This window comes from Bidens hawaiensis, unplaced genomic scaffold, assembly GCF_021521415.1.
Source record: "Bidens hawaiensis isolate Kalapana, Puna unplaced genomic scaffold, B.hawaiensis_p1.1 tig00034686_1, whole genome shotgun sequence".
Classification (NCBI taxonomy): domain Eukaryota; kingdom Viridiplantae; phylum Streptophyta; class Magnoliopsida; order Asterales; family Asteraceae; genus Bidens; species Bidens hawaiensis.
This window is the reverse complement of record NW_027496018.1, coordinates 1-63,556: the sequence shown is the minus strand read 5'-3', so window position 1 is coordinate 63,556 and position 63,556 is coordinate 1. Positions and strand designations below refer to the sequence as shown.

The 63,556-nt window shown below is 37.7% G+C and overlaps 4 protein-coding genes, 1 long non-coding RNA gene and 1 pseudogene across 5 annotated transcripts; 1 reads left to right on the top strand and 5 right to left on the bottom strand.

Annotated features, from left to right (window-relative positions):
• Positions 1-11,604: 11,604 nt before the first annotated feature.
• LOC143586521 (uncharacterized) lies at positions 11,605-13,103 on the bottom strand. The gene is made up of 7 exons (XM_077068055.1): positions 13,062-13,103; positions 12,747-12,947; positions 12,473-12,562; positions 12,300-12,365; positions 12,117-12,208; positions 11,992-12,039; positions 11,605-11,906 (listed from the first exon to the last, which is right to left on the bottom strand). Exons 2-7 carry the CDS (start codon positions 12,900-12,902, stop codon positions 11,789-11,791), a joined length of 570 nt encoding a protein of 189 aa, XP_076924170.1. The 5' UTR covers positions 12,903-12,947; positions 13,062-13,103; the 3' UTR covers positions 11,605-11,788.
• Positions 13,104-31,274: 18,171 nt separating this feature from the next.
• Positions 31,275-32,347, bottom strand: LOC143586520 (uncharacterized). The gene is made up of 3 exons (XR_013144720.1): positions 32,215-32,347; positions 31,640-31,745; positions 31,275-31,316 (listed from the first exon to the last, which is right to left on the bottom strand). It is a non-coding gene; the product is annotated as an uncharacterized LOC143586520 (long non-coding RNA).
• Positions 32,348-44,438: 12,091 nt separating this feature from the next.
• On the top strand, positions 44,439-46,722 carry LOC143586519 (uncharacterized). The gene is made up of 2 exons (XM_077068054.1): positions 44,439-45,137; positions 46,478-46,722. Exons 1-2 carry the CDS (start codon positions 44,444-44,446, stop codon positions 46,720-46,722), a joined length of 939 nt encoding a protein of 312 aa, XP_076924169.1. The 5' UTR covers positions 44,439-44,443.
• Positions 46,723-47,848: 1,126 nt separating this feature from the next.
• On the bottom strand, positions 47,849-49,260 carry LOC143586517 (uncharacterized). Its single transcript, XM_077068052.1, has 3 exons — positions 49,055-49,260; positions 48,783-48,909; positions 47,849-48,367 (listed from the first exon to the last, which is right to left on the bottom strand). The coding sequence occupies exons 1-3, from the start codon at positions 49,258-49,260 to the stop codon at positions 47,849-47,851; spliced, it is 852 nt and encodes a 283-aa protein (XP_076924167.1).
• Positions 49,261-49,949: 689 nt separating this feature from the next.
• On the bottom strand, positions 49,950-54,689 carry LOC143586515 (ATP-dependent RNA helicase-like protein DB10). Its single transcript, XM_077068051.1, has 8 exons — positions 54,635-54,689; positions 53,472-53,837; positions 52,608-52,760; positions 52,399-52,467; positions 51,613-51,882; positions 50,901-51,529; positions 50,470-50,832; positions 49,950-50,393 (listed from the first exon to the last, which is right to left on the bottom strand). Exons 2-8 carry the CDS (start codon positions 53,805-53,807, stop codon positions 50,174-50,176), a joined length of 2,040 nt encoding a protein of 679 aa, XP_076924166.1. The 5' UTR covers positions 53,808-53,837; positions 54,635-54,689; the 3' UTR covers positions 49,950-50,173.
• A 2,998-nt stretch (positions 54,690-57,687) lies between these two features.
• On the bottom strand, positions 57,688-59,713 carry LOC143586524 (pentatricopeptide repeat-containing protein At2g34400 pseudogene; annotated as a pseudogene).
• Between the last annotated feature and the right edge of the window lie 3,843 nt (positions 59,714-63,556).

Genomic DNA, 63,556 nt, shown 5'->3' with positions numbered 1-63,556 from the left:
ACAAAATGAGAGAATCTCTATCCTAGTAACTGTAGAATAAAAAGTAAAAACAAATGGTAACACTTAGTGACATAGGCAGTCTAGTTTTCTATGTTCTCACGTCTTTACTATTAAATAATATGGTCAAGTTATCCTATAAATGGAGACAAAAATGAGAAAAAATGAGAATAATTTGTAGCTATACAAAAAAACCTTTTAAAATTTTTTTAAAAGATACTGGTTGTTAGCAGTAGTTTTCTCGATTTTCTAATAACTTTGTAGTTTTTTCTGAAACTTTACTTTAGTTGCCCATAGTTTTAAAATAATTGTTTTCCAGTTACCACATAGTATTTATTAATTATATGTTAAGCTTTTAACGAATGATATTTGATTTTTTTTAACAGCAAATTGAGAATTTGATTTTTGCTTTTTACTTATATATTAGTTACTTAGTACAATTTAATTATTAATCATGACCAGCTAAAATAATAATTCTTATTTATTAGCAAATCATAAAGTTAGTGATTATTTATTAGCAAATCATAAAACTAGTTATTATTTATTCACAAGTCATAAATAATTAGTCAGTACTTAGTAACGAATATAAAAGTAAAATCAAATAACTAAATATCAATCATTAAACTAATATTGAACTCCAGCTTAACATGAAGTTAATAAATATAACTTTTTTTATGATAAATTTTTATTTTTATTTTCTAGAACTCGAACACATGAACTTTGTATAACAAAATAGGGAGCATCCACAATAAGGAGCTACAAAAATATCAATAAAACATGTCTGGTCAGACACCACATCGTAAAAACATCATTGTTTAAAAACATCCAAGCTCCATCAAATAAAGAATCCTGAAAAGTGAAAACATCCCACAGGCCCACAGCATGCACAGATCACCTGTAATAACCTCCAAAAACGTACTATTGTAGAGGCTTATACAACTATCTACATAGTAATAATAACAATAATTGTTTATGTTAAAAAATTAAACTAGATTGATGGATTAAACTATTATGAAAAGAACCAAATAAAATTAACAAAAACCTTACTTATAGTTTAGTCTTAAATCATTCATCCTTCTTATGTTTAATTACATTTAGAAAAAGAAATGATGGAAAACATTAAATGATGGGCAACTTTTTAAAATTTTTTATATTAAAGGGATTTTTTTTTCAAACATATCGGTCTCATTCATATACATTAAATGGTCTTTATAAATTATATAAGTAGGTCTTAGGGTGTGTTTGGGAATGCTTATTTAAGGCATAAAGGATTCTTTTTTGTTAAAGAGACTTATTAACTTATGATTTTTTTAAAATGTGTTTGGATTAACTTATGTAACGGGGAAAGACAAAATGACAAAAAATAACACTTTTTTAGTCTTTTTTTAAAGGAGTGTAACGGGGTTTGAAGGTTTAAGGGGTGTAATAGGTAAATTATACACAATAAGTTAATAAGTTACACTTCTCCAACTTATCAAAACCGTCTTATTTTGCCTTGTTGATAAGCTAAAATCGAAAAGTCTTTTTTGTTTACCAAACAGCTTATCATATAACTTATTAACTTTCTGAAAGTTAATAAGTTATAAGGAGACTCAAATAAGCAAAATCCCAAACACCACCTTAGAGCATTCATAGCAGCCCCTTCATATTATGCGAGGGTGGTCTCTAATTTTTAAAGTGTGGTTGTAAGTGGTCGCGAGTGAAGAAGAAAAAACATGTTACTCGTTTATGAGTAAATTTGGAGAAACATTGTTCATGATTTATAATTTGGTGTTCCATGTAACCAAGGTTCAATTTATGTCCCCATCATTTAGTTTCAACGGCACGTGGTGATGATGGGAAACTAGGCGAGCATGTGACGCTCACTAGTTGAATCCTTAAATTGAACGAGTTTTAACTCACCACACTATCGTGCCTTCGGGTGAGTGTCCACGGGCGTTGCCCTTAGGCGAGAGTTTTCTTCTGATCAAAAGGCGAGTATATCCAGACATGTTGAATTTAGCTAGTAGTCAATTTGGAGGATTAGTTGAAATTTTAAAAAAATATATCTAGACATGTTATGTTAAAGAGTTAAGTGTCATTTTGGTACATGTGGTTTGACTAACTATGCAACTTTAGTACCTATAGTTTATTTTATGCAAATGACTACCCCAGTTTCAAAAAACTTGCATTTTTAGTACTTTTTTTTAACTATGTTTATTTTATCAGTTAAATTAAGGGTACTTTGATAATTTTCTTAATTTTCTCTTTTCTTTTAAATGTCTTCCCCCCTTTTAAAAGCCGGCGACCCTCACCCCCACTGGAAGTCCACTGCCGAAAACTACTTCAGCTCGTCAGCGAACGCACCAGGTTTGCCGGAAATGTTCGTGAACCCCGTCATCGTCACCACTTCGTACTGAACCATCATAAGCCTAATCTGTAGCTGCTCATTCTTCCAAGGTCACCAATGATGGCGGTTAGGAAGGCCGATGGCTGTTGCCATATCTCCGGCAATAGCAGCAACGGCAACGACAATTTGGTTCAATTGGTGGCGATGACGATGACGATGGCGATGACTATAGCGACTAGGGTTCCGCCACAGTATCCGATAATGGTGGAGAAGAATGAGCAGCGACGGATTAGGCTTATGATGATTCAGTACGAAGCGACGACGACGATGGAGTTCACGAACATTTCTGGCAAACCTGGTGCATTCGCTGACGAGCTGAAGTAGTTTTTGGCAGTGGACTTCCGGTGGGGGTGAATGTCGCCGGCATTTAAAAGGGGGGAAGGCATTTAAAAGAAAAGAGAAAATTAAAAAAATTACAAAATTACCAAAGTACCCTTGACTTAGCTGATAAAATAGACGGAGTTAAAAAAAAGTACTAAAAACGCAAGTTTTTTGAAACTGGGGTAGTCATTTGCATAAAATAAACTATAGGTACTAAAGTTGCATAGTTGGTCAAACCACAGATACCAAAATAATACTTAACTCTATATTAAAAGATTCTTTTTGGAATTGGAAGTTAGCAATGATGACTACCATAACCTCTTCAGGTTCATCATCTTTGCTACTTCTCCTTTGACCAACAATTTTGGTACTTGACAACAACTTTGGTACTAAAAACAAAGTTGGTACTTATCAATAAATTTGGTATCGAAGAACAAACTTTGGGACTAAAGAACAAATTAGATGCCCATTTTCAGCTTTGATACTAAAGGCTAAATTGCTACAATTTTTTTAACGGCCAACGAATCCTTTAAATAGACTACTGGCTAAATTCACCGCATCGAGATACACTCGTCTTTTGATCCGGAAAAAACCCCCACCTAAGGCCAACGCCCGTGAACACTCGCTCGAATGCACGACAGTGCGGTGAGATAAAACTCGTAAAGTTCAAGGATCCAACTAGTGAAAGTCACCTAATCGCTTAGTCTCCCATCATCAACCTGGTGCCTAGATTTTTTTTCATAAACTAGTAGGTTTAATATAAAAAAAATGGTTTTTAAGGACCTGACAATGAAGTAAATGGTATTTAGGTATCCAGCCATCTGAGATGGCTGGATTGGATTCCTCATGCCTAGTAGCAACCCACGTAAGTAACAACGTGTAAGTAAATGGTAACTGGATCAGCCATCTGAGATGGCTAGATCCAACTTAATTCCCTTTGTCACATGGCATCACAATATGAGACCAGCCATTTAAGATAGCTGGTTTGAACTTACATATCCAATCATAGATTACTTATTTTGGCTAAAAACATGGAATGTTGTTCCGAAATCAACCCACCAATTACTACTTTATTACTAAACTTCCCATTGTTATTAAAGTGTCTGAATATTAGTTTAACAATAACCTCTTTCAAACATCCACAACACATTTTCAAAAATAATAATAACCTATCATATAACATAAATTAATTTAACCAATTTAAAGCCAATTATGGTACTTAAACAAACCATACGTCTAAATGCATGCAAAATAATTAATATAGACTAAATTACCCAAATATAAACCTAAGAGGAATTCGGCAACTGTACTGCGTGTGGCCGTGCTGACCAAACTAAAGCTCGATTTTCCCTTGACCGGTGTTCCATTCGCAGTCGACACTAAGCAAGAGATAGAACAAATTATTCCGGGCCAACTTCTCCTTAATCATCAAAATTTTCTCGAGCGGGAGATGGACTGCACGATAGGGAAACACCACCCGGGTTGTGTTCGGGTTAGGGGTGATCTTCGGGTTATTTATTCAGGTTTCGGGTTGTTTGGGTCAGGTTGTTCGGGTTTGAGCTCAAAACAAATTGACCCAAGAACCGGCCCAAATAAGTTTTGTTTGTTCGGGTTTCGGGTTATACGGGTCGGGTAAATTCGGGTTGGGTTTCGGGTTTAACAAATTAAAAAATATTTCCACCTTTAACAATATCATAAATTAAAAAACCATATTCCAAGCCGTTAAAAAACCATAACATACAACCATATTCAACAATAATATATATTATTTAGCAAGACATGAACTTTATCATACAAGAATGCTTTAGACGAGATTAGGGATGAGCAAAAATCGGTATGGTACTGATTGGTACCGGTACTGGTACCGAAATCGATACCGATTTGGTACCGTTGGTACCGAATCGGTACCAAAGTTTTGAGTTTTCGGGACCGGGACCGGTACAGTACGCTACAGTACCGGTATTTCCCGAAATTTTCCTTAAATACCGGTACTGAACCGAAAATTTCGGTACCAGTACGGTACCGAGCTCATCCTTAGACGAGATGAAGGAGTGTTGTAGCTTGTGGATTAATACTTATGTAGATTGAAGAAACATGCTCAATAAATATTGATACTATACTATTTAAGTTTTTGAATTGAAGATACATTCTCCACATGCTTTATGGTCATTAATACATTAGGATGTGATAGATCCAATATTAATCGGAGTCTTGAGAACAGCCCGAACAAAAATACATAAGGTCAGTATGCTACTTCACCGCTAAACTACCCTATAAAATTAGGGATACATGCATCGATGTATTATACTTCTGGTTATTCGAGTCAACCCGAATCTGAGTATTTCAACCCAAATACGGACCCAAATATTTTATCTCGGGTTCGGGTTAGGAGTTTAATCAGTTCGGGTGAATTCGGATTGGGTTATTTGGGTCTCGGGTCGCTTTGGTTCGGGTTTGTTATTCGGGTACGGTTTAAAAACACACCCCTAGTTCGGGTTGAACAACAGTCCATGCAAATTATGTTGTCATCTTAAAAAATAGTACACCCGTGACTTGCTATGATTGAAAATGTAAGTTCAAACCAGCTATCTCAAATGGCTAGTCTCATCTTGTGCTGTCATGTGGTAAAGGGAATAAAGTTAGATCTAGCCATCTCAGATGGCTGATCCAGCCACCATCTACTTACACGTTGTTGCTTACGTGGATTGCCACTAGGAGAGAAGAATCCAATCCAGCCATCTCAGATGGCTCGACACCTAAATACTATTTGCTTCATTGTTAGATACCTAAAAACCATTTTTTTTGTATTAAATCTACTATTTTAAGAAAAAAAATCCTGGTGCCTAATTCGTCCCCTTCAATTATCTAGGTGCATTAGCATTAAAAAAAATATAATATCTTTATCAAGTGTGTAGTCTACACCCCTTATCTTGTATCAATGTATGTCTTATTATCTCATTTTATCCTAAGTGAATCCCAATCACCAAAAATGCCCTTGTGACGCTAACATCACCAACACAGCTTCGTGATGGATCCATGATTTTTACCGATAAGTTAACATGAATAGGTTAAAAAAGGACTCGGTCGAAATCGATTTGAGATTTTCTTCTCTTAGACTTCTTAGACTTTTCAACCACTTGTTTTTTCTTAGACTTCTTTAGTTTTCTTCTCTTAATTCGTATTCAACCCCATCTTTCTTTCTTCATAAGTCTTAAGTTTCATTTTAATGGTCGTAAACCCTTACGTTTATAAACCAATTTGAGATTTTGATTTGCGATTCAAATCGGTAACGGGCCTGGTCGAAAAATTTTGACAGACTTACCTTTCCTTTTGAAGTCTAATCTTATAAAATTTATATACCATTGAGTTGTGTGATAAAGCCGAAACCTACTATAAAGGAATTATAGATATTATCCTTTTTGTTTGTAGCACATTTACCATATTTTAATCATTGTCTTTTATTTTCAAAATTGATTTGTTTTATCCTTTATATTTACAAATCCAACAACGTTTGTCCTTTAGCCCTAACCAAGTTAGTTTTTCTCGTTAACTAAGATTATGTGGAATACTAATTTGTGGATTTGTAAACGCCGTTGGATTTATAAACGTAAAGGATAAAACAAATCAATTTTAAAAATAAAAAACAATGACTGAAATTTTGTGCAAACATAAAGGGCAATATCTGTAACCCTGTCTATTATTAAGAAGCTAAGCAATGCAACTACACCTAACAATTCTCTTTTCACCGGCTTGTCAGTGACTTCTTCAATTATTTCTTCATAGTTTTCTTAGGGGCCTTCTTATGACTTTTTAACTTTTTGAAAAGTTAAATAGTGTTTAGGAGTCCTTATAATGTGAGTGGGAAAGTTGGATATGTAAGCTACAACTTTGTAACTTATGACTTTTCCATAAGATTCATCTTCATGGCCACACGCCTTTAAGTCTACAAAGCGATTTGAGATTTTGGCATGTGATTGAGTGATTCAAACTGGTCGGAACTAATATTTAAAAGGCACCTAATGGAAAATTTTTGACAGGCTTACCTTCTTCTTAGGGTAACATTTAGAAGGGACCTGGTTTGATCACTGTCTTCAGTGTTCTCGTTTTTAACAGAAAAGTAAATTCGTCTCAATGGCAAACCTTCCAACATGGAATGATGTTGTGATGTGATTATGGGTTCATAAGTAAAACCTGCTACTCTAGTTCGTGAAGAGTATTAGCAACTTCGAAAATGCTATATATCAGATCGTTCATTATATGAATCTATTTTATCCAGACTTATGTTCCTATGACACCCATTAATGCCATTCAAGCAATGCTCAACACACTGAGATTTTTGCTTACCAAGTAGGGCGCTGTAAACTAGCTGAACGAACTTGAACAAGGCCTTGTTCATATTCACTTAGACGTGCACAAAAAAACCGGTTCCGGAACCTAACTGGTGGAACCGAACCGGAACCGGTTCCAGTTCCAACCCGGTTGGTACAATACCCGGTTTGGGTATTTTTGTACCCGAAAATCGTACCCGGTTCTCCTATTTGTATGTCAGTATCAGTTCCAACCCGGTTCTTAATTGGAACCGGTTCGGTTCGTACCTGGAAAAACCGGTTCCGACGGGTTTTTTTGAAGGGTCAAACAAAAGTCAAACTAGCCGTTGGAACCGGTTCCAACGGTAATATAGCCGTTGGAACCGGTTTTTTAGACACCAATTAGCCGTTGGAACCGGTTCCAACGGTAATATAGCCGTTGGAACTGGTTTTTGAGACAATAGATCCGTTGGAACCGGTTCCAACGGTAATATAGCCGTTGGAACCGGTTTTTGATGCCCAAACCTATATATAACTTGTTTCCACCACTTGTTTCACCACCAAACTCAAAAACAAACTAAAATACTACTCCTTTAGCAAACCCGTTCCTTTACCCGACCATCCAACTAAATATTATTATGGCACCCATCAAAAAAACTAACAAGAAGGCTAAGAAGAGTGCTTTTGTTGCCCCCGTTCCTGTTACGGAGGACCCAAGGGTTGTTACGGTAGTCAACCATAACCGCAACAAAGACATATGGAAGAATTGGGATTTGATTGTGGATGACGAAGGTTATCAAAAGGCTCGTTGCTAACTATGTGGTTCAATATTAAAGCACGATTCCAACTCTACTTTGAGAAAGCACATTGAGAAGCCATATCGCAAGGCGTTGAAAGGGATTGGCACGACCAATCAAATTGACTTGGGTAAAGATGGTACACTATTTCGTTACAACACGACTCAAGTTCAAGATAGAATGGCAAAGTTCGTTATTCAACGAGGTTTGCCGTTTAACCACTTTGATGACCCGGAGTTGACGTCGTTGATTCGCGAAACTCTACAACCGAGATACACATATGTAAGTCGTACTACCTTAAGACGTCATTGTATCAGGTTGTGGGAGTGTGCTAAAAAAGAGTTAATCGAGTCTTTTCATTCTTTAGAAGCCATGGTTAGTTTAACTACCGATGTTTGGTCGGCACCACACGGGTTGCCCGAATCATACATATGTGTCACCGCTCATTGGGTTGATCCGGTGACATGGCAATTGATGAAACGCACAATCGCTTTTGAAAACTTCCCGTTCCCACATACCGCCGAAAAATTGTTTGAATTACTTGATAAAGTTATAACGACCTACAACTTGAGAAATAAAATATTTTCGATTTCGTTTGACAACGCTTCAAACAATACTAAGGCGGCTGAAAAATTTATCATTAAATATTCACCACCTTGTTTCGGGGATTTTTTTCATGTCCGATGTGTTGCACATATCATCAACTTAGCTGTTCAAATAGGTCTTGATAATGAAAACATTTGTGATGATTTAAAATACTTTAGACTTATGTTACAAGATGTCTTCAAAAGTGGTAAAAGAAGACATCTTGAATATAAGAACTATTGCAAGTCGGTTGAAAGAAAGTATTTGGGGCCGAATTGGGACGTTCCAACCCGTTGGAACTCAACTTGTCATATGTTAAAGTGTGCTTTTGCCCAACGCCAAACTTTACAAGCTTTTCATAACAATCTTGTTGAAGAACGCGAGGCCGATATGTTTCCGGAAAGTGTTTGGGTCCAAGTCGGTTATTTGTTGGAGTATCTTGACGTGTTCAAAAAGTCAACAACAAAATTATCGGGAGTCTATTACCCTACTAGTTGTTGGGTTTTGCAAGAATTGTACTATATGTCTTGTGTTTTTAAAAGCTTTGCGGAGAAGAACAAACTCTTCGAAAATATTGTTGCGGTGATGAAAGAAAAGTTCATAAAATATTTTGAAAATATACCGCCGGTCTTTACTTGTGCCGCCGCATTAAACCCCTATTGGAATGTTAATAGGGTTGAAACAACGATTGAGGAAATATTCGACAACTTAGGTATGCACGAGATTGACCCGAAGTTGTCGACGGAAGCGAAGGACAAGTTCAACAAAAACCTTCAAGACCTTTATGACCATTATTTTCAAATGTATGGTCCAAGCACGAGATCGTCTTTTGTGAAAAAAACAACTAGTAGGCCGTGCAATGACCCACTTATAAACTTGATGAATGGGATTCGTGAATCGGCATCTAAGAGGCAAAGAGGAAACACACCAAGTAGCGAACTTGGTCGATATAGTGGAGCAAACTATGTTGAGGGCGCAACGGTCGACGAAATTCGCAATATTGATTTGTTGGCTTGGTGGAAAGGTAAACAAAACGAATTTCCCATTCTATCCGCCATGGCTCGTGATTTGCTTGCCGTACAAGCCTCAACGGTTGCTTCCGAAACGGTTTTTTCTCTTAGTGGGAGGGTGTTATCTATGCGAAGAACAAAACTAACTCCCGAGTCTCTAGAGGTTTGCATTTGCCTAAAGGACCATTTGGATGCGGTGGATCGTGTACAACACAAGGCGAACTTTGAAGACGAAATACCAATAGAGCGTCATATTCATGATGAGGAGGCGGAGGACGGGGTTTCTTCCGATAACGAAGACGAGGGTGAAGACGAGAATGAAGACGAAGAAGAGTTGTAATTATTTGTTTTGGTAAAATTATTTGTAACTTGTTCAACTAATATTTAGTTTTGATTTGTTTTATTATAATTACTTTTGTTACTCATGATTAATTTTTGTTACTTTTTTAATAACGACGAACATTTTATTTATTTAAAAAATAACTATTACAAACATTATTAAAACATAAACGATACTAAACATAACAACTAAAACATAAAAAACAAAGTCCGTCGTTTTAATCCGGGAATACTTATTTTTGGGTTGTAGAGCCGGACGACTCTCCCACTTCCGTTTTTTTAGCTTCCAACCTTCTTTTCTCTCGACAATACTTATTCGTATATTTTCGTAATGTCGAGTTGGACCCTGCTATAAGAAACTTCGAGCAATATTTGCAACGTGCCAACTCATGTGAGTCGGTCATGAGACACAAATCGTAATGAACCCAAACATCGGGGCATCTTGTTGTTTCGATCACCATAACAACGTCATCATTAGTTGCCATTTGTTGTCGGTTTAAGGTTAATTGTGGTTTGGAGTGTGTTTTATAGTTTTGGAAGTGGTTTAACAAGTACACAAACAAACCTTGCTATTTATAGTAAGAAAATAACCTATTTGTAGTTAAAAAAACCGGTTCCAACGGTCAAAAACGGCTATATAGCCGTTGGAACCGGTTCCTAACGGCTATAATATTTAAATTTCAAAAAAAACCGGTGGAACCGGTTTTTACGTAAAAACCGGTTCCGGTTCATACCCTACCCGGTTCTTAAAAGTTAGCATATCTGGGCATCGGTTCGGGTCGGGAACCGAACTGGTTCTTGATTGGAACCGGTTCCATTTTACAACCCGGTGTGAAAAAACCGGTTTCGAACCGGTTCGGGTTTTCCAGTTGAACCCGATTTGTGCACCTCTATATTCACTCGTTAAGAAAATAATGTGTTCATGAACACTTACCGAACGGGATTTTATGTTCGTGTTCGTTTATAAGGAAATTAATGTGTTCACGAACGGTTCACGAACACAAACGAACACAAATAAAATCGGCCAAGCCTAGAGATTGAGACTGATGTATTCATCAATGTGATTAATGAAAGCCTGTAAACGAATCGAATGAACACGAATAATGGGCATGTTTGTTTTTGTTTATTTAATTTTAAAAGAACACGAACACTTAATCGAACAAATATTTATGTTCATGTTCATTTATTTAAAAATGGGTATTTGTGTTCGCTTATGTTCGTTTGTTTAAAAGATAAACGAACATAACCGAACAAAGATAAACGAACATATATGAGCAAATGTAAATGAACACAAACAAGCATGAACGAAGAAAACACTTACATGAACACAAATTAACAAATATAAAACCTTTTAAGCAAATGGCCTATCCAGATAATAATTAATTATATTAAATTAATACATAAACATAAATAAATAGGCATAAACGAACATTCATGAAAATATATGAACGAACGGAGCATGTGTTCATGTTCGTTTTTTGTTCATGTTCATTCGTTTATTAAATAAACGAACTTCCTGCCGAACGGTTCACAAACAGTTTTTACAGGCCTATTACCAAGTACCAAAACTCATAAAGTTTTTAATCAAACAAGATCTACAAACACGTAAATCGATGAGAAAGTTCAAAATATATTTCCAAGTCTGTAGATCATTGTGAATCGATGAGAAATCGGATTCAGTGAAACTAATGTCCAGATGAGTTCGATTCCCTCAACGCTCTGAGAAATGGATGTTGTTTAGTGGCAAGCACTAGTTATAATTAAATAAATGTGACTTTTAATATGCATAGGCATTTGCCAATTTACAAATAAATCTTTTCAAAACTTCCAAAGAATGCATATGTTCATAAGAATCATAATCATTTAATAATGTGACAGTATATGTATATCTCCTTTTAATCCAGTCCAGAATGAAAAGTATACCGAGCAAAGAACTTCATCGCGCAGATGACACGCGCTACACAAGGAAACCTTTGCTGTTAGAGTTCTTGGGCTCAAGCATCTTGTACCAACATCAACCATTTGGTATCTTGAAGAAAGATGCTATCTTAAACATTGATACGAGTTGGGAAACCATCTAGCCAATACCCGATACTTGATATTCACAATGAGTGCAAAGATGTAGTAGCATGGAAGATGCAATAACGCAACCACTAAGTACCTGCACACGTCTCGTTTCACGTTTTAAAGATTATAAGTAGAATCGGAGTAATCTTACTCAAAGACGTTTGACAATGAATACATACCATAATGGAGAATATTCCATGGTTAAGTCAAGAAACGGGTATGGCCACCTGGAAAGAAGAAAAAATAATAAGACGGGAATAAATAAAATTATGTCAAAAATGCATATATAATAAAGTCAACATACCAAGTTTGGACACAGGCATGGACAATCCAGTTAAAGATTACATAAAAGGCGGTAAGGAAGATAAAGTATGAAATTCGGAACCATGGGAAACGCTGAAACAAGAAGAAAAAGACTAATTAACACGAGTTGAACACGGACCCGGGGGGGGGGGGGGGTAAGAGAATACAATGGTAGAGAAATTACCAGGCTGTTCAAGGCTGTTTCCCCGAGAAGGAAAACAAGATTAAGTGAATGTGCAAGAATTGTCAACTGCCATGATGATGAAAAAACAAAATCTTTAAACAAGATAGCACGCGCCCGCACGCACACGTATGAAATTGAAATAATTAATGATGGGAAAAAGTGCAAGTACTCACAAAATTCATTGGATATTCATTGATGGTAAGAAATGGGACAATCACAAGCCAATAAACGGAATCTGTTAGCATCGTTGCGCCAGCAGTAATCTGTGTACAATAAACAAGGAAATTATCAGCTAAAAGACTAGAAACTTAGCTATAAATTACACACCTACTCATCTGGCATATCTTACTGGTGATTTTTCGCATATTAGAATCAACAACGAAAAAACAGAAGGTAATGTTTGCTGTTTCTTTAAACAAACTAAGAACTTATAGATGGTTGGTGAACCTGAAAAAGAATTTGAAATACATAGCCCCAAAAGGCAGCACTTGGCAAGAAACAACATCCTCCATGTTGACCTGATGCGTTCTCCAAATCTCCACTACGAAGAGGCTCATAAATTGCTTGATGTGCATTAACATCTAAGCTACGAACAGCAAACATCTTATGCTGCCTAAATAATCCATAGGCCGAAAGCAATGACCCAAACTGCAAAAACTCAAATAGGCTAAAATTCATGCAAATGGTATGAGCTTCACGAAAATTGAAGAACAAAGTGTCGCATAATAACCAAAACAAAAAATTGGGGAGGAAAAGGCATACCACAAAATAGAAGATAACCAGAGTAAAGGTCCACCAACCCAAAAAAAAGGAAAAAAAAAGGAAAAATCACAAACTTTTGTAAATGCCAACAATCATATACATATTATGCATTTATGCAAATATGCATAGTGACTTACTGAGTATAATAATAAAACAAGTCCATGCCAACTTGAACAACATCACCAGTGCAAGCAGAAAAAAGCAAACAAAATGCAATGATTCTGAAAGCTAGTAACCAACCAGCTTGCATCTCCTTGACACATGGCGTCCATGCTTCACGGTCATACAAATCCCAATCTCGTTCCAGCCAAGTTGCCTCTTTGTAAGTTTTTGAATTGTGTGAACCTTCATATCTCCATATCAAAAACGATGCTATAAACATTGAACCAAACACCCATATTGAACACAGTAAGAACTTCCAGTTCATCCAGTAATCCAGGCTAGTCGTGTCATTCGGAACCATCATCCTGTTAAAACACACAGACCTATGTTAAAGTTTGTATGATGCTTAATTAATTTTGAATACTAAATCTGTTTTGTTAAGACAAATTCTTGTTTTTCTAAGTCTGCTTTTGATACTAAAATAATCAGAGAATTATTTTCATAATTATTTTAGCCAAACAGTTAGCACTGATTATTGTGACTGATTAAACACCTTGCGATAACAGATATCAGTATGATCATTTTGATCCAATAACTGACTTCTAATTTAACAGATTTCAAAAAGCGCGTCATGCTACTCAACATTGACTGCCAGATTGATAAACCCATCAATTGTCGTTTTTATATTATAATAACGGCAAATTGGAAATAAATAATCTCAACTTTTGTGTATTGGCCGATAATAATCCCAACTTTAAAAATCACCACCAGCGGTCCCAACTTTCAACTATTTTTGTCTCAATAGACCTCCGTTAAAAAACACTTAACGTCGTTAACTTTTATTCCGAGTTTCAAACCGATGTTTTAGGGATTTTTGATCGGAATAACGATACGACTGATGCAAAACTTATCATGAAAGGCTGGTAAGCGGGCAACAAGCTCTGCCGCCACCCCTTTTTGAATGGCAAAACCGATTCTACCGAAAACAAAGTTATCGTTCTTCCGTCGTTGAGTTACTGTGCATGACCCACTGAACTCCTTTCAGAAACGTAGCCACATCGGGAGCAAGAGACCCAAACGTATCGAAAGCAAAAGGAATGAAGGCGTGTTAGACTCTACAACACACGCCTTCTCGTGCTTAGCAATTTTTCATGATTCTGTCTAAATCAAAATAGTGCGCCTAATCGTTTAGAATCATCGAGCCTTAAAGAGCCTAATTTAATGTATTTATAAGTCTCAACTCTTTTGGACTTGTTTATATTAATTCCACACTGTACAGCCGAGCTCGAGCTTACGCTCATTAAGATTTTTCGCAAAATATATAAAATAATTATAAATAAAGTATTTAATAATCAAGTTGAAAACATACAAACAGATGAAATCATACATTAAAGAAATCTCATAAAAAAACAAATCAAACTGTTGCAAGTTAGTACCACGATTGATTTGCGATTGAAAATAGTATTTATTTATTTCTTTAATTGTTACCTTGAGTTTGAGATTGTAATGTGAGAATGGCGAAGATCGGAGATGTTAAATAAAATGTGAAAAGGAGTAGCAAAGCAATGAATGGATTCTTTGTTTGCTGTGGTCAATGGGTGGACTCGTGGACGCTGTTGATTTGATCCAGATTTTATTTTAATAAACCAGGGACCACATGGTTATATTGTATTAATTAAATATATATTAGTTTTTGTTACTCGTATTACGTGTTTTGTTTTACATTTTTCGTTTCTATTATTTATATAAAGTTTTGAATTTCAAGTTAAGACGGATTTGCGTGTTTCAACTTGAATAAAATTTTTGGAATATATTTTAAATTCCAATGAAGCTTCAAATTTTAAAATTCGAATAACCTAATTTTATTAATTTGAGAAACCCGAAATATGATTTGACTCACACTAACGGTTACCAATATAAGTTCATAATAAGTGGACCCGTAACTACTTAATTCTCCTACACTTAAGCACAACCTCTTTAGTGACAATGCATTTATAGTCGGTGTGTAATCACATGATTTATTTAGAGATTGATAATTAAGAAATGGATTACCGCTAACAAGTTTGTTCGCACAAGAAGAGTCTTTAGAGCACCTCTAGGCTCCAATGGAGTCGTCTGGGGCTAAGGTGGAAAGAGTCGGGCGAAGGGGAAACCGGACGGAGGCGTTGTGCGGGTGAAGTCCAGTGGCTAGGTTTGTGACTACAAACAAGCTTCGAACGATTGTGTGTGTATGTGCAATGGCGGAGCCACATTATCACCATCGGGTTCGGCCGAACCCAGTCTCTTTTCGGTTTTATATATAATCTATAGTGTCGAATTGACGAGCGAACCCATTTTTTTCGGTGAGCGAACTCAGTATCCTTTCACAAAAAATAAATCGAACCCATTTATTATGAAAAAATCAGTTATATGTTTTTAGGTAATGAATATTCTTTTTATAAAATATAAAAAGCTTTTAAAAAACGATAAAAATTATTAAAAAAACATTATATATGAGCCTATAATATATAGATTATTAAAAAATTACTCATAGAATGGGTCAATAAATTCGACCCAATTAACATTTTTAAACATCATACTAAATAAAAAATAAATAAATAAACAAACAAAAACATCGGCCATCGTCTCAACAACCGATCAACTTCTTTCTATTGACCAGACGTCAATTACCTCATCGCCTTCGTCGGTTCGCCTCAAGGTTTTAATCATGGCCAACAACCAATATACGCTGGTCTATCGTTTGAGAAATGTTTTCTTCAATGAAGCATGTAAAGACGGATTTGCGTAATTATTTGGGTGACGATTGTATGAATGATGTTTATATTTGTTATATTGAAAATGAATTCTTTTTTAAAATCGCGATTGAAGATATCGTTTTCAAAATATGAAAACTCATAGGGAACAATTATAATTATATGTATTATCTTTTAATTTAATTGTATTTTATTGAAAGTTAACGATATATTTTTGTTGTGATAGTGATATTGCGTTTTATTTATCTGGCCAAGTGATCGATCTGGTCCGACCCATTCGGGCCCGAAAACTTTGACAATGGAAAAAGAATAAGCATCGAAATATCCCGAACCCATAAACAAATCCTGGCTTCGTCATTGTGTGTGTGAGAGAGAGGGAGAGAGAGTGAGAAAGAGAGTTGATTGTGTCATGTGGAGGTCCGGCGATGTTCTTAGCTGGAGATGTTCTTATTGACAAAGGTTGTTCGAGCTTTTCTTGGGAGTATGGCATGAGTTACTTGATCGATGTCGAAAGGTCAATCAAAAACAATTATAAATTACCTTTACTAGCTAGGGCAAGTAAGGTGTCGAATCCACAGGGAATCAGTGGAAAGTGCTAATCGAGCTTAATGTTTAATAAATAATTGTATATGCTAGGCGGACAGACGATGTCAAGCAGATTAAATATGAGAACACAATTACCTAAGTTGTAAAACAATTAAAAGAGAAGTAACAAAACTCCAGGTTTCAAGTTGTGAAGAAACTAGACCAATTGATTAAACTTATTTGGAAAACTCGTTTGCTTTAACCTATAATCAAAAGACTAGATATTTGACCTTACTGATTGACAGAACTTGATCTGAACAATTGGTTTGGTTGAATAATAACCTAATTGATTACCAATTTTAGGGTTTGATAAATGTAAGTGATTTAATGGCTAGAGATAAACGGGTCAATGACTCTAAGAACCTAATCCTAAAAGTTGATGACCACAAATCAATTGACTGATAAAATCACAAAACATTCAATTACGAAAAACTGATGAATGCACAAACAAACGCAAAAGATTAATCAACTGAATGACTAATCAACTATAGTTCCAATGCAAAGATTCAAAATACAAAAGGTCTTGCTTACAAACACAACCCTATTCCCGGAGATGGTCACAGAAGCTTTAGCCTTGCATCTTCATCTTGAATAGCTTGATTATGGTGTAGAAGGATGAAAGCATGGATGATTGTGGTGATTCGTAAGTGTTAGGATGGTGGAAAATGGCTTCCTGATACCCCAAAACGGCTGGGAGAAGTTCCCTCTTCGTAACCCTAAGGTTATATTTATATATGGAGGCAAAAACCTAAAATCCGCGTCTTTTTACGAAATAGGCCGCAATTTGTGCTCAGAGGGCCGCAACTTGCAGCCTCCTTTACCAAAATTGCCTGATCTGCGCCCCTGCATGCGGCCCGCCTCATCAGACAGGACCACAAATTGCGGCCCTGATGGCACAATTTGCAGCCTGTATGGCTTCTTCATTTTTTATCCATATCTTGACTATCAGTCTCATTCATCTTCGTTCTAACTTTCGAGTATCATCCCAATAGTTTCCATTAAGCTCCATTTAGCTCCATTAAGCACCAACACACCTGCAATCATAAAAGATCTCAAAGTAATCATGTTCGATATATATAAATAGCTAAAGCACACGATATTAGACATTAAAAACGCATTCTTTTACCCACTCATCATTACTTCAGCACCGTAATGCCTGGTACTTGAACATTGTCTCGAGTTCTTTATTTTGAAATGGTTGATTATGAAATATATTGGTTTTTTTATTTAATTGAGTTGCGTATATTTTGATATATGCATACCCCTTGTTGGTCCCGATGGATGGAGATGGCTAGGTTAGCCAAATATGGTTATCAGTTCAAGGACGTAAGGTGGCCATGCTTTTTCAAGGTAAATAAAAGGGTAGATAACCAAAAAAAACCGGTTCAGGTGTAGGCATCCAGAAGTTTTTGCAACACAATCATAGAATCAAAGTCACATAATGGACCATGACTTGATCAACATTTAGTGACACTTCAGCTGGTCCCTTATCATGTAACTAACTAATGTATAAACAAAACCATAATTTTGGTTGTTGTAGTGTTACACGTAACTATTTTAGTCAAAAAACCTTTTCCACTTCTGTACCTGATTACTAAATCCTTGTATTATAATCCATATATGTAAAGCCCCATTTCCGGTGCCCTATATTGGGCGTTAGATTTACTCATAAACACAGTTCTAAATATTAGAGTTAGTTGAAACTTTCGCGGAATAATTAAAACTTCAAGTTTTACATTACAAAACATAAAACCTTGTCTTAACAAAAGTTATCTTGTATTAACGTAACATAAAAGTATCATAATATTTCTTCTCAAGATGCCAGTCTTCCAGTGTAACACCGTGAAAATACTCCATCTAATTTTGGGCTAAAAATGCCATTTCTAAAAGTTAAAGGACTGAAAATGGAAAATTTGGGTTTTGAGACCCATCGCGCTACGCGATGGTCTCCTGACTAACTCCGTCGCGCTACGCGATAGAGAATCACATAATTCAAGAAAAAGGTGGGCGCCGTGCTACGCGACGGCCAAACCCAACTGGTCCATCACGCTACGCGATGACCAGGTTAAGTAACCCGGGACACGTGGCCAATCACGTGTCAACACGTGGCAGCTTCTGATTAATTGCGGCGTTGCGCTATGCGACGACCTTGGGGAAAAGGCCATCACGCTACGTGATGGTTGTCACACCCCGACCAATGAAGGCGGGGAACGTCGAGGCGCGACATGATTGCTCATTGCACAATGACACTATAAAGTTAGAATATTTAAACAACTCATTTAAATCCATATCATCATAAATAACACAACAATTGTTCATACAAAATGCCAAATAGATAGATAAACAAATAACTTGTTCTTTTATTTTCTAATATCCTAAAGCCAAGATAATAAGTTTCTTCAAGTAATCCAATCAAGCTAACATCAAACCTGTAACATTGCATAAAATAGAGTTTGTCAACACGAAGGTTGGTGAGCAATTTTCATAGTTTTGGACAATAAGTATATAGTATGAAATCCACAACTAGTATATGAAAACAATAAATAATAGCAACAATTTAGATAATAAAACCGTCAATAAGAATACATTGACGACAATAATGAAATCGTCAATAAGAATACATTGACGACACCTTTTTATATGGGGATACCATATATACTCGGAATTAACGTATGATCATACTTTGATGAGGCTACCCGCCTTAGCATTCAAGAATTTCCACATAATCATGTAAAACATATAACACCAAATCGAGCATTTATTTAAGTAAACATATACAATACGTGTTGTGGTTTAAGACTCAAGTATAAATCATTTGAATTTGAATAAGTATGCAATGCCACCCCCAAAATGAAAGATGGAAAACGGGGGATGAAAAAGTACTCACTTTAACAAGTAACTTGAAAGATAGTGTCGTGAATAATTGGAGAGATCGGTTTAACGAGCAAGACCTATATTAAACGGGTTTTGTGTTAGTAGGTAGTCTTGGAAGGGTTTAAAATAAAATACATGACAAATAAAGTAAATAAATAAAGTTTAGGATTTAAAATGTAAATATTTGATAAATTAAAGAAACGAGTTTTGTAAAATAAGTTTACTCGAAACCGGGTCTCGGTATTCCATTCATTAGTTTTTTTCTTTTTTTACTCAACCTATGTTAAGTAATAATGTGGGTTAAAATGCGATATTGCAAAACCCTTGGTTATAAGAATACCCAAAACGAGGTATAAACGAGTGTTCGGGTTTGTCGGTTCGAGACTTGATAATTGACCAAGCTCACAGTTAACTTCCCAAAATAATAAATGTTATGAGATAACTCAATAAAATCAAAATAGACTTAACCAAGTATGTAGTTCTATTGTGAAGAACCTTAACGTTCGTAAAGCGAGTATACGACCTTATCGGTTCGAACTTGTTATAAGATCAAGTTGGTTACCGACATGCCAAGTATGTTTAGAAACTAACTAAAATTGATTTAAAATATAATCTTGAAGAAAAATATGAGTTCTGGTGGCTAAAAACACACTTGTGTGTCTTAAGCGAGTGAACTCAGTTTAGTTCGGTTTTTGATTCGGTCCTTGACTCGGAATAAGACCGAGGATGGTTACCACATACCCAATTACCATGGAACTTGTAAAATAACTTATAAATAATAATACTCAAGTTTTACATTCAAAAAGTTAACAATAAAGCTTTTAAACAAAAGTTCGGTTTTTGGTTCGGTCCTTGACTCGGAATAAGACCGAGGATGGTTACCACATACCCAATTACCATGGAACTTGTAAAATAACTTATAAATAATAATACTCAAGTTTTACATTCAAAAAGTTAACAATAATGCTTTTAAACAAAAGTTCGGTTTTTGGTTCGGTTCTCAACTCGGGATGAAACCGAGGCTAGTCACCACATACCCAATACCATGGAAATTGACAAATATGAACAATAAACTAAAATATGTAGAAGTTAAGCAAGTATAACAAGTTATATGGTTAGATTTGTTAAATATATAAACAAGGACTACAAAGTCCTCCATATAACCTTGCCTTACTAGCCCGACATTTCAACCGGCCGAGACCGGAGAAATGAAAGACCGAAGGTAAAAAAGGAGTGTATATTATATCTATGTTGTAACATCAAGCTTTAAGTGTTGAGAAGTTAGTTAAAATGAAAGATTAGCTTATGAAGAACAACCTTAGAATTCAAGAATTTGAGAGAGAAATGAAGAAATGAGCAAGCACAAATGAAGAAGATGGGTGTGTATATATAGAGTAAGTTGAATGGGTTTTTCATAAAGGGTGTTTCATGAAAATGGGTTGGTTATAGACCCAAGAAGCATAAACTACAAATAGGTCCTTCAAGTCTCCATTTTGGTAGTTTTAGTCCCTGAAGTTCGTTTTGAGCGTTTTCGGGGAATTTTAAGAACCGAAAAGGGTGTTTTTTTATCCAACAACTATAAAACAAATATTTAACATACAATTCATCATTTTGATAATATCGAAAGGTTCGGGATACAAAACGGGTCGGGTTTACATTAAGAATACAAGTATAAAATAACCCGAAATTGACAAATGTCACAATGGTCTGCAAAACTCGCCTATAAAAGGGCAGCTACGGGTTCAAGCCAATGCATCTCATTTTCACCTTCATTTCACACACTTAACCTAGGTAATCGTGCCAAGGGCGTTCTAGGGTGTCGAGGGCCGTTTTCGTGAAGAACCGAGGTGTCGTTACACTGTTTAACGAGCTGTTGGTCTTGTAACGAAGTACAAGCTGAATTGCTGCTGATTTCTAAAGTTCTTAAGTTCCGTCAAGCCGATTAAGGTAGGAATAGGGTTAAGTTACTTTACTAGTTACTTTAAATATCTAGTTACAACTTAGTTAAGAGTATAGTCGTGAAACTGTTAATATTTTCCAAGTAATGTTTTATAAAGTAAAGACGTTGCTTTCATGTGAAGTAATGTTATCAAAACTATTATTTTGACGGGCATGTAGTAATTGGAAGGGAGGGTATCATTAGTAGACTCTTCTTGCCTAAGGAAAGCAATTCGTACAAATCCCAATCAACCGCGGGACCCGTTTGCTTACCTGGAGAAGTTTGCCAACGTGATATCCTTTATTAGGCTAAAGCGTGCTATTCCAAATGTCATATGTAAATCCAAAGTATTTTCATAAAACGACTATAACTATACTAAGGTTAGGTTAGACTTAAGAGTCTGCTGATCAGACCTCGAGTCTGCTGAAACTGTAACAGACTTAAAGTCTGCTGAATAATACAAACTAGGTACTTATGCATACCTATTATGAATATAGGTTAATAGCATACTGAAGCCAAGGAGGTTGATATTTCCTACTGTAATATAAGGTGAACAAGTTAACCTTTTACTGTCTGAACTGATTTTACTCTTGTAATAGACTGGTTGTTTATTACAAAGAGTCTGATAAATGTTTGCATGAGATATAATCTCTAAAATCGTTATAATACAAAATAGATAATAAAAAGCAACTCAGACCGAATACACATGTGTCTGGATCCAAACATAACTGATAATTGGCATACAAAACCAATTCAGTCATAACCGGTTCTCCAACAGGGTTACATAGCCTAGGGGAAAGTTATCTCCGAACAGGGGCTATGTACTCGGGGAACCTTTGAATTGTGTGTGTAGGGTAGTGGTACAAATCCCGGGAATGAACAGGCATTCCTGCTGAGATTGTGAATAGAAAACTATGTTTGTATTTAACGACTCTTATAAATGTTTTATCGAGTCAACGTTTCACCAGCATATAGCTGACGTGTTTTTCCCACCCTTGCAGGTAATTAGATGATAATAGATGATATACAAGGATTGGAGTCGTAGAAGATCACTCGAGATGGCTCGTTTTTGAATGTTACAAATCCTTGTATTATTAATATCACGGTTTTGTAAAACTGAAACTTGGGTGTTTAATTCCCGAGTAGTTTTGAGAATGTAAATTAATATTTTAATATTTAAAGACTTCCGTTAAAATGAACCCGCGACTCTGATATATTTACAAAACAGGTACCAACTGATGGTCACACTCCTAGGCCCTGGTTTGGGGTGTGACATCCAGTCCCTTCCATGTGTCATCCTCAAGCCAACTCCTTTAACCTATTTACCTGCGTGCATACTAAAAGTTAGCTACAATGAGTGAGTTCTAGTTAAGCAGGTAACCTACATTACATTCACATTCTTACACATTTATATATATCCGAAGACACATATTACATTCGTTCTTACTTTCATACTTCCATACATTCGTACTTTAACTTACTTTCATTATTTTATACATACATAACCATTCTACATTTTAAAGAGCCTTCCGCCCTATAACCTTCGCATATATTATTAGGGTCTGCAACCCTTCAATCTTCGCAGATATTATTAGGGTCTGCAACCCTTTACTCTTCGCAGATCTTATTAGGGTCTGCAACCCTTTACTCTTCACAGATATTATTAGGATATGCAACCCTTTAACCATATAAACCATACATGCCATACATACATTAGTTATATCTATTCTCGTATACATCTTCATACATACATTTAACTCTTTCTATACCAAACAAGTATCATTTATAAACATTCATATGGCATGCACTTACCACTTAAGGTAAGTGTATTAACTAATCACATAGGAGTATGCACACAACCCCGAAAACATAACAGAGAAATGGGGCTAGAAACTCACATGTAGCCAGCTTCTCTCGGAGTTAATGGTAATACCCTTCCTTAGCTGTGCCCGGCTAACTGTGTAACAAGTTACGAGTATCAATTATCTATTACTACTACTTCATACATCTAAGTTAATGAAACCCTCAACTAACGGGGGTCTAGGGGCAGCGGTAGCGGGGTTGAGGGGCGGCAGCCCTGGCAGGGTCCAGGGGCGGAGCCCCTGGCTGGGGTTACGTTTTACAACAATTTGGATCGCATGTAAAACCAATCGCATGATAAGATTTTAGTCGCATCGCATGGTTGCAAAACGAATCGCATCGCATGAGAAAACAATTCGCATCAAATGGATGCAAAACAATTAGCATCGCATGAGAAAACAATTTGCATCACATGGATGCAAAACAATTCGCATCGCATGGATGGAAAACGAATCGCATCGCATGAGAACATTTTATTCGCATTGCATGGGAAAACGAATCGCATCGCATGGATGCAAAACGAATCGCATCGCATGGGAAAACGAATCGCATCGCATGGCTATGTGATGCGATTCTGTACCGTGCGATTCTGTACCGTGCGATCAGAATCTCCTATTCTTCATTTTTACCATTTTAAAGCCATTTTCTTCCGTGACTCTTCCTTATGACCCGATTTTACTCTTTTTATGTGTTTTGGGTCGTACCAACTTTGTCTACCTATGTTTTACAAGGTCCGAACATCACCTTTTTGTTCTATATCGCACCCGGTGGGTTACGGCCTACCAAGTTTATGTTTTTATTACATCCTACAGCCCGGTCTATCGTTATATCAGTTTGCATGTCGAAACTGACCTTAAAACTTAACCTTTTTAACCAAAACTCACCTTATGGTCTCGGGTTTGGGTTCGGATCTGAACAACCCACAAATCTAGTGGTGTTTCTTGTTGTTTGATGATGTTTAAACACGAGATTTACCCTCCCTTTGGCTCGGATGTGGATTCGGGTTTTAGAGAGAATATGTGTGTATTCTTGAGTGTGTGTAGGGAAGATGGAGATGGAAATGAGGAGTGTTTGGAGAATTTGGGGTTTAACTATTCCACCCCTTGGGCCTAAGGCCCGCAACCACTCTCTCAAGCCCATTCATAAGTTCTAGGCCTACAACTCAATCTCTTTATACTTAACAAAATTTAAATAATGACACACACAATAAATACTAAAATTTTCTTTTATTTATTAATCTCAACATACAGATGTTACAATATACGAATTTTTGGTTACCTGAAATCTCTTTAGTTACTTGGTAATTCTAGACCGTATTTATAAGTTAGTGAATATGGAGAAACCAAAGTTGACAAGTATCCAAGTTAGATTGCAAAAAGTTTGTTTAGTTTTATCTTAGTAATTATCTGACCCACAAGTTAGGTGGTAGTTGAGTTGGATAATAACAAATTGGTGTTGGGTTCAAAAGCCTTTTCAACCGATTGGTAGAGATCGCAGAAAAGGAGAAAGGTGCCTGGACGGGCAAAGGGGCAGTCGGTTCTAAGCCTAACCCCTTTAATGATTGATTAATTATAAAGTAATAAACCCTAGATTAGTCTCTATATACATATCTAATGCATGCTAAATCTTTGTGTTCTTTTTGTGTTCTTTTTTGTTGCTTTCATGTCCATGTGTGTGTATAATCCTAGCAGTTAGTTATATATCCTTTTATTACGTGATACATATTAAAGTCTAACAAGTCTATGTTAGCCTATAAAACCAAAGTTAACCAAGTTATGGTTTACATCATTGTAGGGGTATGGTACTAAACCCGGCTTACGACCTTAATTTATTATGTCTGGCTTATTTTATTATATGGACTAATACAATATTATTGGGCTGAGGGGGTTTTGTGGAGGTAACCCTAATTGGGCTAGGCCCATTAGGGTACCATGATGGTGGCCATGAGGCTCCTTATATAAGGAGGTCTCCACCTCCTTACTAAAGGGGGGATGCTCAGTAAGGGGGGATGCTCAGTAAGAGCTGCCATCATACCATTTTTGTGTCTGTAAACAAGAGATCCTCGAGATTTCTTAGCAGTCACCTCCACACCCCCAAAAGGCCATTGCAGATCTCAAGCTAGCTGGAGAAGAAGGTCGAGACGTGGTTCGTTCATCTCTAACACCGTGGAACATCGTCTTGGATCAGGTCAGATTCATTTCATGTTTCGACATTGGCGCCATCCGTGGGAGGGGCAACGAGCTACCCTTCGATTTTCGTCTCGGTTCTCAGATCTGTTCATCCATTATTCAGATCTGTTCATCCATTTTTGCTCAAGAAAAATCCAGATCTGGAAGTTTACAGAAAGATGCTTCAAGATTTGTTCTATTAAAGCTCAAAAAGATCCATAGATCTAAAAGATGCTTCCAGCTCTGTGTTTCTGGAGTGACGCAGATCTGCGTTCACACGCAATGGGTGCCGGATCCAGATCTGATTTTTCAGTGTTCAATGCTGGAATAAGTTCTAGATCTATGGCCACAAAGCAAAAATTGGGAGCAAAAAGGAATGCACAGAAGAATAACAGGCTGTGTACATCGGTGCTCCTCCATCACCACTAGAGCAACTAAAGTTAACAGTCTCGGAAAAACTCCGCCACCGCGGAAACCACCATGTGGGTTTTGCGCAAAAGACTGCCACCATGCATGCTCGCCAGCGGGTCACCATTCCGCCGACATGCGTGAGCGCCCGCGGAAACCACCGCGGAAACCACCATGTGGGTTTTGCGCAAAAGACTGCCACCGTGCATGTTCGCCAGCGGGTCACCATTCCGCCGCCATGCACGCACGCTCGCGGACCCTCACTCTGCAGCCATGCATGCGCGCCCGCGGAAACCACTATGTGAGTTCGAAAGACGACTCCATGCTTTTGGTTTTACGTAGAAGACTCCAACGCCATGCATGTGCGCGCAACCCTCTACCATGCTTGTGCGCAACTCGCCGCCATGCATGCGCACGCAACTCTCCGCCATGCGCGCGCGCCCGCGAGTCACCACTCCGCCGCCGTGCATGCGCACTGCCAAGGATCAAGCTTCGCCACCCTGCATGCACGCCCGCGAGTCACGACTCCGCCGCCATGCATGTGCGAGCCTGATTTTAATTTTGCATACATGTTTCACACTTCCCTTTATTAATTTGAGCAATATGAAAACATTGTATTGACATCAAACTAAAAATAAAACGAAGTAAAACATACATGCGCGAGCTTCAAGCTCAAACGCGTTGACGAGTTTTAACTCTAAAACGTCAGGGCCTTAGCCCGATAATATGAGCCTTAGCTCAAATTACTCATAGCATCCATCCTACGTATTGCGCAGCTGGACCATAAAATACCTAAGCACAACTAAGGCAAAGCACATGCCAAAGCATAGTTGTTAAGGTTTCAGGTCGGGGCCGCGCATGGGATTATAATGGATATAGGCAGAGTAACACATACTGACACGTAAAGGCTAAAAAACTCATTCATAATTCCTTATAATAAATGCACGATAACGTCGCGCAAAAAAGGAATAATGAAATGCCAAGGCACGTGTCAGCATATTCAAAATATCGCAAAATAACTTGAAATATGACAACTGTTAAGGAGTAAGTAAAAATAATTTCCTTACAACCTTGTTCAAATTTCAATGTGTAAGCATACCTTATAGCACACGCGCGCGCCATCACGCATGCGCCACCGCGGTTCGATACACCGCCACCACGCATGCGCCACCGCGGTTCGATACACCGCCATCACGCATGCGCCACCGCGATTCAATACATCGCCACCACGCATGCGCCACCGCGGTTCGATACACCGCCATCACGCATGCGCCACCGCGATTCAATACATCGCCACCACGCATGCGCCACCGCGGTTCAGTACATCGCCATGAAGCAGCAGCGCGTCGCCGCGGATCACGATGCGCCGTCACGGGTCTACTCCGCCACCATACATGCGCACAGTCGCGGATTAACATTCCGTCAAAATTCATTCGCGCCACGACAAGTGAACCTCGCCACCGCGTAAGGTCATTGCGCCACCATGCGTACACGCCACCGCGGATAACCATCTGGCCGCCATGGTGCATCCCACCATGCATGAGTGCCACCGCTATGAAGCAGCAGCGCGCCATCACACATGCGCGCTGGCGCCGAGCACCGCACCACCGCGATCCAACACCAACCAACCACGTGCATTGACGATTCGTTTTAACCAAATAGATGGAATTTCGCGCAACGCGCGTACAAGAAAAGAAAAAGAAAAAACAAGCCCTATTGAAAAAGCAAACTATTAAGTCTAATATCTATCCTACCTCGCTCGCGTGAGACAAGACACATTAGACTGGGGGGGCTTGAAGGGGTATGCACCCGCCTTAACATCGAGCGGGGTGGGTCAACCCACAAGATATAGACAAGAGGCTTGAAATCAGGATGTCATGAAGACACAAAGCCAAAACATCTGCGCGTGGCGCATATCACATATGCTCACGCATCACATATGCTCGCGCATCACATATGCTCATGCATATCACATGCTCACGCATATCACATCTGCGCGTGGCGCATATCGCATATACTCACGCATCACATATGCTCACGCATATCACATCTGCGCGTGAGAATAAAGAGAAGACCTCGCGCGTCCCCAGGATAGGCGCATATCCCATATGCACAACCAACCACGTCCTTATCCAAATCAGGATAAGGACAACCATGATTGTGCTCATCAGACAACCTTCCAGAAGGTATCTTTTAAGGAATAAAGAATGTGCAGATATTGACAGCTGCCACTGAAGGGTGGACAACTCAGCAAGGCCCATGTGTCACCACGTGATGGTACATGGGTCAGGTGAAATACCTTGGTCAGAGAATAATCAATGAAAAAGCACCAGGTGTCCTAAGTACACGTGGCACGAAGCAATAGGAGGAGGCCAAAAAGGCCATAATTGGGTATGGTACTAAACCATTGGAAATCCTAATACTATAAATACCACACCACCTCAACAGTTGATCGCCACCGTGCATGCGCATCGCTAAACAAAACACCGCCATCATGCTTGCGGATCACCACTACGCAATCACGTCACAAAAGAACACTGCGCCACATGCGTGGGCGCCGTCGCTTAACAACACCGCGTCATTATGAAGACCACCATGTTTCTGTAATCCGTTCACGGCGTGTCAACCGCTTTCCCATGCGTGTAGGCGGACAAAAACAGGCACGGCGGAGTAACACGCGCCACCGCGGATCACATACAAACTAGCATACCAACAGCGCCATTGTAGCGCAACAGCGCCACTATAGCAAGGTGGAATACAAGCCACGTCGCATGCGCGCCACCGCGGTTCAACATTCTGCCACCGCAGTCGCAGATCAACCCTTCGCCATGCATGCGCGCTCAATTCCCGCCGTGCATGCGCGCTCAACTCCCGCCATGCATGCGCGCTCAACTCCCGCCATGCATGCGCGCTCAATCCTAAACCATGCACGCGCGCGCAACTCCCGCCATGCATGCGCGCTCAACTCCCGCCATGCATGCGCGCTCAATCCTTCGCCATGCATGCGCGCTCAACTCTCCGCCATGCATGCGCGCTCAACTTTCAGCCGCTATGCATGCGCGTCCGCGGATCACCACTCCGCCGCCATGCATACGCGACCTTGGATCATCACTCCGCCTCCATGCATGCGCGCACCGCAGACCAACACTCCGTTAGGCGAACACCGATCACCGCGGATCATTATGAACGCCGCGGGTCACCTATGAACATTCGCAGGTCACTAATGCAAGTCAGTGGATAAAAACGGCGCGGCACGTGAATGTTACAGGTTTTCCAACAAAAAGGAATTAATTTTCAAAATTTCAAAAGGGCCCCTAAACTTTTGCTATTATATTAATAAAGTAAGGGTTTAGATATTGACATTCTACCCCCTCGGGTTACTACAAGTATAACAAGGAAACCTCCCTCAATCAGAAAAGATGCTAGTGTCAGAGACGTTGAATACTTGTAGCCAAATACCAGAACGCTAACAATAGCACATGCTTGGTTACAAATTCCTCAAAACACACGGCTACGCGCCGAATACATAGGACTGGGAATCCTTACAAACCCAAACAGCTATGCACCAAGGGCTCACCTCATAATTCGCCTAAGGATGGAAGACGTCCTAATTATAGGTGGGGAATCCTTATAAACCCATACGGCTATAGCGCCAAACTTAAAGGTTGGGAATCCTCATAAACCCAAACGGCCACGCGCCAACATAGGTTGGGCACACCTCATAATTTGCCCGAGGATGGGAACCATGCAATACATCCACCTTTAGTTGATATGTTTTTGCAGGTTCGGCTACGAGTCGCACAAGCACCTATGACATTATTATTATTATCTGGCCGTTTGTGCCTCCATTATTATTTTGAAGACAAGCCGGGATAGTCATCCTGCGTAGAAGAGGCCCTTGTGGGCCAGTCATTATCATAGCTCGTAAGCCGTAACTCGCGCATGCTTCATTATTTTATAGCTCGTAAGTCGCCTCGCGCGCAAGCTTTATTATTTTTATAGCTCGTAAGTCGCCTCGCGCGCAAGCTTTATTATTTTTATAGCTCGTAAGCCGCAACTCGCGCATGCTTCATTATTTTTATAGCTCATAAGCCGCAACTCGCGCATGCTTCATTATTTTATAGCTCGTAAGTCGCCTCGAACGCAAGCTTTATTATTTTTATAGCTCGTAAGTCGCCTCGCGCGCAAGCTTCATTATTTTTATAGCTCGTAAGCTGCCTCGCGCGCAAGTTGCATTACATTATTATCGAGATGCGCACTCTCTTTTATCAGGCCCTGCGCCACTATTGTTATGATGCGTGCTATATCTTATTTATGCCAGTGCACCATCATTATCATAAGGATCACAACATGTCACCATCATGGAGAAAACCTCTCAAAACTCAAAGACAATAATGACAAGGCCGAAGAAAGGGGAAAAACCGCCTCATATCCTAATACACCTTATGAAGTCCAGCGCTCCACCTAAACGCTTGCACGCCTAGGAGCAACACTGGACTTGGGGGGCTTGTAGGGGTATGGTACTAAACCCGGCTTACGACCTTAATTTATTATGTCTGGCTTATTTTATTATATGGACTAATACTATATTATTGGGCTGAGTGAGTTTTGTGGAAGTAACCCTAATTGGGTTAGGCCCATTAGGATACCATGATGGTGGCCATGAGGCTCCCTATATAAGGAGGTCTCCACCTCCTTACTAAAGGGGGGATGCTCAGTAAGGGAGGATGCTCAGTAAGAGCTGCCATCATACCATTTTTGTGTCTGTAAACAAGAGATCCTCGAGATTTTTTAGCAGTCACCTCCACACCCCCAAAAGGCCATTGCAGATCTCAAGCTAGCTGGAGAAGAAGGTCGAGACGTGGTTCGTTCATCTCTAACACCGTGGAACATCATCTTGGATCAGGTCAGATTCGTTTCATGTTTCGACAATCATAATTAAGTTTTTTTTTTCTTCAATAAAAGTGTTTAATACGTGTCTTGTATCTTAATTTACCGATTTGGGACTTAGAAACGTTGATGTATCAAAGAATATAGCATTTGATGGATGAAATCAGACTTCAACTCATAATAGGATAAAGCAAATAAAAAAATAGTAAATATTGCACAATAATTAATTGAGTGGTAACAAATGTCACCTCCATGTTCTTCCATTGTTAGTCTCTTGTGGATGCCCTGTAACAATATAATATATATCAAACATTACCGATAAGAAGTGAAAAAAGATTGGGTACGTATATATATGGTTTGGATCAAATACAAATGAAATTAGCATGTTAATCGTGAGAATCAAGTAGATTAATTATATATACAAGTAGAGTAATTATGTAATTACATCATAAAGTAATTACGTAATTACTCTATGATATAATTACATAATTACTCTACTTGCATATATAATTACTCTACTTGATTCTCACAATTTACGCGTTAATTTCATTTGTACGTTAACCTTCCCCCACATATATGTTGGTAGACTTACTGTTCAATGCATTGCTTGGTACAATACGACGTCGTGAGTATGCTACAAAGAAGACCGTATTCTCTTTAAGCAACTCTTCCCAAACTATATCAAAGTATCCATAAAAAATAAATATCAAAGCATTGTTTTAGTAACAACTTTGATAATAAATCTGTACTAGCATGAAGTTGAACACACCTACAAAGTTAAAAGATAAAAGATAACAGCCTATTTATTACTTTATCTTTAACATACTTTATTTAAATTATACAATTAAAATTTTATTAATCTTTAAGTCGTCATAATAAGTTTTGATGCACATGTGTATAACAGTGCATCTAATCCATTATATCGAAAAATTTAAATGTCAAACACATGTAAGAACACAAATAGTTTTAAGAATATATGAATATACTTCCGAACTAAACCTGTAAAGGTAACAGTAGGACTAATGTTAGCATGCCTAGCAAGCGTCCTCACGCATTCGTCTCTATCCATACGAAAAATTATGCACCTTTCTATTAGATGATGCACCTGTATATACAAAACCTTTAATGTAAGAATGTTGTACCGTTATAGTAACAACAAGATTACATTAGGACAATATGTTGACCATTTCATCTCGCGAGTGAAGTGACCCAACACATGGTGCTAATGCTATCTTTCTGTGAAGTACAATATGATATGATATACTATATAGGATGTGGATTAAACAAAAAGTAGTGATAATGAGTCATTTGAAAATATATGAACACATTTGCTCCCACATTTATTTATCTAAGTCACTTTATATCTTTATCTTCATTTTCAAAATATTAATTAAACTTTAAATATAAAGTACTAAATTTAGGATGTTACAAATCTACCATGTTATAAAGGTTTCATTCTTGAAACCTGTTTAGCCCATGTAAGTATTACATGAATTATAACTTGTATATACGTAGGAAGGTATGTATGTATGTATGTATGTATGTATGTATGTATGTATGTATGTATGACTTACCATTCTAATGAAGGCATGAGGATTGCTTTGTAAGCATGGTAGCTTATGGCCATGAGGATGGAAATGTAAGCATGATAGCTTGTGGATTTGAAGCCTTGTCATATCTTCTTTACTTTTTATGCTATATCTGTTTATTCACGTATGTATATATATGTATCAAGTAAATATCTAGCTAGTAAAGGTCACCAAAAAGTGCAACTACTTAGATATTTTATGGCTACGATATTTTTTATTTATTTGTTAATTAATAAAATGTGATATATATTAAATCTGGTTATCCATAGAGATATCCAAGTGAAGGGCCAAAAAAGCATGAGGAATCTATTCGTGATAACTTTACGGTGACATTACTACAAATGGGCCGGATATGATGACGTGTCCATAGCCCAATAGGACAAATCTTATAAAAGTCCAATCAAAGGCCCGTAACCCATTAAGCAATAGCATCAAAGTAATTTGGCTTAGCAGTTAGCAGCCTTACCAATTCTTAAGCCCATGCGTAGTTACAACTTTTCACGTTATACGTCACGTGATACCCAGCTAGCATTTAAAGTTTTGCAAAAAGGTGATCTAGTCAAAATTGTTCTTAAAATTCTGCAGCAATCACTACTCAATTTTTTTTTTCTATTTTGCATTTATAAATATTTTTAATAAAAATTAAACAAATAATATTTCATTAAATAAAAAAATACATCAAAATAAAATTTACATTAAAAAACTACATGTAATTAAAAAAACTATACTAGACTAAAAAATAAAAATATTAAGAAAAAAACATAAAATTATTACAATACATGTTACAGATATTTTAACGACCTAGCTTATTCAAAATATTAACTCAAGAGTAAGAACTTAAACATTTAAATGGGTTCGTCTACCCGAAGAGGTTAAATGTGCTATATGAAAGCTTATACTAGTCAACTAACTCAAGTTGAATAAGATAAAACTCAAATACGAGTGATTTTTAATGAGCTAACCATAATTATACGTATAAATATGTTGCATTTTCAGGATCAAATACAAATACTTCTTAGCATAAAAGCAATGAGAACTAATTTGTTGTTATACACATTTTGTTATTTTTTTTTCGTATTTGTTGATTTCCGATTATGAAACGTTATAAGTATTTTTTAATTTATATTTTGTTGTTATTATTAATTTTTTTTCTTTTATTGTTATAACTATTGATTGTTATTATTTTATTGTTGATTTTGATATATTTTTTTGTTATTATTAGGTATTTTTTGTTATTATAAAACACTCTTTATGTAGACTGGTGTTGTTTTATGCGTTCTTATGTTTGATAGATTGGTATTGTTTCTTACCCATATCGAGCGGAGATTTTGCCCAAGATTGTTCGTCAAAATGGATCTGCAACAAAGAGTAGCCACAATATATAAGAAATAAAGTGAAAAAAAAAGTGGTTATCTGTAAAAGCTTTTAATCAAAGCCTATGGCCTAGCCAGTGGCGGACCCAGGATTTTTTGACAACGGGGTCCCGTTATTTTCGGCGTTCAAATTTTTGGGTCGGTCGTTGTTTGGGTCGGGTCGGGTCGGGTCGGGTGGAGAAACATAATAGAAAAAAATATCATTATAATAAAACACACACAATACGATGTCATTCGAAACGATAAGAGAAAACATTACAATCATGATATGAACAAGTTACATGCTTCCATCTGCAAAATCAAAGCTTTGCCATTACGAAATAGAAAGTAAATAAATACGGGCTCCAAATATTTCTTTTGCTACTAATTTAACATGACTAAACCCATTTTAGATATTTACCGCATTTCTCACAAAATTCCTCATACTCGTAAATAGCTAGACCATCTAAGTTATGCTTAATTAACTTATTATGTTACAACTCTATTCAACAAGAGTCTAGTGGTCAAAGCCAGTTTCGACCTGAACAAAATTAAAATTTTGAAAAAAGAATCGTTTTGACCCGAGCCAAATTGAAACACTCTTAAATGAACCGTTTTTGCACGATCTAAACCGTGCTACTCTCCTCAAACCCTAACTCCATAGCATGGCTCTTCTCTAAATCTATAATATATATGTGTATATATATATATAACAATACCCCATCTTCAAACCCTTTCCCCATTCTTTTCAATGATTCTTGCATAACTAACCTTAAAATTAAGTTTTTAACATAACAAAGTCGTAATCTAACAATAATATACAACATACACTTACTAATCTAAGTAAATAATTGCATAAAATCAATCAATTGGATATCTTTATTTTATGGAGTAAGTGTTTAAAATTACCTGAAAGTTGTGGCAAAATCAGAAATCAATGAAGACAGAGGAGCGCCAAAGGGATGGATGGCGGCTGAGAAGGGCGGCGGCGGCAGGTGTTGGGTTGGTGGCGGTCTTGCGGAGGCTTGAGCAGTGTTGAGGAGTTGAGGTTGAGCAACAACGTTCAGATCTGTTCTGGTTGATGTTATAAACTTAAAAAACCCTAATTATTATATTGACTATTTGACTAAAAAAGAAAATAGCAAAAACATAGAAAAAACGGATTGTGGATGAGACTTGAACCTGGGACATTCCACACCCAAAACAAGGATCTTTCCCAGCAGAGCAGATCTGTAACATTGTTATGGGGTCCAAGTGATAATTTATATGGGGTCCTTCAAAAATTTTCTATATCGCTTCTAAATAAATTTTAAAAAACATTGGTGTCCCGGGACCCCGACGGCTACTATGTAGGTCCGCCCCTGGGCCTAGCCGATAACAAAAGTATACTCCTATGTAAAGTCAAACGTGTCAAATTAATAATATTAAAAATTGAAGTAACTCTTTTATTTAAGGCTCCGGTGATCCTCACATCTTTTTAAGTGGGGTTCCATACGATATAACCCTGTATTGTGACAATCCTCGATTTCGGGTCAAATTGTATTTATTTTGTATTTGTTTTTATGTTGTAAACCGACCCGATTTATATCCCGAACATTTCAAATATATAAAATATTGGATTTTATGTTACTAAAACATTCCCGCTTGTCTAATTTGAAAAACCCCTTTTACGGATTCGAAAACGGACTTAAAACGCTCAAGATACACCAAAACGAACTTCCGGACGCGAACCGACGTGCTGACCAGCAGCAGATCAGCAGCCCATTTTTTTATTTATTTTAATTTTTTTTTTGTTTTGTGACTTGTCTTGACCCCTCTTGTATGCAAATCTTGATATCACACCCCATGCATGACCCTTTCAACCCACTCTATATATACACTTCTATCCCCTTCATTTATCCTTGCTCATTCATCTCTTTCTCTTCCAATTCTCAAGCATTCAAAGGTGTTCTTCATATTTTTTTTGGCAGTTTGACTTTCCAAAGTCAAACTGACCATAGTCTTACATTATAATCAACTTGTTAACACTTATTTATACTTGAAGATTGTTATACAACATATATATAATAGTACCCTTTGTACCTTCGGTGGGCATTTCTCCGGTCTCGGTCGGTTAAGTGTCCGGCCCATAAGACAAAGCTACATGGAGGACTCGTAGTAGTCCTTGATTATATATATTTTCCGCATCTAACTATCAAATTAGTTATACTTGTTTAACTTCTGCTCATCTTAGTTTTATTTTACATTTTGAGTTCCATGGTTATGGGTTTGTAGAGACTAGCCTCGGTTATTCCATAAATAGCTCCAAACCGGAAGCCGAACTCTTGTTTACTAGTTTGTTTAAATAGTTGTATAAACATGTTTTATGTAAGATTTGAGTTTCTAAAATCATTTTAATTAGTTCCATGGTTATGGGTTTGTAGAATCTAACCTTGGTCTTATCCCGAAACAAGATCTGAACCGGAAACCGAACTTTCGTTTAAAGACTTTGTTGTTGACTTTTTGTATGTAAAACTTTGGTATTATTATTTATAAATTATTTTACAAGTTCTATGATGTTTGAACATGCAGTAACCATTCTTGGCCTTATTCCAAGATAAAAAAATCGAACCAAACCGAACTAAACCAAGTTTACTCGCTTAAGACACACAAGTGTGTTTTTAACCATTAAAGCTTATATATTTCTTTAAAAATACTTTATAAACTGATTTTAATTATTTTCACAAAGTACTCGGAATGTTGAATCCAACTTGATCCTATAACAAAGTTTGGACCGACTAAACCGAATACTCGATGAACGTTGTTGTTAGTTCTAAAACAATAGAACTACATACTTGGTTCAGTTTCTTTAAGATTTATTGAGTTATCTCATACATTTATTATTTTGGGAAAGTTGACTTTGGGTTTGGTCAAGTCACCAAGACCCGAACCGACCACCCGAACACTCGTTAAAACCCGTTTTAGTATCTATATTATAAAGGGACTTGTTTTCTTGCATTTTTACCCACCTTATTACTTAACATAGGTTGAGTAAAATTAAGGGCTAGATACTTTAACCTGGTTTCGAGCAAACTTACATTTTTAAAGGACTATTATTATAATTTATTAAATATTTACATTTTAAACCTTAAACTTTAAATTGTTTATATTTCTTATCATTTAAAGACTTTCAAGACAACTTTTCTAATACAAGACTTCTTCCCCTTTAGGCTTCGTTCGTTAAACTCATCGTTCCGGTTAATCTCCAAATCATCAAATCTTTCAAGTTTATTACTTGAATGTGAGTACTTTCATCCCCCGTTTTCACTCTTTTATATTTTGGGGGTGACATTGCAAACTTATTCAAATCCAAATGATTTATACTTGAGTCTTAAACCACAAACTTTATTGTATGCTTCACTTAAATAAATGCTCGATTTGGTGATTATATGCTTATATGCTTAAGTGCTAATGTGTTTACCGCTTTTGGATGGTTGATTCATAAATCCGAGTATATCTGGCATCCCCTTATAGAAAGGTGTCGTTAACGTATTCTTATTAACGATTTCATTTATCTAAATTGTTGCTATTATTTATTGTTTTGTATACAAGTTGTGGAATTTCATATTATATATCTATTGTTCAAAAACTATGAAATTGCTCGCCAACCTTTGTGTTGACAAAATCTATTTATGCAATGTTACAGGTTTCACTTTAGGTTGACTCGAGGACTTGAAGAAAAAAAAAACGTTATCGAGACTATTAGGATATTAGCAAAACGAACAATATATTATTTACTATGATTTGAATTCGGTTATTGTATGAACAAGTTATGTGACTCTTTGTGTTTTTATGAATTTAAATGAGTTGGTTAAATATTGCCACTTAATAGTTTCGTGTGCGATGAACAATCGGTTGCGCCCCGACGTTTCCGTCATGGTCGGGGTGTGACATGTATGATTGTATATAGGGTTTGTGAGTTTTGAGAGGGTGTATGAATATGAATATCATATCCCTTATTTAATAACCACTAAATGTTTTTTAGTTTATTTAATTTATTATAAAATCTATCACGATTTGTATTTTTGTTTATTATATTGTTATTTTGTGTTTATACCAGATTAGTTTATTTAACATGAAAGAAACCTATTTTGTTTCATAAGGATTTTTTATTGATTATATTGTTTTACTTATTTGTATTTATTAGAAGACTTAAAAGTGTCACTTAAACATCTAAGGGGTGAGAAGAGGTCCCGAGCCATGTTTAAGTCATCAATCAAGATTTAGCATATATCTAACACATACTAAATATAATAATAAACCAACAAATACAACATGTGACGAAAACCCGTCGCCCCCCTCGCCCCTCACCCCACTTATCGACGTGGGGGGTGGGGGGGAGGGGTGTTGTCATCCGTTTTGCCCCCTTATCGCTCTGAATCATTGCCCATTACGTATTAGCTTATAAAAGGCAAACACCTTACTACATACCAATCCACTAAGTTATGGGTATGTGATGTGGTTATTATCCATAGAGAGAATAATAACTCGTATTAATATTCGAACATATCTTTATCAACCTTTTATCAACAATAGATTAAATTATTTTAAAAGGGATAGCCACGCATGTTATTGTCAATTTGTTATTTGTTTTGTTGTAATCTTTATATTTGTTATTTGTTTTGTTCATTTGTTGTAATATTTACTTTTTAAATTAAATTTATGTAATTAAAAACCAATTCCATTGTTGATTAATTATTTATGTAATTATTATATTTAACCATATAGAAGCTTGGTGTCGCAAAACCTCTATTGGGCCATTTTGCGGCACCGTAATAGGGATATTTTTTTTGTTGTTGTTTCGGTCCGTAATGAACGTAATAAAAATAGACCGAATGTCAATTTTATTTTTGTTCTTTTTTATTATTTGGTTTTAGTTACGGTACCGCGACGGAACGTGACGCAAACCGACCGAATTCGTGTATACTCGCGAATTTTATTTTAGTTCCAGTACTGAAACGAAAACCGACCTAATGCTGATTTTATTATTTATAATTTTAGCTCTGGCGCCGCAACGAACATGAAGAAAACTGATCGAATTCGCCTAGACTCGCCGCCTCAACGCCCAGGATCGATAATCGTCAGGTATTTACCTATGATCGAGTTTTACCGATCGACGCTGCGCCATTGGTCCACCCTATTTTTTATAATTTCTTTGTTTTATTTTTTGTCTTAGTTCCGGTACAAATGTACAATAAAGCTCGTAACCAAAACCAACCTAATTCGCGTAAGTCGCGTCGACTTACCACGTCAACGCTTAGGTTTTTTTACCGACCTGCAACGAGCCAGGAAAAAACCTAGTTTTAAAACATTTGGAAAAATAATCTTCACTTTCACATGTAACATGTTATGTACCCATAAGTGTCATAATATAAATAAACCACACACTCTTCATTCACTCACATGCACCATCCTTCCAAAATGCATAACCTCTTCATCACAATTCTCATGCTCCTCTTCTTGTGCAAATCCTCCTCCGGCGGCGGAGGGGTACTCGTAGGCGGTTGGAGTCCAATTCGCGATGTGACTGACCCTACGGTGGTCAGTATAGGAAAGTTTGCAGTGGATCAACACAACAAGGAGGCCCACGCGACTCTAAAGTTTAGGAAAGTGTTTAAAGGAGAGAGCCAAGTTGTTGCGGGATGGAAATATAACCTGACGATCACTGCGGTGGACGGAAGCGCTGAGGGGAATTATGTGGCACTTGTTTGGGACAAACCTTGGGAGAAATTTAGGCAGCTTTTGTCATTTAAAGGACCCGTTTGATGTAACGTTTAGGGTACTTTTATTTATGGTTTTGAAATATGTAATAGTCGTTAGTGACTTGAATCTTTATAACTAAATAAGAAAAAATCAGATCAGATGATTTATCAAGTTTGAGTTTAATTGCTATTTTCTTAAGGTTTTTTGTTTGAAGGAAGAGATGGTCATCAAAATTCATATTTTGATTTTTGATTTGGGAAAAGGAAAAATCAAAATCTGAATTGAAATAAATTCCACTAAATGCTGTAATTAATAATAGTGTGTAAAGTTGTTTGGCTTCTCGGTTTCTCCGTTCTCTAAATATAGGTGAAAGTCATAATTCATGAATGAAATCCCATTTACCATTCAGAAAAATTTATTGTATTTTATTAAAGAAAGAGAAAAAGGCTTAAACTTTTATGATGATAACTGGTTGCTTGCCCATCCTTACTTGTGGTCTACTGATAGGAGCCTTGTATTCTCGTGCGGAGATTCAAGTTTGAATCTCACTTGTGTTATTTTTTGGTGGATACTGGTAATGAAGGATTTGAGTTAGACTTCTCGGGTTTTCGTCATATTGTGTGTTAAGCCGGAGAGTTCTTCTTTTGCGGTGGCACAGCGACTGTCAAGTGACAGTCGGCGAAATGGTTTCCTGGAGGAATGCCCAAGCCAAACTCTGAAGCCAGCGTGAGCCCGGTTAAAATAACATAGTCTGGACAGAATGAGACATTGGGGCTGTCCAAATTTGGAGAGTGCAGTAGCCTAAATACAAAAAAGTTGCCGTTTAAGAAAAAACTAGTTGCTTGCCTTTTTCGTCGTGGCGGAAGACCTGTATATCTGAAGGAAAAACATGTGTCATGTAAATCCAATTTGCTAAAGTAATACTATGCCAGTTGTCACATAAACCCAATTTGCAGTTTGAAGTATGAATGGACTGATCACTGATATGCGGTAATAAAGGTCAAAAGTCAAAAACCAGAAGTAAAGTCAACTTTAACCGAGTTTTAACAGAGATAACGGAATAAGTAGTTAGTGGGTGTTAGAAGATATTAGTTGTATTAATAACAACAGTTAAAGCTTGTAATAGTTTTTGAAGTATAACAGAATTCCTTTCTCTATGTGGATTAATTGGATCACCGTTTTAAGGTAGGTTTTATTTCTTCTTTCAATCAAAAGCATAAAACATTAGCTCGAAATTCAGAAAAAATATATAACGTCGTTAAGTTCTTATCAATAGGGGACCAATGAGGCTAAGTTTTTTAAATTTGGGACAACTAGAATGAATAAACTCAATTGAGATTGACCAATAACATTTAGTTAGAGTTATTAAAATCCAGTAAACCTTATTTTTGTTAAGTCGAATTGACCCAAGTTGACAGAATAGATATGGTTTTGGCTAATGTCGACATACTTTGATCGATTCTTAGTAAATAGGTAGACTTAAAGAAAGTTGTCTCGACGCTATACTTTATAGCAATTACTCTGGTAGCACTCAACCTTATAGACCTACTTTTACAACATTCGGAGTTCACGGAGCGACCAAGGTTGTGATTTTTTTTTATTTTTGTCCCTAACAATTAATTTCATATATAATTTGATTTTTAATAATAGTTTATAATATTAAAACTTTTAAAAACACAGGCTTATCTTTGTGTTTTTTTATTTCATAAAAATGTATTTTTTAAATACAACTCTTCAATTCTAATATGGCATACTTTCTAACAAATTATGGGATGATTTGAATTCCTTATTTTAGCTCCTTAGGTTATTCACTATTGTGAGTAGCTTTAAAGCATCTCTACAATCTCATGTCAGCATCATGTGAACACTAAGGGTTTTAAAGCCCCAAACTATAACGCCCTAAGAGGCTTTAAACCTTTTATTTATTTGTTTATTTAACATCACATAGAATAAAAACTAAATAATACTAAAATTTAAATTTAAATAAAAATAAAAAACATACAAATAAAAAAACACACAAATAAAAACATAAAAAAAAACAATGAAAACATAACAACTTAAATTAACCAACATATAACTAATATTCGTTTCATTCTCGTTTGCATATTTAGCCATTATCATTGCTTTTCTTTCTCCAAAAAAGACCGTGTGACCGGTTCTAGATCGATAGATCCTTTGCGAAATCCTTGTCTCGTTGTCGCTCCAAGTGCACTTTTTTCTTTCATCATGCATCGCTTTGTGTTCCCCATGCATCGCTTTTCTTTCTTCATGCATTCTTGCGAGTTCATCTTTTGAGTGTTTTTTAGCATTGAAAATCTCGGATAGTTTAAGCTCCAAGTTGTCAAAAGGCGAGTTCATTTTGGAACTCATCGATGATGTCGTTCTAGACGAAGATCCTCCACCTCTAGCCGCCGCTTTTGCTTTATCTCTTCATACCGGATGCATTGACTCATCCGGTACATCAAAAACAAGATTGGGATCAAACTTGCTTAAGTTAAATTGACAATGAGCATCCGGCGCGGGTTGAGACGGCGATTGATCGGCCGAAGTATACTTTGTCTTTGGCCGTTTGGACGGCTGCGGTGGAGATGACGGGACCGGATGCCCGTTGGTGAGCTTGTGCATTGTCACCAAATTTCCAACATATTGAAATCTTCGTTATATATGCCCTTGTACTGTTTTAAGCAAACCTCCATCACGTTGGCATCACTCATGCCGCTTTTTCTCCCATTGTTTGTAACGTGGGTGTGAATGTCGGAGAAGTTGGTTATTTTTTTACGCATTGCCTTCCATTTGTTATAGATGGAATCATTCCCGCGGTAGAAACCTCAACCCATTATGGCAAAAAAACTTAGTACGTAATTCTTCCCAAAACTCAGTGCTATGTTACTGTCACCTTCGACACAAAAAAAACTTCGTATTGGTCAACAAAAAATTTAAGCATGAAATACATATAAACAATTTTATGATTTACCTTGAATTGAGTCTTCGGATGAGTCAATCCACGCACGTGCCAACGCCATTTCCTCATCCGCTTCCCACTTTTTGTCTTTCGACCTTTTCGTTAGTTGTTTAACCGGCAACAGGTTTCTTTTTATGACTTCGTTTATGACGAACTTGCGGTTCGGATACTTGGGTTTCAAGTATTTGGGTTTCAGGTGTTTAGGTTTCGGGTACTTGCGAAGAAATATATGGCATTTGCGGTCGAAAGAACATATCGGTAAACGGTTGTATGGATGGAAGCATTACGGGTCGGTGTTGGTTGGCAATGAAAGGGTTATTAGGGTCATTGTTATTTGTGAGCAAACTAGCCCACCACATTTGAGCCGGATCCCAAGGGTTCGTGTTTGAGCTCGGATTTATGGTTGTAGAAAGTTGAGAGAGTTGTTAAAATGATAGTATAGAGAGGGTATAGAAAAATGTTGAATAAAATAGGTTAATTTATTTTTTTTAAATTGCAATGGTATTATTAACGTTGGATGGAGGAGGGCCCATAAATTTTCAACAATGGTGCCGGTCTTTGTGAAGCCGCCCCTTTCTTCGTCCCTCGACGGTGTGTAGGCCCGAAGGCGCCCCTTGGCCGCCCACCATCACGCCCATAGCGAGCTGTCTTATAGCTTATAACTTATGAGCTATAAGTTATAAGATGTATGGGAAAGTAAGATTTGTGAGTGATAAGTTACAACTTTTTAACCTATCACTTATGCCTTAAATAAGTTATAAGAAGGTAAAATAAGGAATCCGAACAGCGAACACCCCTTTACGTTCTGAATAGGGCTGTAAACGAACCGAACGAACATGAACAAGGCCTTGTTCATGTTCGTTCGTTAAGAAAATAATGTGTTCACGAACACTTACCGAACAAGATTTTATGTTCGTGTTCGTTCATTAACGAAATTAATGTGTTCACTCACGGTTCATGAACACAAATGGACACAAATAAAATCGGCAAAGCCTATAGATTGAGAACAACGTATTCATCAATGTGAATAATGAAAGCCTGTAAACGAATCGAATGAACACGAACAAAGGCATGCTCGTGTTCGTTCATTTAACTTTAAAAACACACGGACACTTAATCGAACAAATATTTATGTTCATGTTCGTTTATATAAAAAGGGACATTTGTGTTCGTTTGTTTAAAATCTAAACGAACATAACTCAACAAAGATAAACGAACATAAATAAACAAATATAAATGAACACAAACAAACATAAATGAACTTCAATGAACGCAAATTAACAAATATAAAAACCCTTAATCAGATTACATATCTAGATAATATTTAATTATGTTCTATTAATACATAAACGAACACAACCGAACGTTCATGAACATAAATGAACGAACGAAACATGTGTTCATGCTCGTTCATTTAGTTAAACGAACATAAACTTTTTGTTCATGTTCATTCGTTTATTAAATAAACGAATTTCCCACCAAACGATTCACAAATAGTTCCCGAACGTTCGGTTCGTTTACAAGCCTTCAGAAACAGAAAATTGTTTCAAACTAAAAGAAATATATTTAATATTTATACTACTAATTTATTTTTATAGACATAAACCCTAACCCTCCTTGCCTGGTTTTGGATAACAAACCCATAAACTCAAATCAACCGCTTGCCGCTGTGATTTTCAGGTAGCAATCTATCTATCTAATACTAGGTAGTGATTTCGTTTCAACACGCCATTGACATTGATTGTTTTCTTTTTTTGATTAGCGCATATATATCATCAAATCACCTATTAACTCATGGATAGGGGTAGCTCGGCTTGTTTCAAGCTCTGTTTTCAAAGCTCGGGCTCGGCTCGTTTACTATGGATCATTTATTTTTTATATAATTATAATTAATTACATATACTTTTTTTCTATTATAATTTTATGTAAAAAATAATATATTATTTAGTTATTTTTATTTATTTTTTCATAACATTTATATAATTAATAATTATTAAATATATATTTTAAAAAAATTATATAAATGGCATGTTTAGGCTCGCAAGCAGGATCGAGCTCGATAAGTGAAGCTCGGGCTCATTACTCATGGAAATTTAAATTTGCAGTTGCATAGCTTGTTACACATATTTTAACAAGAGACCTATAGCATCCGGTTAGAATGTTGCCTATGGATTCCACAAAGAAATTATCATTCAACCGCAAGATCACTGATGGTGATTTGGTTATAGTATACGAGAAACACGATAACATGAAAGCTGTAAAAGTTAATGAATACTCAGTATTAGAGAACCGATTCGGCGTCTTTAAACACTCAGATTGGATCGGGAAACCGTTCGGCTGCAAAGTGTCTAGCCACAAGGGCGGTTTCGTTTACCTGCTAGCCCCGACACCCGAGTTATGGACCCTGGTTTTAAGCCACAGAACCCAAATCCTTTACATTGCCGATATTAGCTTTGTGGTCATGTACTTAGAACTGATTCCCGGCTGTGTAGTTCTTGAATCCGGGACCGGTAGTGGATCATTGAGCACTTCACTAGCGCGGGCCATTGCACCCACGGGTCATGTGTACACGTTTGACTTTCATGAGCAGAGGGCTGCGGCTGCTAGAGAAGATTTTGAGAAGACGGGGTTGAGCGGTTTGGTGACAATTGGAGTTAGAGATATTCAAGGTGAAGGGTTTCCGAAAGAGTTGGTTGGTGTTGCAGATGCTGTGTTTTTGGATCTTCCACAGCCGTGGCTTGCCATACCTTCTGCTGGTGAAATGTTGAAACCGGATGGAATTTTGTGTTCGTTCTCACCGTGCATTGAACAAGTGCAGCGGTCGTCTGAAACACTCACGGCGAAGTTTACTGGTATGTGCAAACTTAACTCTCACATCAAGATTTTAGACAATGATTTTTGTATATGGTAATTTCAAGTCATCGTTGTCAATGGCGATGATAGCGGGCGCTATAGCGCGCTACGTACCGATGCGGCCATAGGCCGCTTTATACTAAATATCGGTTATTTAGCGTGATTATAGCGGTATTTAGGGTTTTTTATTATTTTTATTTTATGATTTAATTTAAAAAATTGTAGAAACCTATTTCTTAGGCTTGTTTATCCACCAAACAGCTGCACATTCCACAAGTTTCACTGTAAAAGCTTATTTTGTGAACATAAACCCTGATTATTTGCTTAAAAATTATCTACTTCTTTATCACTAAATATCAAATACCGGTTGCTATTTAGCGCTATTCGCTACGTAGGCATATAGGTGACCCGTCGCTATTTACCGCTATTCGCTATTGACAACTAGATTTTAACCCGTTTGGTTATGAATGCGCCATCCAGGTTGTGTTTAATCTCTAACGTGTCAAATGTTGATCAAATGAGAGAAAGATGTTGGAATTAAGTGTATTTTTTATGCATAAGGCCTTATAGTTTTAAAAATAAGTTACTTTTTGTTAGGGGTGTGTATGAAACCAAAAAAACCGATCCGTATCGAATTAACCAAAATAACCAAAACCAAACGAAACCGACGGTTTCGTTTCATGTTCACGTAAAAATCGAATTTTGGGTCCAGTTTTGGTTTGCATGTAATTAAATTCAAACTGAACTGAATTTATGTATTTTCGTTTTTTGTTTTGAATGTTAAAGTAATTTATAAGAGCATAATATATAGTGTAACCCAAATCTTTTAGCCCATATGTATAAAAATCAATTATTTATTATTTAACAAAAAGATTTAGGCCCAAATTCATTATTTTGGGCCATTTTTATTTTTAGGCCCCAAAATTTCAAGTGCAAATAGTAAACCCAAACCCAAAACCAAAAAATGATCCAAACCGACCGATAAACACCCCTACTTTCTATATTTATTTATAACACCCCCCTTATTTATTGAAAATTTGAATACTTTTGAAAAAAAATGTGCTTTGGGGTCAACTAATCCAACCCGGCATGTTTTGACCCATACAGCAACGTTATCTGTTTTAACTTGTTGCCCACTTTGCCATCTCCAGTATAAAAAGAACGTATGATTGATAAAAACGTGTATGATTCACTATAAATCCTTAGATTTGGTTTGAAATATTAATTTTGCACTTTAGGTCAAGATAAGAACTAAATTGATGCCGTGGAGTATATTGATCAATATTGGATTTTGGGAACTTTTTTTATAAATGTAATTTAAACTTTGGCAATTAAGCAGATATAAGAACGTTTGAGGTGCTTTTGCGCACGTATGAAGTTCGAGAAGTGAAAATGGATGAAAGTCAAAGTGAAGAAGGTACTCCTGGGTCCCACCGCCCTTGCAAGAGGAAGCACCGTGCAACTGAAGCAAGTCATTGGCAACAAGATGGTTCTGGTTCACCTATTGTGATGGCTAGACCTTCCAGTGAGGCAAAAGGTCACACCGGCTATTTAACTTTTGCTAGGCTCAAATGTGTTGCATGATCTAGAGTTTCTAATTATAATGAGCAGTCAGTTGTTTTTGGCTTATTGTATGTCTTGAATGAGGCTTGATTCATAACTAGCACTTTGTTTTTAATTTTTGTTACCAATTTTTAAGGTTTTCGTTGTGAGATTTCGGTTGAAAGCAAAGATTTTTACTTTTAGCTTCTTTGATAAATGGGAAATTGTTATGGGGCAAATACCTTAAAAGCATTGATAAATGGTGGAAGCATTCTTAACTTTCACTCGTGTCCTGCAAATATATCGGAATATATGTTTTGTTAGGGCCGGTTATGAAGGGGGGTGGACAGGTCGACTGTACTGATCACCCCGGTAGGCCCGGAATAAAAAAAAAAACTTTATATGTATTTTTTTGAAAAAAAAAAATCATAACCAAGTTCATTTACAAATTTAATTGTTTAAATCCAATAAAATAATAAGCAACCCTTTTACTCAAGGCCCAATTTTTTTTCGTCTTGGCCCAATGAATTTATAGCGATTCTTGGAGACGGCCTTGTGTATTGTTCCGTTTTAGTGTCTACGTGTTGGCATTGAACTGACGTTAAAAGTTCGGTTAATTTTTTAAAATGACTATCATACCCTTATTAAATAAAAATAAAAGTACAAAGACACAACCACGGCCCAATGAATTTATAGCGATTCTTGGGGACGGCCCTGTGTATTGTTCCGTTTTAGCATATACGTGTTGGTATTGAACTGACGTTAAAAGTTCGGTTAACTTTTTTAAAATGACTATCACACCCTTATTAAATAAAAATACAAAGAGAACCACCTCCCAAATTTACTTCATTGTCTTCTCCATGCCATGAAGAGAATTTTAAAATTCAAGCAAAGGGTAAAATGGTCAGAATTCACAAAAGTTAGTGATGAAAAGGACCAAACATGTTACAACTTATAGCTGACAATAAGAACTTTGTTGTAACTGTAATTATTTGAAAAGTAAGGATCAAAACCACAATGTGGAAGGCCATCAGTGTGATTAAGAGCTTCTTAAACTGACTGACTCAATCAATAACATAAAATCTATTATGTAAAGTGGTCGAAAAGTAAGAACATGAACTAAACCAGATTCAAACACAAAACAAAAAAAAATGTTATTCAAGGACTTTTATTGATAGAGCATCTCTAGAAAATCCAGCTCTTTCTGGAAGTCAAACTCCAGCTGACTTGTCAAATGAGACGGCACCGGGTCAAACTCAAAACTGCTCTCGTTGACCACTGGCCCGTTCGGTATGTAACCAAACACAGCACCTAAACCATAGTTCTCCACAGGAAATGAAAATGCAGCAGATGAGAAGCTTGTTTGCAGGGACGTGATTGGTGCGTTAACAACAGCCAGTGAAGTTTGATCAGCGTTTTGTTTAATGATGATTTGACGTTCGGATGAAGATGATGATGACGATGATGACGAAGGGACGCTTCTGATGTACTCTTGCAGGAGGGACTGGGACTTGGCTTTGCCACGCCTCCGAGATGACAGCTGGCGCCTTTTGGTTGCGTTCCAGTGGTTTTTTATGGTGTTTTCGCTCCTACCTGGCAACCTCCTTGCGATTTCTGACCATTTGTTTCCGACTTCTTTGTGAATCGCGATCAATAGCTTGTCTTCTTCCTCGGACCATGCATCTTTCTGTTGATGTTTTTAACAAAACAAACCAATGATAATATAAGAAAAAGAGATGGCAAAATGAGAGGGTTGGATAACGAGTCAAAATGTATCATATATGACTAGAAAACTAAAATATTAAGATATTAATAAAATTCTTGCGAAAACCGATGTTTAAGAATTTTTAAGCATTAGATACACTCGGGGTCACTTTCAACCGTTCAACCCGTCACGACCTATTTGACATATTTAGCTAAGTTTATGTAAACTTTACTCGTTTGACCAATTGTCTATAAATAATAGCCCGATCAAGTAAACTGATCAATTGTCACCTATAATAAGAACTCGCATGCATCATATAAAATCTTTTAACCTGTTTTGAATAATCAAACCAGAGGCTTTCGGGCCGAACATGACTAATGTGGAAATTAAAAGATACCGTAATGTCAGGCCTCAGATGGTTTTGCCATCTATCTCTGCACTGTTTCGCAATCCTTCCAGGAAGTTTTTCGGCAACACTAGACCACTTGCTATCTCCGTACTGCTTCACTAACTGCATCAACAACCTTAAAAAAAAAAAACAAAAAAACAGAGTTTTGATGAAAAATTGAAAGAAAATTCAAATATATGGAAAAACAAGTGTTTATATTTTTTTGGGTGATCATGAGAACTGTCAGTAATACCCTGCTAACCAGTGAGACCAGGTGTTACCTGTCTTCTTGGGAATTCCATTGTCCTTTAATAATTAAACTTTTTCGACAACTTTTACTACCCTTCCTTCGACCCTTATTATTCTTCCTACTATTGCCTTTCTTTTGGAGCCCGTTATCAGTGGAGCTCAAGCATGAAACTTGTTGGGGACAATGCCCGAATGGCGATCCAAACATCTGAAAGTTGAATAGTGTTGCCTGATCCATTGGCTCGTGATGATCTCGATAAGGAGTTGAAGCATATAAAGAGATTATTTAGCTGTTTTAAGTAACTATTAATTGAATAAGCTTGATATGGACTAAATTGATGATTAGAATGAGTAGGTTCCATAAAGAAAGGATTTTGGTTGATAATTAGGAAATTTAGATATGTAGTTTCCCTACAAGTAATTCATACATGGTAAAGGATTGTGGTATGAAACCATTATTTCAGACCATACCAAATTTAGATGTTACCATGACCATCAACAATTCCTTGCATAACTAGATTTTTCGTACTTGCCCGTCACGATCATCGCATGAGGCTCAACCCATGATTAAAAATTAACAATAACAATGCATATATTGGTTAGAACAAAGAACTGACTGATCATCAAGTGGAAAAAGGCGTGTTTGGAGTGCAGCCTTCATGTGAGAATGCACTTTTTTTAACGATTTTGTTGGTGTGCGGCAGCAGTGATTTTAGTGACGACAGTGGTGATAGTGGTGTGGTGGCGATCGATAGGTGACTGCAGTAGTAGCAACAACTGGTGTCAGCAAACAGGCGATGGTGATGATGACAATCTGTATGTAAATGAAATGTTGTGTTAGTTGCGTACACTTTTTGCCTTTCATAAAATTTTTAGTTGTAAAAAACACGATCGGTTACCACAAGAAAGTTTGATAGCCAAAAGCAGGACAGATTAAGGAGACCAATACTAGAATGTGTTCCTCAATTTTACATTTAATGTCCAATTTTGAAACAAGGTACAAAAACAACAAACTTAGAATACACTAAACAACACAAACCATCTACATTTCAAGATAAGTCCGAAATCAAACGCCTAAAATAATCTCTCCTACTTCAAAACCACGTTCGTTGCCCAAAAAAAAATAATAAACAAGAAGCCACCATCACAGCTTAATCCCGAATCAAACCTTCCTCGTCATCATCATCAGCAGGATGAAAACGAGGCCCATTTGATCTAGGTGGCTTGTCAAACCTCTCGGGGCTGCGGCTCCGGCTAACCCTACCCCACCCCGATCCATATTTGCCAGGTGGACTTCTGCTCCTGCCCCGCTTCTCTCCAGCACCCCCAATGCTTTCATGGAAGCTCCTATGGTTGTAACCACCCCTATTGCTGTAAAAATAATAATCAACATTCGCAACAGGTGATAAGAATTTAAGAATCATAACAAAATAAAGTGTGTCGATACCTGTCATGGGCCCCACCCCTACCAGCATTCCAACTACCCCTACCACCAAAGCTTGAGTCAGTCCGTCCTCCATGCCCTCCATAACTATTACCACGCCCTCCATCACGGCTTCCAAAACTATTACCAGTAGTCCGCCATTTAGACCTTCCGCCCATCCCACCACCACGTGCCGCCATGTCCCGAAGTTCTCTAGGGACACGCTGATTTGCACCTTCCAATACTTTGACTAGATCTGAAGCATGCTTTGCATCCTGCTCCATGAAAAATGTATAAGCCTCCCCAGTTGCACCTGCCCTCCCAGTCCTACCAATTCGGTGCACATAGTCCTCTATTCCTGTAGGGAAGTCATAGTTGACCACCACCCTGTAAACAATTTATACAAAATGATAAGATCCACACTGAATAAGTGAACATAATAAGTAACATTATACCTGATATCCTTGATATCTAATCCACGAGCAGCAACATCAGTTGCAACAAGCACAGGAGACCTGCCATTGCGAAACTGATTCAACACATAATCTCTTTCACTTTGAGATTTGTCTCCATGAATAGCAGCAGCAGGAAATTGACGGGTCAAACTGCGCGCCAGCTGATCACACATCTTTTTGGTTGTACAGAAAACGATGACCTTTGATCTTGGTTCTTGAGATCTCAAGATTTGTTCCAACCGTCTGTTTTTCTCCATTGGACCCAAAACCTCAATGTGTTGAGTAATAGCCTTGTTGGCAACAAGCTCATCAACACTGCCAATGTTGACCTGAATCGGATCAACCAACAAATCTGCAGCTATTTTGCGGACCTCCTTTGGCCACGTGGCCGTGTACATAAGTGTCTGACGACGTGCTGGCACCTCCTTAACAATCTTCCTAATCTGAGGTTCAAATCCCATGTCTAACATCCGATCAGCTTCATCCAACACCAAAAAAGTTACTTGACTCAAACTTAATCTTCTCATCTCCAAAATATCATTCAAACGACCAGGTGTTGCAACCACAATATCAGTCCCACGGTCTAAATCTCTTAGTTGAGGGCCCTTCGGTGCTCCTCCATGCAAACACTTCAATTCAGAAAAAATTAAGAACGTGTCAAGACAGTTTTTATGGCCGTATAAAGAATTAAGGAAAAACATAAAGAACATACGGTGCATAGTATCTTTGATGATCTGCCAAACTTGACTGCTTCAGCTTGTATCTGAGTAGCTAATTCTCTAGTGGGTGATAAAACCAAAACAGTGGGGCCCATTTGACGGTTCTTGTGGGCTCGTTTGAGGTGAATAAATGCAGGAATCAAGTACCCTAAAGTCTTCCCAGAACCAGTTTTTGCAATGGCTACAATGTCACGGCTTTGAAGAGCAACGGGCCATGACTGTGCTTGTATTGGAGTCGGGGCTGTAAACCCAGCCTCAAGTACCTAAAAAAGATAATCGGTAAGCAGCAGGTTTCATGCTCTTTACGGGCTTGATTGATCATCATGTGAGATTGATGCAAATAGCATCATTAATCATCCCCCACGAATCAATTCCCACCGGTTGGCAGAAGGGGAGGTCTCTTCTTCAGACGGACCAAGTGGCAGGCAAACTGAATCATCATCATTGGAAGTCAACAGGCAACCACCACACGACCATCGATGATTCGGAAAGCCCTTTCAAGAAAATTGGTCCACCGTTTTAAGAGTACTCCAGATAATATATGCAACCCCAGTATAAGACGGTGGGGTCGCACAGCGTACGACATTTAGCTCCTCCCTGGAGCTAATATCGCACCTGGGACAAAAAGTGAAGATGGAAAAGCAAACATGAGTCTGAAAGTTGATAAAACTTCCGTAATGACAGATCAGCATGCACAAACAGTTATATACCTACTTTACATAAATTGCTCAACAGCATGTTAAACCACCAAGAGCGGGAATAAATGTAACAAAAAATACCTCTCTAAGCAACTCAGATGGAAACCCGGTATCTTCAAATGATGTAAAGGGTGGAGGCACATTGTCTCCCTAAAAGGTTAAAAGCCCAGTGTCAGATTTAACATCTAAACCCATAAGAAATCACTTATATGCATAATAGAGGTTTGGTTTTCTTTTTTTCCTTTATATTTTTTATTGAAATATATGATACGATCACTACTGATGCTTACAGTTACAGTTATCTCATGCTGCCGACGATAAGCATCTGGGGATAAACCACTTCCACCTGAAGGCCCATAAGGTCGACCTGAAGTTCCTCTAGGACCAGCAGCAACTGCCCCACTTGAAGTGCCGTGTGAATTATGGGACCTGCTTCTTGTACTCTGATCAAAACAAAGCAATGGACCAGTTAATCTAGCATAACATATAATAACTAAGCCAATAAACATAACCAAATAATATAAATTAGCATTAAGTCTGGAATTTTAATATAATTCTAAGCATTTCCAACTAATCAAGCATTGATAACAAGTTCAGAAAGTGTGCCATCAAGAATCCAGTACTGCCCCTAAATTGTGCAAAGCAAAACACTAGTTATTATTGATCTTAGCATATTCAACTTTCACTTATCCGACTAAACTGAAGTCCTTTGCGTAATTATCTTTGTATGAGGCATGATGTCAGCTAACAGAAATGCCAACACATAACAACTCAGAACATTATGAGCTGACGTGTAACGTGCACATCAAACTAAATCAGTCGAAATGCCAACCACTTTTAAAATTACATGGCCATGCTTAAAAGCAATACTAAAAAAAACTTATCTTCATGTATATTCCATTCTGTTTGAACTGAAAACAAACTATAGCACACACCTTTCCATCTATACTAACACTCGCCTTTCCATCCGTACTAACGCACCAGAACATAACAGAAGAAAAGAACTTCCAAAGAACATGAACTAAACAGAAGCTCTGAAAAGTCTACAAGTGTATACAATCATGCACCCCATAGAAACTAGAAAAGAACAATAAAACACGCACTTCATTTACAAAAAATAAGGCATAACATCAAAAGGAAGTAAAAACACGCACTTCATAACCTCTTGTTCCAGATGAATGCCTTGATCCGCCATTGCCACTCCTACCATATCTATAATCATCATTATAGCCATTCTCTTGATGTGAAGATTTTTGCACCTGAACTGCAGAACTTATGGCCACTGAAGAAGACTTTTGTGGCTGAGAAGAATCCTTAGACCCTGCGGGCCGCTCATATTGAGTAACATTGGTTTCTGGGTTCCAATAGTAGAGATATCCAGTTGTACCATCAACTAACCCTTTCCACGGTTTTGGAAGGGTGGGATCCTCTGGAGCAAACCGTGGAGTGGCAGCAGTTGTTGTTGCAGTTTCGGTTGCAGTAGCAGCCATACGAACAGCCAATCTCAATTCTCAGAAAGCCTACACCAAACAACTTACCACGTAAGCCATACTTAAATTAGTGTGCATAGTTAAAACACGATATAGGTAATAGAATACAAAACGCCAACAAAAAATAATCAACAATCATTTACAGTAAATGAAAAAACTCAAAAAGCATGCCGTCAATGTGGAATATACCATTAAAGGTAATAAACGGTTAACTACATACACTAAATGACAAGCGCACTCGAAACCATACACCTTTTAAACCTCAGATTCCATAAACTAGGTTAAAAATCAAAATAAGCATAAACACTCAATTCATTCACATGTCACCATTCAAATCAAAATATAACCGATACCGAATTGATAGCATGCCCTCAACGTAGAATATACCATTCCAGGTAATAAACGGTTAACTACATACACTAAACGACAACACGCCCTCAAAACCATACACCTTTTAAACCTCAATATTCCATGAACTAGGTTAAAAATCAAAATAAACATAAACACTCAATTCATTCACAAGTCACCATTCAAATCCAAATAACCGATACCGAACTGATAGCTACTAAACAAAAGCAAGCATGCAAAGCTAATGTGGTGGAATAAACCTAGCACGTAATAGAAGCTGCTTCAATTGAGCAAATACAGTGTAATTGATGCTTCCGATTACATTAAAAGCAGTCAAAGTTAAACATATTATTCGTAAATCGGAGAAATCCCTAATTAGAAAGCATGTTAAGGCTAGGGTTTATTGAAATGGCTATATATCAGATCTGAAGGTAGATTCGGAGCCCTAAGACGAAATACAAACGGAATTAGGGTTGTACCTGCGGGTGAATTGAACCGGAAGCTGTAGATCAAACGGAGCCCCAAGGCGGAGAGTGAAACACGGTTCGGTTCGAATGGAGGAGACGCGTAAGGGAAGAAGAAGAAAGAGGTCAGGAAACGCTTATTATTATTTATAGCCATAGATAGGGTAGGCTCCACTCACCCCCTCAAATCCACGTCCCTTTTCTCAAAGATACTATTTTATATTATTTGTACTTCGTGGCGATGTATTAACACAATCAAGATATCGAATGCGTAACTGGTGTTACTGTTTCAGTATGTTCGTGAATTCACAACAGTGTGTGCGTAACCCGATGATAGTATGCTCGTAATATTGGAAGCTTAACTGGTATTAGCAAGCACGTCACACAACGACTGTAGGCGCGTAATCAGGTGTCGATGTGCACGTAAAGCAAAATCGATCGCGCTTTGACCCACAATCCGTTCCGCCTGACACTGTTTTAACCCGAAATCTGTTCTGACTTGACCCTTTTTGACCCGAACCCGCCCCAACCCGACTGAAACCAAATTAACCTTTTTTGTGTTGATCAATTCCAACCTTAATCTTTTCGACCCATGACCTAAATGGCCGAACCCCCTCAACCCGTTTGGCGGTCTCTAATGGTAATCACGTAACGCGTTAAGTTTTTAAAATGAGAAAGGTATAGCAATACTATACTCAAATTAAAAAGAATAAAATACTCGTTTTTATGGTATAATGTTTTTTAAAAAATATTAACATGTGAAAAGTTATAAACGTTTAAGTGTCGTGAGGTAGTTATTTAAAATAAGGGGTATATATATAACTATTATATAAATTAGCATGTGATTAAAGTTTAGGACCAAACTTGTAATTATTTTTTAACAAAATAAAATCAATGCACATGATTTTGCTAAAAGACAAAATTGTTAAAAGACAAAATTGCCCCTTAATTGTCCTAATCTTATGCATTATGGGTTGTATTTAAAACAATAAATTTGATACCTCTTAAAATTTAAGAGGCCTCTCACTCATGCTTTATATATTATGCAGATAGATAAAAAATGACAAGAATGAGAATGATTTGTAACCATAAAAAAAACTATAAAAAAATAACGAAAAAATAATTAAGAAAATCATAACTCAAATTTTAATACAATAATGAAAAACGTAAAAACACAAAAATGTTTCCACCGTCTTTCTCGTTCTAAAAAAAGGACACAATGTTGGGTGAAAGAGTATTGTGTCTTTTTGTTTATCATTGTGTTTTGTGTTTATTTCATTATTGATTGTATTTTTTTTCTTGGCATTGTGTCTTTTTTTCTTGATATTGTGTTATATTGATCAACATTATGTCATATTTTGTTCGCCATTGTGTTATATTTTACGATATATTGTGTCTTTTTTGGTTTATCATTGTGATGTTTGTTCATTTTCGGCAGTGTGCCTTTTTTCTTGGCATTGTGTCTTTTCATCGTTTTTTTTGTGGAACGGGAATGACAGGGGAAACATTTTGGTTTTTTAATTTTTTTGGTTTTTTATTTCCTTTATACCTTTAATATTGTTCATTTTTCAAATAAAGAATCTTATTTATTTTTATATTTGACAAATCAAGTGTAATATACGGGGTCAAAAGCTAGTACTAACATAATAGTGAGAAGTAAGGAGGCGGTCACTAGCTTATGAGTGAGTAGTTTTTTTTTTCAAAAAAGGTGATCACTACCTTGATTAGTGAGAAGTTAACACGGATATAAACTTTTGATGAATGCCAAGAGTGGATGTAAGATGAGTTAATTAGAGTATCTGTTGTGGAGGGACTTTATCGCCCCTCCATGTCACCGCCACGTAAGAAACAGGACCTTAAAGTCGTTTATAATAAAGGCATGTTGTGGTTTAAAGCCCCTTTATATATAAATATGTGTGCATGTATATGTGTATGACAGAGAGGTGTGAAAACCACCCATGGCCCCCACCACTTTCTCCTTATACCGCCCAGGAGCCCAGTAACCAAATGCAGCCCCCTCATACGCCCCCCCCCCCCCCCCCCCCACGACACGGTGTGTAGAGGCGTTAAAGCCCCCACTACCGACCCTATGCAGCCCACACCACAAAGTCTTAGCGGTTTTTCATCATATTGAGTTTATATTAGATTAACATCTAACTCAAATCAAACAAACCTTATACAAAATTAACCGAACACATAATTCGGTTTGGTTTTAGTTTCAACTAAAACAAAGAACTCATTAATTTCAAATTAAGAAAGGTAAGCCTTTTAGAGTTCCCAGCTTCCCATTGAGCAACTATTTACACCGAGTCATTTCCTGAATCATCCTGTGTATTAACCGAGCCACCATTGTCTATAAGATGTTGACTTGCTGGCTCATCCTGTGTATTAACCGAGCCACCATTGTCTATAAGACGTGCTAATCGCGACGAGGTGCACATTCCCAACCAACTTCTTGATACCATTTCCAATTAAACAAACCACCCTAAACCACATGGCCCATCCTTTAAATAATTAGTTGATTTGGATAAGAAAAGGTTTTACATATTGTTTTAGTCAACTCAAATTATACAGCATGTCAACTATGGTCTACTCAACCAACAGGTCAAAAGGGGGCAGTCATATAAACTTCTTATAAACCTGCTAACTTAAAATCGGCCCAAACGAGGTTAACACCACCCACGACCATTGTTTGTCTCTACCGCCTGCTCTTCGCCACATCAGCACTGCTGACGTCATATAATCGAGCTTTCTTTTTCTTGAGCAGATTCCATCTCTTGCTACAAAATTACAACATAATCAAATTTTGTTAATAAAATTACTTCCAACTAGTAATTACTAATTACTGTCATGAATTATTAAGCATTAATTAGCAGCAACAGGGTTCCATATAATATGATAATTTTTACATAACAATTTTCCATCAAGCCATGCTTTATAATGAAAAACAAACAGCACCTAAATCTAAACATGTAATACTAATAACTAATAAGCGAATTGTTATTCTTCAGAGATGTTATTAACTAATAAAGGATCTGAGAACAATGCATATATCAATAACTAACAAATAATAAACTAATAATAAATGGATTAAAAACTAACCAGGTTGCAGTTCACTGAGGTCTGAGATACATGTAACATGTATCTGGAAGTATGCTTTACTCCAACGGTCTAAAATATGCCTTCACAATGTTTCTATTTACCATATAACCCTCCAATTTCATTTCATCAAGAAGCAACTTATAGATATCTTCTGAATTAATATGCAAAGAGTCACCCACATGAAACTCATGAACCATTGCATCAATCTCAATCCAACTAGAACCGGGCACTTTAGTCACGCCATTTTGTCTCATAAGCAATCTCATTTTAGCACAATCATCCCACCTCTTTGAACTTGCATATATATGTGAAGAAATGATATAATTCCCAGAATTCCGAGGCTCGATTTCCAATAAAAGCTTCATGACCTGTTCACTAACATCTAAATTTCCAGCTTTCTGACACGCCCCAAGCAATGCACCTAATGCAATTTCATCTGGTTTTTCAGGCATTTTTTTAATAAAATCCCACGCTTCATATACCAAACCCGCTCTTGATAAAAGATCCACCATGCAAGAATAATGCTCGATCTTAGGAACCAATGAAAAAGACGACTTCATCAAGTCAAAGAATCTACGCCCTTGGTCAACCATTCCACCATGCACGCACGCAGCTAGCACTCCCACAAATGTAACTTCATCAGGGGTAATATCGTCATTTTCTTCCGACATTTGGTTAAACAGTGAGATAGCTTCACGAGGCCGCCCGTTAAAAGCAAGAGCCGAAATCATGGTGTTCCATGTGACCGCATTCTTGAAAGGCATGCTTTCAAATACTTTATACACGTGGTCCATAGTCCCACATTTAGCATACATGTCGATTAAAGCAGACCCCACGTATACATCTTGTTGTAAACCTCTTTCAGATGCATATGCATCTACTGATCTCCCAATATCAAGAGCACCAACTGACGCACATGCTGACAGAACTCCACTTAATGTGATATTATTAGCGGTTACACCTTCGTCTTTCATGACGTTGAATAATGAAATTGCTTCATCTGCTAACCCACTTTGAGCATATCTGTTATGTGAAGATTAATAAGATTAAAAAAAATGTGGCATCGTCTAACGAACACGTGAAACAAAATAAAAAATGATACAAGAAAGAAAGTGCTTGCCCTGTAATCATCGCATTCCACGTCACCAAATCTTTCTTACTCATTTTATCAAAGATCCTTCTCGCGGACACCAAATCCCCACACTTCGCATACATACCAATCAAAGCCGAACCGATATAAGTATTAACCCTCATCTTATTCTCCACCACATAACCCTCAATCACCCTCCCCAAACTCAAATTCCCCAAATCTCCACACGCCCCAAGAACACTAACCAAAGTCATCTCATTCGGCTCAAAGCCTTCACCTTTCATCTTCTCAAACAACTCCAACGCACTCCCCGGAAAACCCCTCTGAACATACCCAGAAATCATCGAGTTCCACGACACCAAATCTCTCTCAGTAATTTCATCAAACACCTGGCGTGCACGCCCCACCTCGCCACACTTTGAATACATACTAATCAACGAATGCCTGACGTGACCGTCCGCCATTAACCCCAACCTCACCACCATACAATGCCCCAATTTACCGTGCTCGATCGCCTTAACATTCGAGCACGCGATAAACACAAACGGGTAAGTAAAATTATTGGGATTTATCCCTAACCCCTTCATTCTGTAATACAATTCTAAAGTCAAATCAAATCTCTTCCATGTGATGGATAGACCACGGATCATGACATTGAAAGCAAAGTCATTTGGTTCGTCGATTGAGGCGAATAACCGGTACGAGTAATTGAAGTCTTTGAGGTCGATGAGTTTGGGTAATAAGAAATTGGGTTTGAGTACGGAGTGTATGAGCATCTGGGTGTGGGTTTGTTGAGCTGTTTTGGTGGAAACACATTGCTTCAAGATGATCAGCAGTTGCTCACTCAGAGGCTGCTGTTGGAGGTTGAGATGGCGGGAAAAAGAGGTGGGTTTTGTGAGCATGGTTTTGATGGGTTTGGTTGGAAATTGAACATTTGGGGGTTTTATAATATAACCAATGTTTAAAAACCGGTACGTACAGGTTGGTTGAACCGTTTATACCGGATTTTTGTAAGGCAACCAATATTTAGAATCGGATATTTTTAAACGGTTTGCTAGAACATCGCACCGTCGGTTTTTTTTATACCGGTTTTAAATCCAAGAGATTTTATATATTTTTTGCGGGGCCGTATTTTTAAAAAATAACTTTTAACAAAGCGGATAAAATTGAAACGAGTATACACGGTAAACGACGATTCGTTAATCAACCAATTTTGTGTTATGAAAATCCAATGTTGGTTAATTATTTATATCTTTCGTCTAAAAATGGCGTTTTAGGGGCTGAAAATAATATTTTTCCAAAAAAAGATATTTCTTTATGGTAAAACCGGTTCAACCGGTCCGATTTTTCGGTCAGGACGGTATGACAAGTTCGGACCGGCCGGTTCTCTAGGATTTGAGCGAACTGAATAGAACTAGACCGTCAATAGGCCGAATACCGGTCAGACCGGTTCGACCGGCCGATCCGGTCCGGTCTCTACAACATTGCTTGTAACAAGTATGGGGTGTGACAATTTTGATATGTTTTTAAAATTAAGTGGCTTTTTAGTATGATCATCTTAGTTATTCAAAATTTTTCAATTGTTTGTGTATGACTGATGTGTGTTTCTATATTAAGTATGGATAAAACTTTTTCAGTTTAGTTTTAATGATGAGAAACTCTTGTATATTTAGAATAAGTAGAAAACGATCATACCATGTTAATAATCGGTGAAGGGTTGTATGGTTGTTGATAGTATGTGATCAACTTGCTAGTGAATGAATTGTATGTCACCAACTTTAAATTTGACCAAGTTTGACCTTAACTCGTTTTTAGATAACAAGCTTGATAATTAAAGTTACTTTTTATGTTCTTTTTAAAACGGCTCATAATTTACTCATAAATCCACCAACTTTGTCTGCTATAAGATTTGAACTCTCAAGAGGAAATACCTATTAGTCTAATACACACATAGATACCATGGCCCGAATGCCATTTGGTAGTTATATTTTTCTTTATGTGAAAATGAATTTCAATACCTCAAATACCTTAAAAGATAAACAAAGAAATCATGATGTTTGGTAATTGTGAAGTTTATGCATCTCATGAAGAAGCAACCCACCAAGTGACACCAAAACATAAAAGGTTATCCTATTTCATATGTCAAAATAAGATAAGTATTTCATCGAACATCTTATAAGCACATCTAAAAGGCTAAAAATACGAAAGCATTAACGTCAACATAATATCAAATAATATACAAATAAATTGAATTCAGTAGCAAATGGGGGATTACTGTGATCAACTCAAGTAGTACTGAAGAAACACTAACCGGACCCCGGGCAGATTACTTGTAACCTGGGGGTTAGATAGATGTTTCCCACGAGGGGTTAGACCCTTGGAAGATGGTTCTTCTGATAACCTGCAAAACAGACACCGTGAGCTCGTCACTGAGAAGGGGGGGTTCCTCCTTGTGACCACCCTCCGGCGTGAGAATCAGACTAGATTGCTCTTTAAATATAAAAGTATATTAAGAGATTGCTAGAGCAGATATCAGGTATATTATGATGATAATGTAGTAAGATATGATAAGATGAGATGGTCATACCATTTGTGGTATTTATAGCCGAAGGTAGGTTTCCAAAGAGGTATGGCCGGCTGCAACAGTGTTCCTGTTCCACCAACAGTAGCCTACGCACGTGCCCTGCTGGTAGTTGGTGGGTAGGTAGCGGCTGACAGCGATCAGGCCTGCTGTATACTATTCATGTTCCACCAACTGACGGCTACGCACGTGGTATGGCAGTAGTTGGTGAGTAGGCAGCGGCTAATAGTGACATACAGTGCAGGAGCATGCTGCTCGCCATACTGTTGTCAATAAGCTGTCGTATCTTTAGTCAGATCTTTTTCCCATACCTCGTCAGGTACAGTACAGAAGATCTTCCTGTATCGTACGGACTGGCTTATTTGGGCGGGAGTATTCCCCCTCCCGCCCTTGTGCGGGATTGTTCCCGGCTTCGCTCATTCCTTCAGGTGACACTGAGTGATTGAGAGCTAAGTGCCTTGTGCGTGTAGCCTTGCTGCGCGGGTGGCCTTCCCTGATGGCTTGTATCCGAGGCTGCGGGAACAGGCGGAGTCCTTCACCATCGGGAGGCATTTCCTGCGGGACCAGCTTGCGTACTGCGCGTAAGGACGTCACATCTCTGAGCATGGTTGGTCCTGCGGATCCAGTTGGTTTCTGCGCAGACGTCCCTCTTTTAGGTGAGTCTTGCGGGTCCAACTGGGCTTTGCTGGGACCTACCTCTTCAAGTCCCCCCAGTCCAATGTTCTTCTCATGAGTGTTTAATAAAGTGAGGTGAACTTTTGGACTTAAGCAGAGGGTTTTGAAAAGGGTTTTTCTAAGGTTTTCCATGGGGATTCTTCCCGCGGAAGTCCTTGTCACTTGCAGAAATGCCCGAGTTTCCTGCTTGGTCTTTGGGTATGATGCGGGTAGGCTGTAATCTCCTCGCACGTCAGGAGCGTTGAGTCCCACTTGTGTGGATTCTCCTTGAGGTTTTGGTGGTTTTGAACATAGTGATCAATTATGTTAAGACCACCAATTCCACCCTGGAGCTTCGAACAACGTAGTTCTCGACGTTCCCGCTATGCGGGGGATGTTATTTCCGTTTCCGCAAGCATTGCCCAGAAGATCCTTCTTGGTTTCAATTCCCAGCGGAGTGCTAGGTATGTGAAGGGTTTTGCCTTAACACTGTACCAGCGCTCGTCTTACGGTTACTTTACTTCCAAGGTATTCCTGGCGTCAATTCCCTGCGGGTGCTAGGTATGTGAAGGGTTTTGCCTTTACACTGTACCCGCATCTGTCTTACGGTTACTTGTTTGCCAAGGTTTACTTGGCTTCAATTCCCTGCGGGTGCTAGGTATGTGAAGGGTTTTGCCTTTACACTGTACCCGCATCCGTCTTACGGTTACTTGTTTGCCAAGGTAAGGGGTATTTTCCCGCTTACTTTTTAATATTTTTAAATTTTGAATTTTGAAATTTGAAAGGTTGGTGGAAAGATAGGAACAGTCCAAACCTCTGAAACGTCGTGCGACAGTTTTCTTCTGACTGTGTCAGGACGTGCAGGAAGTTATGGTGACGTGACATTATATGGTCATTCCAGACGCTTTTTACGGCGCGTGGGCGCGATTTTTCGGGCGCGTGGCCGCGAAATTACTGGCACACGTCCTGTCAACATCTGTTGCCAGCCTGCTTTTTGCCACGTGTCATAGTTTCATTGCACCTTCGATTTCTCTTTCCTCCGCATTAATTGCGATTAGTATATAAAGGGGGAGAGGCCTCTTTGTAATCCACACTTTCACCTTTCTTCTTCTTCTTCTTAGTGATTTCCGGCAAATACTCCCCTTTTCAGGCAAGCATTTTCCCGAAATCACTTTCTTCTTTCTGCAAAATGTCTTCTCATGATGCTGAAGCTGTAGCCGACGATAGGAGTACTGCTGGCGAGTGCCAGTGTGCTCTACCTGTCGATCAGTACCAGTACATCGTCAGGAAGTTCATGCTTGAGTCTCTTGAGCCTGAGTTTCCTGAATCCCACCAGACTGTGTACGATGCCCCCAGTGGCAAGATCGGGGTATATGTTGCATTCTTTGTCTATGGGAACCTTAGGTTTCCTTTGACAAAGTTTATGTACCGTGTCCTGGAGAGGCACGGTGTGCACCTGACCGAGGTGCATCCGATGGCGATTGCCAAGGTCCGGCACTTCGAGTGGGTG

What these genes read in the sequence shown, in the direction of transcription:
- LOC143586521 (XM_077068055.1), bottom strand. Translation starts at nt 12,902, where the DNA reads ATGTTTGCTGTTCGTAGCTTAGATGTTAATGCACATCAAGCAATTTAT. An exon ending in AAACAGCCTTGAACAGCCTG is followed by an intron (nt 12,209 to 12,299) that starts GTAATTTCTCTA and finishes TTCTTGTTTCAG; the next exon opens with CGTTTCCCATGGTTCCGAAT. An exon ending in ATGGAATATTCTCCATTATG is followed by an intron (nt 11,907 to 11,991) that starts GTATGTATTCAT and finishes AGACGTGTGCAG; the next exon opens with GTACTTAGTGGTTGCGTTAT.
- LOC143586519 (XM_077068054.1), top strand. Translation starts at nt 44,444, where the DNA reads ATGTTGCCTATGGATTCCACAAAGAAATTATCATTCAACCGCAAGATC. An exon ending in ACTCACGGCGAAGTTTACTG is followed by an intron (nt 45,138 to 46,477) that starts GTATGTGCAAAC and finishes GCAATTAAGCAG; the next exon opens with ATATAAGAACGTTTGAGGTG.
- LOC143586517 (XM_077068052.1), bottom strand. Translation starts at nt 49,260, where the DNA reads ATGGATCAGGCAACACTATTCAACTTTCAGATGTTTGGATCGCCATTC. An exon ending in TGGAATTCCCAAGAAGACAG is followed by an intron (nt 48,910 to 49,054) that starts GTAACACCTGGT and finishes TTTTTTTTTAAG; the next exon opens with GTTGTTGATGCAGTTAGTGA. An exon ending in ATCTGAGGCCTGACATTACG is followed by an intron (nt 48,368 to 48,782) that starts GTATCTTTTAAT and finishes AAACATCAACAG; the next exon opens with AAAGATGCATGGTCCGAGGA.
- LOC143586515 (XM_077068051.1), bottom strand. Translation starts at nt 53,807, where the DNA reads ATGGCTGCTACTGCAACCGAAACTGCAACAACAACTGCTGCCACTCCA. An exon ending in CATCAAAGATACTATGCACC is followed by an intron (nt 51,530 to 51,612) that starts GTATGTTCTTTA and finishes TCTGAATTGAAG; the next exon opens with TGTTTGCATGGAGGAGCACC. An exon ending in TTAGATATCAAGGATATCAG is followed by an intron (nt 50,833 to 50,900) that starts GTATAATGTTAC and finishes AATTGTTTACAG; the next exon opens with GGTGGTGGTCAACTATGACT.